Raw genomic sequence first — 72089 nt, 5'->3', positions numbered from 1 at the left:
TGGAAATTAATTTTTGAGTAGAATATCCGTTTCGATCGTATTATTTGTGCTTTCCTGAATAACATACTCGCATGTAGGTGAATCCCTTGAATAGAGTCCATAAGGGGGCATGAAAAAAAAACTCTTATTTTGTAAGCAGGAAACAAAGAAACTTGCAGAAAACATTTTTTTCCAGGCGGAAATAGAGTGACACTTCTGTCAAGAACAACTCATCAAATGCAAGTGTAACCTATAAGATACTTAATTGGTGGACTGTAAGAACTGCTCAAACAGAGGCATCATTAATAATATTATTAATATTATAATTAACACTATAAGATCCATCTGTGTATTTCCTGCTATGACAAGTTCAAATGTCTGCTGTAAATATTGCCGTTACAAGGATAGTTCATGTTTAAGGTCTGACACAGGACACACCTATCCTAAGTCAAACTTGACAGGCTGTTTAACGTGGGTGACGTGTGTGACAGATGCTGTTTATCTCCTGCCAGTCACACACACACACACACACGTTTTTCTCCTGTCCATGGCCGAGTTCCTATTTCAAAGGCCCTAAACAGACCTGTGGTACCGAGCTCCTCGACCTCTACTGTCTGTCCTGTCAATTCTATTCCTTCTTTGGAAGATTAGCACAATACATAAAGTTATTTTACTGAGTGAGTGACTCAGTTTTTATAGGTTTGGGTACGCGACTGTCCATGTAGCCCTATGACTTCCTCCCATGTTTGATTTGTTTGTTTGTTGCTGTGTTTTGTTTACACGAGCTTGGCTCTCATGTCGGGGAGGTGAGAGGGTCGGCTTGTGTTCTGTGCTTATATGGTTAATAAAAATGTAAAAACGGGTGACATGTCAAACTGGATGTATGTTACGTGTTGGCAGGACGGCTCATCTCAAAATCTGAAATACATTTCTTTTCCCTGGCTTGTGTTGATATTTATCTATCTAGATAGTTTTGTTGTGAGCTGCAGACGTTCTGAGATATCAGCTGTAGAGATGTCTGCCTTATCTCTCTAGACCTCTTGTGCTCAAAGCACCAAAAAATATATTTGAAAAATCCAACAGCAATGTCTCTCACCTGGTCTGTCTCAGACCTCGTTGTGAGCAGTTTCATGCAGACATTACTGTCTTCCTGTTAAAAAGAAACTAGTTTCAGATTATTCTAAAGTAGTTCCGGTAGATTCTACTACAGAAAGACAGTAGTTCCTACATGAAACTGCTTTCAAAGGTATTTTCTGGCGGTTTGAGGACCACAGGACTTGTGCTATTTAGTCCCAGTATATTGGAGAGAAGGCAAACATCTCCAAAACAGTAAAGATGGATAAATAGCTCTATGGGCCAGAGGAAAACGTGTATTTTTAATTTTGGGATGAGCTGTCCGTTTAAATGTAAATGCTTCTGCATTCTGATGAAAAGCAAAACCAGTCATTCGGTACAGTATCTCTGTAACATCCCAACAGTTTAAATGTACCATCCTGCTTTTAATGTGTACACATATCCTGCACAATGTTGTATACAGACATGTACACATGCATATTTCATTGCACTATTTGCATTGTTTTCAACCTACAAAACACTTAACTAGTCCTTTTTTTCATATGTGCACCTATTTTGTCACATTCTTGTGCACATAATATTTGTTTACTCAGTGCCTTTATTTAATCAGCTTTGTTGTCCTTGTTGTAGACTTATGTTAGTTATGTCTAGTCTAGTCTGTTCTATCCTTGTGTAAATACACTGAGAGCAATGACAGAACCAGAATTAAATTAAATAAAGACAGTTAAATGAAGTTAAATGAAGCCAACTCTAATTCTGAAATAAAGCCTGAGCATCTGATTTGCTTGGGATCAATGAAGAAACAAGTGTTCTGATGTTAGCAAGGATACAGGTTCAGAGAAAAAAATACTTAATCATTATTAGAGTGCTATACAGATGGACTTTGTAGGAAAAGAAAGAAATGGAAATGCTCATCAAACACATTAATCAAATCCAAAATATGATGAAGCCCGTCTTGTTCTCTTGTGAAGGGGCATGACAGAGAACGTTCAGATGCCACTTAGGGGCTCCAGAACTTTGAATGCAACCCTTTTCATGTTAAAATAAGAATAAAAATAAACTTAAACTGCCCAAAATCAAACGTAAATCTATAGTTTGAATGTATGAGATTTCTCATTGAAGCATAATTTAGGTTTTTCTATAAATTCACTTGAATACTAAGTTTTTTTAACAACTCCAACAGATTCATTTGTGCACATTTTAATTTGTAGCTTTCTCACTGCTGTAGTGTTCAGTGAAGTGTGTCTTAAGTAGATGAATAATGATTAGACATTCATCTAAAATCTTGTTTTATTGTGCCATAAAGTTGTGAACTTTGAGCATAGGATCACCAGGGTGTTACAGCAGCTCTGAGGAGCACATTTATATATAGAGATATATATATATGTATACAGGCCTACACAGAAATACATTAAGAATGAAGGCAGACATGTTTGTTGTCATTACACGGTTGTGACGTAGAATCATCAGTCCTATGTGTGACCAGTTTTATTACACAATCCAAATTTTAAAGCATGATTTAAAAACAAAAAAGATAGTCGACAGTTCCCTTTTATCAGCTCACGTTGGTCTTCGAACACGTTATCGTGAAGGACATTCACTGATCTTCAAATCGTTTTGTGCATGTGCAAATGCTATAGGCCTTAATATACAATCTCTACAACAGTAAGGTAAAGGTTCGTTTCTGGTGCGTTAGTCTCCACCTGAGTTTTACAACTCCTAACTCATTCTGTCAGCTACAAAACATCAAGGAAAATATAGAATTTCAACAAAAAGGTTAAAAAAACTACCAAGAGAGAAGTGTTGCATTGTGTCCTCTTACATTAAACATAGAGGAATTTCTCCGTGGATAGTGTCTGTATGAATGACTGACATGAAAACATGAAATGTTCATTTTTGGCCTTTTGTTTGAGAAAGCCCTCACTGTAAAAAAATAGCAGCAGTTAAGGCAAAAAGATTGTTCCCCATGGTTACATTTATACCTGAGTACCTAAAACAATAATGAGAAATCTACATACTGTGTCATTGGAGGAAACAGTTTTGGTCTAAAGGCTAGTACGTAGAGACGCTAAATTTCTAAATGTGTTATTACTCAAAGCTGTGAAAAAGCTAAATCCCAAAATGTTGCTGAATTAGATACGTAACTAGAAAAGCAACCTGTACCATTTTTAATACATAATCAACTAAGACAACCCATTAAAATAATCAGCAACTATTTATTTGAAGGGGTGTGCGTAAGACGGACATGACACTGTTATAACCATGGCATGACACCTGTCATGAACACGAACAGGAGTCGTTGTGAATGTTTATGCCCATCTTCATCAATTGTCTTTCGCTAAATTATGTCATTTTTAACACAAAGTTGACACTGAGATGTATTTGCATTGACAACCTGACATTAATCAAGTCAACACCGTCTTTGTTATGACAACCTGACATTACATTAAACTGTCATGTCTGCTTGGTTTTGACATTGAGACCATAATAAGTGTGTCATGAATATTTTCCTTGGGCTCACTTTATTACTGTTGTCAAACTGGCCATGTAACATTTAATGACACCTTTATGACAGGTCCAAAATTCATCACTGTAGTTGAGATCAAGGAAAATATTCATGATGTACTCATAATGGTCTCATGATGTCTAATGTCATAATCAACCACTTATGACAGTTTAATTTTAAAACAAAGAAGTTTGATAATGTAAAGCTGTCATTACACAGACATAGAGAGGTTATGTAGTCTTGATTAATGTCAAGTTGTCATAACAAAGACACCTCAAAAAATGTCAGCTTTGCGTTCAAAATGACATAACTGACCAAATGACACTTGGAACGGTCATAAACATTCCTATAGATTCCTCCATGTTCAGGACAAGCGTCATAACATGGTTATGAAAGTGTCATGACAGTCTTATGCAGACCCAATCAAACAAAGTGCTACCAAATAATCAAGAAAATGCATTCATTTTTGTGGATATTACAATAATAAAAAGTCTACTCGTACATCCATTACACAGACTTGTCAAGAACCACCAGCGGTGCCAGCCTGTCTGAGTCGTGGTTTTTGTGCTATAAGCCACTCGTAAAGGGTGCGTTGGTCTCTCGGCTGATACTCTCCTTAACTTCTACAGGCAGTGCGTCGAAGAGATGGTCCTCCACCACCAGGCCGTTCCTGCGCAGCATGCGGCAGTTTCCTATCTGGACGGGCAGTCTGTCCAGACAGTTTCCTCTCAGCTCCAGCTGACTGAGCTGCACCAGCTGACCCAGAGCCTCCGGCAGCACGGTGAGCGCATTGTTCCCCAGACACAGCACCTTGAGCTTGGTGCACCTGAACAGAGGTTTGGGCAGCACCTCCAGCTTGTTGGAGTTGATGGCTAAGTGCTGGAGGTTGTGGAGGAGACCCACGTCTGGAGGGAGCACCGTGATAGAGTTGTGGCCCACGTCCAGGTGCCGTAGCTTAGGTAGCGTGAACAAGGCCGGAGGCAGGGACTCCAGTTTATTGTGAGAGAGGTGGAGAGCCTCCAGAGACTTGACCTGGCCGACGGAGGAGGGGATGGTGATGATTTTGTTGTGCCAGAGCTTGAGGCACGTCAGCCTCTTGAGGTGCTGGAAGCTGATGATCTCCTCGATGGTTCGGATGTTGTTAGATTTCAGGTCAAGTTCCTGTAAGTTGGTCAAGCTGAAAATAGCATGAGGGATCCTCTCCAGTTCGCAGCTGTGCAGCTCCAGTTCGATCAGATTTATCATTTTTTTCAGACTGTTTAGTACCAGAAGTTTTGTACCGTCATTGTGCACCACTAACTTAAGCAGATGTGGTGATAGCTCTGTGATGTTTGTGGGTATTTTTGTGAGGTTGCTTTTCAAGCATAACGTCTTTAAATGCCTCAAATCTCGCATGGACTCTAGACCGATCATTTTGTTGTTTTCTGAGCTCAGGTTCCCGATAAGGTTGAGCTCCCTCAAGCTCCTCAGCAAATAAACCCATGTTGGAATCTCAGCAACGTCAGTGAACTTTACATGAAGGCAGCGAAGATGGTCCCGGAGGAAAGCGAAGCCCGTCTGCTCTACTTTGGCCGGGCAGTGGCAGAGATGCAACTCCTGCAGGCTGGTCATCTGCGAGACCTTCGCCGAGAACCTAACCTCAGGAATCAGCTCCAGCTTCAGCACTTCCAAGTCCGTGAGGTCAAACACTGCATTTGGGAGACCAGACAGCATGAAGAGGTGCAGCTCCTGCTGGTCCTGTGCGTTACGGGTCACCAGCTGTCTCAGTTTTTCAAAGGTCCACTCGTGATTGAGGCTGATCTCCCTCAGCTTGTTCTCGCTGACCTCGGACAAGAAGACGCCGAAGCGTTTGGAGTACAGTTGGTCGTACTGGTCAACCATGTGTAAAAGGAATGCAAAGTCATTCTTGACATCAGGAATGTCACTGAAGCTGCTCTCTTCCCTGACCTTCTCGAATGAGTACTCCTTCAGGGGCCGTCGAAACACCCAGAAGAGGGAGTACAAACACGCCATCCCGTAGATCAGAATCAAAGCCATGTAGCTGATGAGCAGCTTGTTTAGCATGAATGCCATGTTGTGTGTACAGAAGAACTTTTTGTATCCTGTTAACTGTTTAATATCAGGCTCACAGTCATGCTTGAAATTTATTCTAGCCAGAAAGGTCGAAGTGTAGGACAATATCAAAATAAACTTGACAGTTTTGACGATGGTCTGCGCTACATAAAGCTTGTAGATGAAATCGCTGTCCTCCACATGCGCTCTGAACTTTCTTACTTTCTCAAAGAGTGCTTTGGCCTGCTCGCCGTCTTTTTTGTCCAGGATTGTCATACTACTTGGGACCTCTGCGATGGGTTTATCTGCGGAGAACTTCACACCAAGCATGGGTGTGGATGAGTTGACATTTGTGCCATCCTCCTTGCCCTCTAAAGAGACCTGCTTCGGCGCTGAGGAGGTGCCGGTCAACCTCTGTTTATTCTCCTCTGAGTCCTCACAAGCCGTTTCAGACAAAGCCTTTGTAGTCCAGGGAGACTCAAAACATCTACCCAGAATTGACACAAAATGCTCAATCTTGGAGCTCGTTTTGGGGTATTTGAACCAGAAATTGCTACTGACCATGAGAACGAGGGTGTGGATGAGGGTGAGGTATGGGAAGTACTTCGAATACCAGGGCAAGGCAACGTGGTAACATATTTGGTTGATGAAGACATATTGTTGATAGTCCAGATTGGTCTTGACGCCTGTTGGTTGAGGTTGATTCATATATTTCTCCGACGCCACAGAGGTGTGTTGGTGTGCGACGTGGATGTCATGGGCAATTCGGTCTGGTAAGTCCTTTGTGATGAGGGGGATGGAGGTCACCAGGGGGGCCCCGGAGGCTGCCGATGAGGCCTGCGTGGTCTGCTGCGGGAAGGAGTTGGGTTTGGCTCCTGAGGCCTCCTCCGACTCCTCCAGGCATGGAAGGCAGGCCACCTGGTCCTTGGTGATCTGCATGGTCATGGCAAATATGGCCAACATGAGCATGACCAGGCCCAGGTAGTCCATGAAGACGTCCCACCATGGCTTCAGGATGCGGTACGTCGGCTGGATGTCGTTCAACGATGCAACCTCAGTGAGCGTGAACATCACTGCAACAAAAAGAGAGTCAGTTTATCTATTAGTATGTGTGAAAAGAAACAGCTGATTAATGGATTAGCTGATCTATAGAAAATTTTGATAATCAATGACTCGTTCACTCGAAGGACCAGTGTGTAGGATTTAGTGGCATCTAGAGGTGAGGCTGTAGAATGCAACCGACTGAATAACACTCGCCTGTACCTCTTTGTGTAGGACAGGGCTTTCAAACTTATTTTAGGTCATGGTCACATACAGCCCAGTTTGGTCTCAAGTGGGCTGGACCAGTAAAACTGCTGCATAATAACCTATAAATAAAAACACTTCCTATTTTTCTCTTTTATGTAAAGAAGTATATTCTGAAAATGTTCACAGCTAATGGCCCACCCATTTACAAAAAAAACTGATCAACAGCCTGAGTTGTCTGAAGAAAAATAAGTGCAATATCAACAATATGTCTCAGTTTTTCCATATTCCATCAGCCTACCTGTGGAAAAATAGGAACTGGTCCATGTTTATTAGAAACCCTGACACTCTGGGTCCACATATCTCCTTTTTGATGAAGACGTTTTCCACCTGCGGCTCATGCGTGAAGAGCGACCTTCAATTGACACTGTTGTGTCACAGTCTGTATGCAAGCACGTGGGATCGATGATGCCATGTCCTGGAAACTGGAAACTAATGGCTCATCTGCAATATTCACACTTTGCAAAGTCATCTAGATTCTTTGTAGGAGAAACTACAGTGGCCTCCAAACCCACAAAAAAAATGGTAGAGGATTACACACTAATTAAAACATATTTATTAATATTATATACAATTTTTGCCGTATTTTGCCAATAAATTTCTCTAAATCCTGCATGCTGGACCTTTAAAGGAATAGTTCAGACAAAAATGAAAATTCAGTTATTTTCTACTCACCCTCATTCCGATTGAATGACAGGTTTAGTTTTGTAGTCCACAAAACACTGCTGGAGTTTCACAGGAAAACAGTGTTGCAGACTGGTGACCAGTTTTCAAACGTAAAAAAAACCAACAGAATAAAAACATAAAATTCCTCCATACTGCTCGTCTGGTGTAATCCAAGTCTCCTGAAGTCCTGACATGATGTTTGCACACCGTCACACCACACACACACAGTTCAGACAGTGTGCATGTGAACGTGACTCCAAGCTGTGTTTTTATGTTTTTATTTTCTTGTTTTTTTTCTTTGAAAACTGGTCACTATTCACTTCCATTGTTTGGGAGATTCTGCAGCACTGTTTTCCTGTGACGCAGTGTTTCCAGCAGCGTTTTGTGGACTAAAAAACTAAACCAGACCTTCAATCGGCATGAGGCTGAGTAGATAATGACTGAACTTTCCTTTTTGGGTGAACTATCCCTTTGAGTCATTTTTAAATAAAACATAACCTTTAAAAGACATCTCCTTCAAAACTCCTTCAGGAGATGTTTTACAGTTTTCTAGCATTTTATAAGGCAGAACAAACATTTAATCAGGAAAATAATAAACAAATGTAATGAAAATAATCTCTAATTACTGTGCTTATCTAAATTACTCTGACTCTGTTTAGACTACCAAAGTCTGAACATAAACAGTCCCTCATGACTGCCTTTAATGCTGCGACCTTTCTTCTCGAGCAATGATTCATAAAAGAAAAGAGGAAAATTCAAAAATAACGTCCGACATAAGTTTATAAAAAACAAACGTGCGTGAGAAAGTTAATGTTTTCTGCGTTGTATCCACAACAGATTGTCAAAGGTAGAGAGCCACGTCACTCTCTCTGCTGAAACTGGCAGAGTAACACATTTAACCCTGCAGCTGTACGAGGTGTGACTGTGTAACTGCGAAGGCTCCATCACTTTATCCTGGTGTGCTAAATTCAACCGTCACTTCCTCTCACATCTCTTGTCCAGTTTCATTCAGCAGCGTTTTAATGATGCGTAAAGCACCGAGCCACGGTTGTGCTAAATCCAGACTTATTACAACGTGCAGTTACTGGAACAGGGCAGAGTCTTTTGATGTAGGTCTAACAACTGTTCTGACTCACTAAGATGTTTGGCACACATGTGTCTCATTTAGTGAAGCACTGTGGGCTCTTATTGAGTGGATGTGGCATTTTATGCATCGCCTGCACCGCCTGTATCATCTTTCATCTGCTTCCTGCCTCTTATCCAAACAGGCACAACCGAAAGAAATATTTCAGAAAGACGAATAAATAAATAAACGATTATCTGTCCGACGTGATAATTTGTTGCTTCTTTAGGCCCTGAGAGCCGGGCTGAAAAGAAATAGTTCTGTGACACATTGTGAATATTTCATACAGTGCTGCACAGAGAGGCAGAGGACATCCTGAATCACACCGAACTGCACTCCAGGAAGAAGGCATTTCTTGTCAGTAAGGAGGGTAGAGTTGCAGCATTTGTAAGATGAAAATGCAGGACTTTTTTTTACCTCTGAGATATGTGTGGTATTTTTTTTTTTTAAGCAGAAGATAGTTTGACTTCAAATTCCATTTTGCTTTTGTTAGAATTTTCCAAAGGTTTTTATTTTTGTCCACATTATGGTACATTTGAGAGCTGAAACCCCAGTATTTGAGTCAGAGTATAGACACTCCTGGTCAAATATTACTCAACTACAAGTGAAAGATGCTCAGTCAAAATTTTACTTGAGTTAAAGTACTAGAGTACTTGCTTTTAAAAATACTTAAGTACAAATTACAATGTAAATTTTCTAATATCAATACATTGCTGTATTGTTTTCATGATGCATTTAAAGAACCTCGTAATTCTCTGAAACCACCTGGTGATGCACTGACCTGCTTGTAGAACCACTCTGCTACACAAAGTCTATAGAAACACCTATAAAAACTTCAGCTTAGAAATACAATCAAAAACAAAAAGGACAGCTGTTGTCATTTTCTGATGTAACTGTATTAAAATCACCACATAAAATTAGATTGAAGCCGACTGTAAGGATTTCTCCAAGTCTGTTAAATAACTGAGATTTCTTTCTGTCTTCAGAGGCAGTATATACATGAATTATGTGGTATTTTTCACCCTGATAAAAAGAACCCAACATTAAAAACCTGCCTGGAATTTTTTCTTTTTCTAATTGTAACATCTTGAGATTTAATTTTGTCTTTCTCAAGTTTTGTTTAAATGAAAAAGGAAGCGCTTGCTTGTTCTTGTTACAGAGCGACTAGATGACGTATTTCTTCTTTTACATCAGTCCCAGTTGAGAGTACTGTACTGTGATTGGTTTCCTTCTGTGGCCAGTTGCATTTTAGAAAAGAAAAAACAGCATCAGCTGACTTCAAAGCTCTGCTTCGTCTAAAAGTAACGAGTAACGACAACCTTCATAGAAATGTAGTGGAGTCAAAAGTAGAATATTTGTCTTTGAAATGTAGTGGAGTGAAAGTCAAGTAAAGTACAGTACTTAAGTAAATGTACTTTGTTACTGGTCGTCATATTGTGCAGAAACTGGCGTCCAGTTTGACGGGGACAGCCTTACGTTATGGGAGGTGACAACAGTTTGACATGCAGTGGCGTTATCTCCAAAAACCAGCAGTCACAAATGTAAAGCATATGGCTAACAGGCTGTCTGCGTGTATCAGTCAGTGTCACAGCCAAAAACAACTTTATTTCAGATAAGGTTGTCAAAAGTATTATTCTGTAAATATTTTTTTTTCCAATGCCACATGTTTAAAACAATAGAATAAAATAGTATTGAAAGTACTGATAGTATTGAAAGTACTGAGGCTGTAATAAAAACAAGAGCCAAGCGCTCATCCAATACCTCAATTCAGTTTCATCTTCATTTCCTTCCTGAAAATTTTCTTGCAGCAAAATTAGACATTGTTCACCGACTTCTTCTATACCAGCACTGTGTGCAGGTCGTTAATTTTTTGTGCCTTGGACTTTTCCCCACTTTTTTCTGCAATATCGGTATCAAGTATCTTTTTTTAAATGCTATTACTACATCAGCGTTTCAAACACAACTCTAATTTCAGAGGAGTAAAGTTCCAGTTCATCCATCTGCCTCCAAACAAGCAAATAACATGCATGAGCACACAGCCACATTCCTGCACAATAATCCTGAATGTCTCAAGCATGAATGATCATGTTAGAGGTCTTTATCCTGTCCTGCAAATGAAGAATTTAAGAAGAGTTTTTCTTTTTTCCCCATCTTGGACTTCTTGGCCCATTCAGAGATCAAGGAAGCAGCTTTGCTATTAGATGACTGTGCAATTTTTTCATGCCAAAGAGCTGCTGTGAAGTAGTGATGTGACATGATTTTTTTTTTTCTATTTCAGTCCATCTTCACCAGAGCTTGACCGATAAATTAGTGGGCCAATATAATCAGCTGATATAAGTTTGTTACAGCTCACTCGTACAAGCAAATACGTAAGAAAAAATCCCATTGTTCAACTGTTTATTGTCATGTTTGGTCTGAACTCTTTAATAACCACATCCTTATTTAAAAAAACATATGTTCATGTTATGTATTTATGAAAAAAATATCAGATTTTAAAAATACGGATGTTCATTTTGGGGTTTTAAAAGTTGCGAATGATTTCCTGCACACTCTCAAAAATTGCTATATTACATTTATCTGCGACGTTTCAGTACATTCATCAGGCAGAACAAAAAAAAAAAGTTTTGCTGCTGAAGACGCAGCTGGTGTTTGTCTCTTGAGTGCTTCAGTGTTTTTGGACCTATTTTCAAAGTCTTTCCTGTGACAGATGTGCTCTTATCTCAGAGTCCTTTAATATTTAACACCGGGCTCTTTTTTTTTTTTTTACATGTCAAGGGGTGTATATAATTAAGTAAAGAATGGCAGAATACCATTTAGCTGCTTTAGTTTCAAGGCGCAGGCTGGCTGGGACACTTGAATGGAACGCAGCCATCTTTAATGTTATTTGTAACACCTGCTCTTTTCCTGCCGTGACAAGTGAAAAAGGTTTATATTCAACAGTCTGACAGCAGTCAGCTGAATTTGATTTAGTCTGGCAGACGGTGCTGAATGAATTGCTCCTCCATGCTGAAGCTAAACTTCTTCTACTAGATTTTATTTTGAAGGCCCTCCTTCCACACTACATCTCCAGTTTGTTTATTGTTCTTTTGTGATTCTTATGATACTGATTTATCAAATTAAATTAAAAAATTAAGGCACTCGCTGGTCATAAACTGTAGCTATGTTTAGACTATATCTTGGCAACAGTGATATGCACCAGTGCAAATGTTGTTTTATGCTCCACAGCAGAGAGAAGAGTTGATGCGGGCTGCATGGTGGTTTATAATTATCTACCCTCCCACAGACTCTTCACACGTGACGGAAGAAACACATCAAAATAGGCGATGGAGGATAAAAAAAAAAAAAAAAAAGTGGAAAAGCTTTGTGCGTGGGGGGCCCCATGAAAGGGCGGGGCCCTGTACCACAGGCGGGGCCCTGGAGGCAGGGGCACGACGGTGAACAGTCCCCGGTCCCCTGTCTCTTCACACCGGCTTAAACCTGCTCTGAACTACATCAAACTGACCTCACCATGTCATGGTACCAATTGTACAGCATGTTAAGTATAATTAAGACAAATTATAAGTTTAAAGCTGTCTACCAGACAGTGTTATGTAAACTAATTTAAAGCCAGTTCCGAGGGTCAGACTGCAAAGAAATGGGTCGCCGTGAGGAGAACAGACTGAATGCATTTTTATTTTATTTTTTTTAAATATATTTAAGCAGAAAATCCCAGCACAAGAGGAAATAAGATATTTGTGTGGTTGGATGACGAAACCTTTGACTTTTCCCCTCATGTGAGGAGTTCTTGCGCAGTAAGTTGTCTGTTGGTGTACCGGGTCAGGTGACATGTTGAAACATGTGAAATTGAGACGCACCATGTGTCTCGGTGTTAAACATTCACACACACCAGGTAACCAGTTTCTTATCTGGAAACCATTATCTCCTCGGCCACGCGGGAAGAAGGGATATCAATCAAGTTATTGATTATTATAAGGCTTATTTAAAGTATACATTTAAAACACAGTAAAAGAAAGATATACTTACTGCCTGTGGCGTTATCTCAATCCAATTATTTCTTCTTCAGCCTGCATGCCACTTTTCGCTCCGTTCCTCAGGTGCGTCTCTAACCTAATTTCTCAGCCCCGTTAAAAGCTGAGGCCGTGACGCCGGTGTGTAAAACAAAGCTGTGAGGAACATTTGTTGGTGACAGCGCGGTTTGTCGGCTGCATCCCTCATACCTGAGCCCGGGGAGCGGAGCCGGCTGCCTGGCCGTGCCTTAGACAATATGCGCAGGCAGACCGACAGTGCAATATGTATGTCTGAGAAAAGGCAGCAGATCCAATATGGAGCCGCACAGACCGCTGTTGTGGGTGTTATGGGCGCCTCTCATTGGAGGATGACATTACGGCCACTTCCCGAAGACACCGCCTGCTCCGCTTATCTAATGCTGCGTTCAGGGCGCGTGGCAAAAAGGTGGCACAAACAGGGAGACACGGTCAAAAACTTTACCTTTATCTTCGTGTTAAGCGCATATTTCGTGATTCTTTCAGGGGGGAAAAAAAATCAAAAGTTAATTTCCATAAATGTATTTGAATGGTTTCATTGATAATATTATATATATATAATATTAATAATATAATATATATAAATAATATTAATAATAATAACAGAGAAAATCAAACTGCACGAGGGAAATGTAACTTAAAATTATATTATATTGACATATTTCATCGAAGCACATACTTTGCTTTGTGCTACAAGTTCGTATCATTTAATGTGAGATAAGTACAACTTTTTTTTCAACTATTAATGGCCTTCCCTTCATTATCTTAGAAACAGTCAAAAAGACATTGCAGTTCAACACAGAATCAATGGACATTAGGAGTTGCTTGAGGCATCAATAATTCAATTCAGAAACAACTTTGTCTTTTTCAGTATTGGTGTTAATCTATTGCAACTTGCATAAATCAGTAGATCAACTTCAACTCAGAACTATAAAGGCATTCATACAGAAATATCTTAGCCTAGAGGAGGCCATACAGCCAGATTTACCTAATATAAAATAAACAAATAGTTTATTATCTTTCCCAGCAGCTGATCTGTGAAATCACAAAAAATTTTTTTTAGAAGAGCCACCTGTTGCTGGGACTTTCCACAAACGTTTGCTCAGGGAAACTAATTTGTTTTATGACCGAATCACGGAGTAATGTACGGGGCATTGGGGTCAACGGGGTTACGGTTACGACCATGTTTAGAAGAGAACCCTATATCCGCGAAAGATCCCGCGAGAGTAAATATTTTAACCTAAATCACGATTTTTTTTCTTAACCCTAACCCAAATTAAATGTTTTTGTCCGTTTACTACAGCGTTATCATGTTATAAACATAATAAGTTTGTACAACGTGTATAATAAGGAAACAACTTACACAAATCTCGCGAGAGTTCACATATCTGGAGGTTCCTTCTAGACACGACCTACATTTACTTTGGTACAATATGTAGCAAACAGGGTTTTTTGCAAGCAAGTCTTTGGGATTTATAATACCTGGATTACAGACGTCAGTAACTTTTCAGCAAGTGAAACAAACAGGCTGGATTACAGACAAAGAACAGCCAGCTAGGCCTCTGGTATTTACCATCTTCCCAACGACATTTGAACGCAGCACCAGCTTCCACTTCTTTGTTTGAGTCTCAGACACCGCAAAGTGCTTCATGTTGGCAGAAAAAACTCAGCTGACTAATTAAGACCTCTCACATGTAGCTTATGTGCACATGACACGTGTTTAACATGCTGTACTGTGTTTTTACAGTTAGACCAAACTGTTATTAAAAAATATCTATCTATCTATCTATCTATCTATCTATCTATCTATCTATCTATCTATCTATCTAATTGGTTTTATTGACAAACTCAACAGTCAATAGGACCCTGAGTGCTGAACTCGTGCATCATTTCCAGCTCTTTCTGGATTTGGTTGATGATGCACCCGGTGGAGGAAGTGTCTCCTCAGTTGCAACCCATACAGGTTTCAACCGGTCCTGGGCTGCTGGCTGCTGGCACTCTGTTCTCTCACTCACGCTACCCTTGTACTTTGGGAGGAAGAAAAAAAGAAAGAAGGAGAAGGGAAACAGAAAGAAAGAACAGCAGCCACCGGAGTGTGTGGTGTGATAGTCTGCCACTTTACAAGATCTCAGATGTAGAAGTGGTGGGTGACCAGACGTAGCCACATGCAGACTGATAATATATTTTATCTGTGTTCTGTACAGGCTTTACAGAAACCCAGTGATTTCTATACTTTATATTAGATTTGCTGTCTTTGCAATAGGGTCAAATGTTTGCTCAGAGTTGAGTGAGGCAGTCTTGTGATAGCTGAGTTTAACGTGGGCCCCTAAAGAAACTCATGTTGACTTAGGTCACGTGAATACTTTTTAGACAGGTTTTTATATGATATATAAATTACATTAACTTCGACAGTGACCTTTGCCTGAACTTCACTGTGATGACACTGTTGTCATTGTAAACATACAGCACTGTAAAAAAAAAAAAAAAAAAGAAAAAGAAAAGACAGGAATTTAGTGGAATCTGTCTTCATTAACTCGGCTAAAATATATACATTTTATTCATTCAAGTTAGTAAAATTTATAGTATTTATTTTCAGAACACTTAAGAACTTATAAACAAGACTTGAACTCTGTTGACTAGAAAATATGAGTTAAATGAATGCACTGCACAGAGTTCAATTAACTCATAATTTCCTAAAGAAGCATGTTCAGTATATTAGCAGACTTCCCAGCATGCATTGTTTGTCAGTTAAAACTCTCCCGAGACCCTTCTGTTTTATAGTTAGAACAAAACGTATATGATGAAAGTTTGTTTTGTGTCTCTGATGCACTTTAAATGAATCATGGTTGTCTTTTTTCACAATAATGAAAACATTGCAAACAAAGTTAGTATTAAATTTATTCCCTGCCTCCTACAGAGTACATTTCCAACACAGGAGGTTCAACTGTAAGTTGTTTCTGTGAAATGAATCAAATTTGTTTGTAATGTTCATCAGCGTGACTGAAGAGATGTTGGTTCAGCATAATATCTTCAAGGGATAGTCCACCCAAAAATGAAAACTCAGTCATTATCTACTCACCCTCATGCAGACTGAAGGTCAGGTTTATTTTTACAGACCACAAAACTCTGCTGGAGTTTCACAGGAAAACAGTGTTGCAGAATCCCAGGCAGCACAACTTCACTTCCATTTTTTGGGAGATTCTGCGACACTGTTTTCCTGTGAAACTCCCGCAGAGTTTTTTGGACTAAAAAACTAAACCTGACCTTCAATCAGCATGAGGATGAGGAGATAATGGCTGCATTTTCATTTTGGGGTGAAATATCCCTTGAAGATTATTGGACATATTTTCTCAAGCACATCTGAATTCAGATAAAGTCTATTTGACCAGAAACCTTTATTTATTGTTTTGAGTCATTACAAAATAACTTAAATTTTTTTTACAGTGAAGTGTTATTTGATTTATGGTTAGTGTGGTGAGAGGAGGAAAAGGTATAAATATGTTCTAATAGTCTGATTTGTTGCCACACAGGGTGACAGTGGGAACACTGGTTGGCCAGTATGGGGTTTCCTGTCTGCGGCGGTGACGAGGACAACAGCTGAGGACGCTTGGCAACCTGTTCAGTTGGTTGAGAATTTGCTCAATGAGATATAAATTATTCAGTATAGACCTCCCTGTTTGATTTGAGAACAAAACACTGAGCAGTATCACACACACACACACACACACACACACACACACACACACACACACACACACACACAGAGACACACACACACACACACACACACACACGCGCGCGCGCACACGCACAGTAAAATAAATAAATAAATGAATAAAATAAACAATTTGTTTTAGATTCAGAAACTTTAATTTTTGAGCTGACTGAATTTGAAAAGACAAGTTGAGGTAATTTTGCAATGATTCAAAAACAAATAAACTTTTCTAGTCAAATAAATTTGATAAAGACAACAACTCTTATTTTAACTCTCACACAAAGCATGCTGGGAAGTCTGCTCATATGCTGATCAGGTTTGTTCAGAAACTTAATTTAATGAGTTGATTGAACACCGTAAAGTACATTCATTCAACTCATTTCAGATCAAGACTTAAAGTTAGAAGAACTCATGTTTATAAATTCTGAAAATAAATTTTAAGTTCACTTATGTTGAATAAATGAACCGTTTATATTTATGCTATTTTAAGATAATGAGAAAAGATTAGTTGACTACTCAGAATAAATTCCTTTGTGTTTTTTTCAAAGTGATTTATATGCACATGATATATACAGTGCACATGTGAGGTCTCTGTGTGAAAACAGCAGACAATAAACAGTCTTTGAAATTTGGGTCAAAGCCACAAACCCACAACAAACCCAAACAAACCTGTTTCTATAGTAATTAATTTCCTGTAATCATGATAAGCAGTGAGCTCGCTCACACACGCAGTGGGGTAGGAAATTCAGGATCAGGTTCAGTGTTGAACATTCACAGGGTTTGGGTAAGGTGGGGTTAAAGGGGGTAAAGGGGAATGAATGTAGTCAGTGAACGTGTCAAGAAAGGGTGCGTGTCAGATTACATGCGCTGTCTGCCTCAGGCGTCTCCTCGCAGGCTGTTTGCTTGGCGTTTGTTGATCCTCTGTTATTACTCAACATACAGTAAGACGAATGGATGGTGATGTGGTGTGACATTATACTGCAGTTGGTTAATAAATAAGCAGCCCCTGAGACGTTGAAGGAGTTAGTATACTCTGTGTATCTGCGTGTGTGTTTCAGGCCTGTTTGATACTGGAGTTTTTGGGGCAAATGCTGATAATGATATTAGGGAGAAGAAATATTCCAATCGCAACATATCAGCAGACCAGAGCTGCAAGGACTGGATGAGTTATTGACAACTTCTTAAGTACTTACAAACCAATTTCGATAATCATTTTGAATAATTTTTTAAGATGCTAGTTTCAAAAATGTGAATATTTTCTGTTTTCTTTACTCCTCTCTGACAGTAAACTGAATATCTTTGGGCTGTGGGCATAACAAGAAATTTGAGGACGTCATCTTGAGCTCTGGGAAACACTGGCCAACATTTTTCACCTTAATTACAAACAATTAATTGAAGAATCAAGAAAAATTTTTTACAGATTAATCGATACTGAGAATAATTGTCATTTGCAGCCCTATGGCTATTATTGCAATAATCCTTCAAATGTGATTATCAAACATTTGACAAAGAAATGTAATGGAGGCATCTGGTCACTTAAACAGTAAGTCTGACAAGTATTTTTTTAATAATTACAACTAACTATAACTAAAATATACATTTGAATTAATAAAAGTGCTAAAGCACACAAGATATGCTGCCTATAAAACAAACAAACAAAAAAAACAATCTGCACTGTGTTCTGTCAAGAAAAAGAAAAATCATATCAGCACATATACAACATACACAGATACCAATATAGATTAAAACAGCTGTGATGGGCCAATATCAGCTGACCGAGCTGACTCTAATGTGAATGAGAGTCTACTTTGCAAAAGAGAAAAGCTCGTAACCAGATTAAACTTCAGATAATGTGATTGTGGTGACTGTGGATGCAAACAGAAGGACCTCAGGTCATCTCTGCTTTCTACCAAGCTTTGGGAGGAAGTGACCCTCTGCATGAAGAGCAGAGTTAAAGACTCAAATAAGGAATGGTATCAAATGTCTGAGACATCACATACATCCACAGACTCACTGTGGAGGGTTTCTCATGACACCCAAAAATAAAATGCACAACATCCCCGTCGGAGGCTGTGTGGGAGCATGGAGGCTGACTACTCACATACTAACTGGAACCATGCAAAAATAAGGCTATATTTGGAGAATGTTGATGCAGTTATTAAAATATTTTCAGATAAGAAATCCCAAATCCCTGCCTTGTGATGTATCTTGGGGACAGTGTGAAGAAAATTTAGGTCATGTTTCCAGAAAATGGCTTTATGTAAATGTTCAAAAACGGGAATGGTGGCTGGAGATTGTCACAGACATTTTTGTTATGAAAAAAGTTGACATACATATTGAGGGTCATTTAAAAAGAACTGGTAAAAAAAAAATGGAACATTTATATGACACATGACAGCGACTCAGCTAATACCTAACTAATATATTTGAATATTTGTTTGTTTCTCTAGGCTATCTTATTGTATTTTTGTAAACTCAATAAAAAGTTAAGTGACAAAAAAATGTGAATGCTTCTCAAGGACACTGCACATGTTTTCCGCAGCAGTAAATAAACACATTCAGGTGTTGCTCATCACATAAAGGCTGTTTTTAACCAGATCTGAATCAGACATCCGCATCACTCCGAGCTCCTAAAACCTGCCTGTTGTCGGATTAGATTGCTCAGATGCCTACTCAGCAAAATGTGAGCCGACTCCATTGTGGGCTCAGTGTCGTTTTTATATGAGCTCAAAGGTGGGAATTCCAATATGTTTGACCGCTGAGTGGGAGATCAGTGCTGAATGATCTGTCTATGAAAACTAATCACTGTAATCATCATCCTGGCACAATGAGGATCACTGCTGAGCCAGAGCAGCATGATGCACTATTTTATTTAGCTCCACCTGCTGTTGTCTTGATGCACACTGACGGTCTTCACTCATAGTTTTGAGGTAGAAATAAGGCATTAAAATGATTCATAGCTGACCTCAATTTTCAAAGAGGTTTTGTAGAAACAATGGAACATTCATGTTTGTATGATATTTCATTTGTAGACAGATGAAGATCTGTTATTCTGTTGCCACAAAAACTGACCAAATCAATGAGTCTTTGTGGGACTGTGTGGATTCCTTCAGGGGCCTGGAAGTGACGTGTGGAGGAGCCGAGCTGTCACAGATTGGTACAGAGTCAGAGACACAGGCTGGCACAGTTAAACAGCAAGACAGACGCTTTTTTTTTTTTTTTTTTTTATCATCAGGCTTCTTAAGATAAATCAGTACAGTTTAGAAATTCATCATTGCACGTAATTTTTAAATGTTAAATTACCGTTTACAATTTTGTCTCTAGAAAATAACAATGTAGTTTAGTGCTGAGTATGAGGAAAATAGAAACAGTATTGATTTGGTTCACCTCCAATTAGATGCTGCATTAACCCAAAGTGTTTCAGTCAGTACACAGCAGGTCAGGATAAACATACAAAATGTTAAATATAATCAAATAATAATATATATCAAATAATACATGAATAATTATTGATACAAACCATTACAAAGTAGCACAACACAACACAAATTGTTTTATTTTCATTTATTTTATAGTTTAACCTATTATAATCTAAATATAAATATAAGCGTCTGTATATATGTTTTATGTGTGTGTATGAAGGGACTACAACTTTCATTTTATTTTGCAACCATGTGATGCCTTAAAATGGGGAAAAAATATAAAGAGTGAGACTATGTAAAACTCTAAATATGCCATACCTGTCATATGTCAATTTCAGCTGTGCGTTGTGTTTGTTTTTTTCTTTTTTGTGGTTATATTGTAATTTCTTCATGTTTTATTGTGTGCTATATATATGCCATCTGATGGTATTAATTGCAATTAAAAGTAATGATAATAATAAAAGAATAATCTGTGGCTATTCAGTTGGGTTTAAATGCTTAACTTTTTAGGCAATTATAATTTTCTCTATGAGAGTTCTTTCCAGGAGCCTCCTTTGGAAATTAGAAATTACAGACCTTGTTCAATTAATTGTCACAGATATATATATATTTATTTCTGTTGGTACTGTGCTACTGTATATCACCTCAGTGGTAGTGAATGTAAATTGGCATTGTACTGTTTCTTTAACTGTTCATCTTTGGGAGTCTTGGGTGTAAACCTTGTCTACAGTAATTGTAAGGAAATTGCATAGAAAACAATTCAGCATGAATCCATATTAATATCCTTCAATATGAATAGATTTTACATCTTAATTATTGAGTTAGAATTGATTAGATCTTAGAAACTTTTTCAACAAACAACGTTAACTGTTATAGAAGGTTCATATCTAGAAGGGAACCCAAGTTTGGCGAAACTCTCGCGAGATTTTCACGCGTTGTTTCTTTCTTTGTGAATGTTGTACAGATAAACAATGTTTTCTAGCGTGACAATGCCGTGTTTAAAATATGGGTGTGTTTAGGACCAGAAAACACTTGGTTAGATTTATGGGGAAATCGCGTTTTAGGTTAAAATAATCACTATCGAAGACCTTTCGCCGGTCTGGAGTTCCCCTGTAGAAACGGCAGTACTTGGAAAAAAATACGGGAGGTCGGTTGAACTAGTTTGGGCCTATCGACTCCCCGTACTTCAACTGACACGTGATCAGAAAAAGTTATAAATATAGGTGCTGCAGTCAATTGTTTCTTTGACACACGGGCGGAGTGAGGAGTGACATGGCGTCGACAAGCCGGTGCGTAGCAACTTTGACCAAATAAAAATACCCCTTCTTTCTTCGCGTGTGGCTCGCAGAATGCGGTTTTGTAACAGCTGTCGAGTTAGACATGGCGAGAGACGTTACTGCTGGTTCAGAAACATCACGCCCGTACTCGTAGCGTTAGGTGTATTGTGCTAGGTAACAGCTAGTTAGCCCGTTAGCTGGTTGGATGTTGCCAGAAGTCACTGTCTGTGTCTCCGTTATGTTCTCACACCGCCGTGCTGCCGTTCAATAGCTTCACTTCATTATCATGTTCACGTCGTTTCGCACCGGTGCACTTGTTTTGCCGCCGTTTTAGCTCTTTGGCGTTTAGGTGCTCGACACAGCTGGTGTAGTATGAAGCTGAACGTTATGCTATCACTCTGTATTAACTTGAACTGGCGGACTGTGAGCAGCAATTTTTATGGTTTATAAACACATTCACGTGTTTTCTGTACCGCTTGTCTTCATGTAAACTTTTACATTAATCAGCTGATGCTTATTTGAAGTTCGTGCGTCAACCGAAATAATACTTTAGCCTCAGTTGCATTCGTTATTGACTGTTTTGCTGGTGTTGTATTACAACGCAGTAATCTTTGGGAGATGTTTTTTTTTTCTGACCAGGATGTAAATGTAAAAGGGAGAGTGGAAAGTGTAAATGCAGAATGACGTATGGCCCTGATTTGATTCTCAGTTATTAGATCATCTGTTTTGCTTTCGCCACATCATCGTGACGTTTTGCTTATTGTTGGATTTAGTCCAGGATTCAAATTATGCACGTGATTGTTATATTAGCTAAGATTATACCTGAAACTGACTAATCAGTTAGTCCACCTGATGATAATGAATCATTAACTATTTTGCTTGTTGATAAGTTGTTTATTTTTATGAGATCCCAATTATTCTCTGAATTCCAGCTTCTTTAATGTGAGGAGATTGCTCTGTATAATGGTAGATTGAATATATGCTTAGGCAGTATAACAATATTATATCAATATCGTGATATGACACTAGAGATCATGTTTGATTTTGAATATTGCTTCATCGTGGCATGGCATAAGTGTTGTTTTTCTGGTTTTAAAGGCTGTAAAGTGACGTAGTTTTCCAAACTTTCCAGATTGTTCTAGATGTTCAATTATTTGCTTTTACCCCATTACTCATAATTATTCAGCAAAAATCTTAATTTGTCAGTATTTTGTGACTGCACCTAACAGTATTGTTGCAACATTGATAACAAGGTATTTGGTCAAAAAATTGTTGTGATTGTTCATGTCACCCAGCCTTACTTTTGGGTGGTTTGATCTACAGTAGTGCATCATATTCTTTACGATCATTACATGGGTGCACTACTTTACCATTTGTGGTATGTTTTTGTTAAAGAAAAAATGTTTACGTCAAGATATATATTGTATATTGCAGAAAAGCTTATAAATATGATGTTGTATATAAGCCACATCACCCAGCCCTTGACGGAATATGTTTTTTTTCGTAGGGTTTGAATGAACAACAGTTTTAAAAGCAACTCTTTAAGCTCCGGGAAACAGATCTTTTTTCCCAGAATTTGAATTAGTTGCCGTCCGACTTAGGGATACACACAATATTAATTTTTTCAGCTCATAACACATAATTACCTGCTTCTAGTGGCTGATATAAATACCAATAATTTCACATTTTCCATTGTAAAAAGTTCATCAAAAGTGTAGTTTATGCACACCTGAGAGTAAGAAAGGCTAAGATGTAGCGAGTGAAGATGGATGATTTTGTATTTGTATTAGCTACTATTATAACAAAAGGACAGTTCTGACTCTTAGAGTGTTCATTTATTTTTTCTAGTAGAGTTCATCAAAAAAAAAAAAATCACAAATATACTTAAACTTTTGTAGAGGATTTTGCCCAAAGTTCTGATTCAAAGCTGTGACATAATCTGTAAAAACAGATATTATTCTAACCAATATTTATAGTCTATAATGTCAGTATGGGAATAGTGAATAATATTAATTTCCCAATATTGTCCCCAGTATTTATAGTGCATCTCTAGTCCTGACTGAGACACTGATGTCTCTTAACCACCTTTTGCTGTTAAGTTTTGCCTTCAGGTTGTTTAATTTTGTCTTTGTGCTGTTGACACAGTTAATCATGAATAAATGTGACAGTGACCCATTTTGATATTTGATGCTGTTTTTTTTTTAAATGTCTGGATTCATGTCTGTGTTCAAATATCCCCTCAGGAATTTCTTCTCATGAACACAAGAGGGAAAGTGAAAGTGCATTAGGTGTTACAGTGAAAGTGTTAAACACATTATGTATTTGAATTTTCCTCCCCAGAGCATGTGAAATGGAAATTAGCTTAGTTTTTTTTCCCCATTTGTTTTTCGTTTTCTGTTTCCTCTTTAGTGTTATCTTACATGTCACACTATGCTGGGCAATTTGAGTCTTCATCAACTTTCTCTCTGCCCCACCCGTGTTTTCCTGTTTTCATTTTCACCCTTTTATCGTCTTCTTTTTCTTGCCTTTTGAGCTGTTTGATCACTGAAGTGTTGTTGTTCTTCTTCTGCAGCGGAGATGCTCTGGCCCTTCCCAGAGTTCAGTGTCCCAACCACCCTGAGGCCATACTGGTGGAGGACTACAGAGCAGGAGACATGATTTGCCCAGAATGTGGCCTTGTAGTAGGTCAGTATGTACGCTACAAACATATGCCATTTGCTTCTGAATGTTAGAACTAAGAACACATCTTTCCTTTCCACTATGGTTTCCTGTTTCTTTATCTCTTGTTCAGTCAGTTGAACTGTGTCAGCTAGAGAATCAGACTGGTCAGGTTTCTCAGCACATGCCTTCCTGAACCTGCTTGTTTGGGTGAATTCTGCAGGTGAACATCAGCTGAGTTTAGAGGCTAAACACGGCCACAAGCGTGAAACTAAAATCTGTAAAAGCATTGACAGCTATGCCATTGTTAGACCGTCAGTTCTCACTTTGTAAAGATCAACAGATCATTGTTTTTACCCCTGACAACTGTCAAAAACACTGATCTAGCTGTTAGATAACCATGGTGACAATGGCACAGCAAAGGTCAATCAAAGAATACATCAGTGAAAAGTGCAACTACAAGTTAAAGTACACCGTATCGTCTTTTAAGTGTTTTTTTTTTTCCATTGGACTCATGTTGTACGCATGAAAGTAGGCATGTGTGAAGAGAAATAGGTACTGTTTAACTTTACTGTTTAATACTGAAATTATGACAGTCCTAGCAGCAGCTATAAATGTTTTCCCTGCAGTGCTACTGAGCTTGCAAAATCTATCAGTACTGCCAGTTTGCCTCAGTTTGTCATATACAAATCATAACACATATTTTTGCATTTTGTCGTGCAGATTCAGTGAGATTTTGACATCTCTGCTGCTGAGATTTATTTCACCGTCCCAATACAACATGTATTTGCTGTAGGATTGATCTTTTTGAAGTTTTAATATTTTTTCAACAAGAAGGTAATCATTTAGATTTCCAGTATGCAGTCAGTTTATCCCAATAACACCTATTTGCTAATTTAATCCACTGTTTTTCTAATTATAAGTTTCTTTATTGTCCAGACACTGAATCTTTGTGTCCTGGGTGCTTTTTTGTTGTTCCCAGGATAATGTGATAATGTGGAATGATGCTTTAAAAACAATTTCAATATTAAATTGAAAACCAATTGAAATTAGCTTCAATTTCATGAATCGAAATCAGTGGCAGGATCTGCGATTCTTCCAGTATTTTTTTTTTCTCTTCACCCATGACGATAATCCACAGACCTCACAGTGGACAGTTTTTCCATTTGCTCTCACTCATTAAGTAGAAAATATTCTTTTTGATTTAAGTGGTATGACCCTTCAATTTGTCCCTCAAGCCAGAGAGACAAGAACAACATGTGGCACTAAAAGAACACTGAGCTCCAAAATGTTTTTTCAGATTAATCAGAGACGGATGAGCAGTAGAAAACAAAATAAATTAACGTCAGAGAGGCTTTTTTAAGAAACACTTATCATTTATTTGTGCGATTTCAGCCTAGTCTGTTTTTTTTTTATTCGATCATTTATTATTAAGGTGCACACAGGCACAGACAGGAAGTGTATAAGGTAAAAATCTTGGTAACGTGATGCAACTGTTAGATGGAGCTGTAAGGGAACACAGAGTTCTCCTCTAATGAGCCTCCTGAGCACCGACCAGGTCAGATGGGAGACGAGAGACGCCAGTCGCTCTCTGATGCAAGTTAAAGTGCCCTCTGTTCCTGCTCCCATCGGTTCAGCTGGCCTCTAAGGAGATGAATGTCACTTTGCCTCTAGATATTAGAAAGAATGGTTAAAAAAAAAAGCCTAACAGGATTAAAATATCAGAAATCTAATCCTCAACCCCGCTGCGGGGTTCCAAGAACAGACAGCCGTGATAACTGGAAGAAAATAATGGCCAGACAATCTGCCCCACCTCTGTCACAACTATTATCTTTTGTCCATCTCAGATTTGATGCGGTTGAATGACTGAACGTTTGTTTAGATCATATTTTATGTGTTTATGTCTCACAAATACACACTGATTAGAACATGAGAACGAAGAGAGGACAGAGATGATGTGTGAAATGATGATGATGATGCCAGAGTTGGAGCCACAATAATGAGTAAAAAGTAAAGAGTGCTGTGGAGGAGCTACAGACAGACAGCACTGAGACAATATTTACAGTATTTGCGACTCGGGCGCCTGAAGATACTGTATGTTTTACATGAGGGAATTATGTTGAATATGGCACCATCTTCTGGTTAATTATTCCAGAGGGATGTACAGTAATACAGCCAATGTTTGCGTGTGCAGATGATTCATAGAACTTTAAACAAAATTTGTCTCCTTTATCAAATATTATGATTCCTCTCTGAAACTTCTTGTGTTTCTGTCATCAAGAAAAAAAATATAAACCTGTTTTATATCCACAGGTGTAACAATGAACAGACTGAAAGGCTGTCATCAGAAAACAGAAACAAGACTGATACTGGCTGAACTTGTTTTGAGTTGAAGATGGTTTGACCATTTATTGTTTTTAAAGGCACAATATGCAGTATTTCCTCATATAAACATCCCTTTAAAAATAATAATTACCCATTTCCAAGTCCTGGGAAAGAGACCCATCCAGAGTTAAGATTTTGTTGGACTAAAAACACAATTATGGGCCATCAACACCAAGGACAATAATTATAAAAAATAAATAAATACCTTTGGGATCACTTTCAAAGCGATTTGATTAACGATAGAAAGATAATTAAAATCCAACTGGAATCTGCACGGTATAGCCCAGAATGAAAGGCTTATATAGCGTAATGTTGCGCTGCAAATTGCGCATAAAAAAAAAAGAGAATTTCACCTGAGACAAACGCTGTTCGGCAGGCTGACTCTTAAAATTGCGTCCTCTTTGGCGATCCCCAGGATGCCATCAAATTGATGTTGACTCCTGTGAAAGTGTGAATAAAATTTGTCTTCTGTATCTTTCTGGTTTGACACGGTTTGAGTGTGCAGCGTGTGCTTGGCACCACAGTTTGCACAACCTTATTGTTCATCAGTGTGGATGCTCACATTGTTATCTTTGTCGTTAACGTTGTGGTTCTTTTTCTTGGTGTGGACGACACTTGTGTTGGTGCTCGGCATGAAATGCATAAAATCTCAGCTCTCTCACCTACATCGAAATTAGCTCAGTTTTCAACATACCAATTAAAGCTTGTTACAATGAAAGTTTAAGAAATTGCTCTTGTGCCACCCCTTTGCTTTTTTCAGGTTTATGTTTTATTCATCATACATCTTATATTGAATTCTTCAAATGCTTCTCCTCAGGTGACCGTGTAATTGACGTAGGCTCAGAGTGGAGGACGTTTTCCAATGAGAAAGCCCTCAAAGATCCATCCAGAGTGGGAGACGCCCAGAACCCACTGCTCAACGGAGGCGACCTAACCACCATGATCAGCAAGGTGAGCGACGGCTGAGCCCGCTGTTCAAAATGAGCCTTGTTGTTTACATTCTGCTGACAATTGCAGCTGTTCAAAGATGTTCGAGTAACTGGAAGGATGTCAGAAGATGTTTTAAAAGTAATGCCAGCGTTTGCAGCAGTTACATTAATGTTATCTAAGACAGATTTCTTAACTGATTTTTGTGGTGCAGAAATTGTATTGCTGTCGAGTAATGTGTGTTGCAGTTACAATAAAACCACATCCTCAAAGTTATTATGACTTCTCTTGAAATACAAGAACACAGAGTTTTGCTGATACACATCCTCCGTTTCCTCCACAGGGGACGGGCGCGGCTAGTTTTGATGAATTCGGTAACTCAAAATACCAGAACCGGCGGACCATGAGCAGCTCAGACCGGGCCATGCTCAACGCCTTTAAAGAAATCAGCACCATGGCGGATCGTATCAACCTGCCCAGGAACATCATAGTAAGTTTTTAAAAAGACAGAAATGTGATTCTGGAGTGATTATCTTAAAACAGGAGTGGCTGTACAGTGAAATACTAGAGGTCAAAAAAGGTTGTACCACGTTACAACTCACTGAACAACCATGCAGACACACACACACACACACACACACACACACACACACACACACACACCCTCTCCACCTGGTTTGGTCCAGACACCACAGTCGTCTCTGTTAAGAATGGAAACTGAACTTTCAGAGAGAAACATGAACTGTGCACGTGGGCCGAAACACAGTGAGCAAGAGAAATGAAACTAAAGCTTTAGTTGGTAATTGTGGTGGCGTCTCCCCGAGTGTGTGGAAACTGCACCGAAGTCAACAACCACACAGTCACTTGTCTCATATGAAGGGACTGTATGCAGGTTGAAGACACGTTAATGTCTGTGTCCTCTGTGTAAAAGGGGTAGAAAAAGCCTGTGGTTTTGTCCCATTAATTTATAAGGGATGATAACAGTTAACCAATGATCGATTAATTTGTTGTTAAGAATTTGAACGATCATGTAAAATTTAATTGATCTTCTATCAAGTAAACATCTTAAATATGTAGCCCTTTTATGATATTTCATAGGCTACACTCTTAGAAACAAGGGTTCCAAAAGGGTTCTTCCAGAAGGGCTGTTCTATCAGAACACTTTGCTTCAGAAGAACCATTTTTGGAAGAAACAACTTGTCAAGGGTTCTTTGTAAGACTAACATTTCCATTAATAACCCTTTTCATCCAAAGAACCCTTTGTAGAAGTAACAGTTCTTCAAAGATGGGCCAAATTTGGTTTGTCAAGGGTTCTTTGTACCATAATATAAATGTGTTCTCGGTAGAACCCCTGGGTTTGGTTCTCGATTAAACCCTTGGAATATAAAAGCAGTCTCAGTAGAACTCCCTGGTTGAATTCTTGTTAGCACCCTTAGAAAGGTAGAAAGGTTCTGGGTAGAACCTCCAGACAGGGTTCTAGGTGGAGCCATTGCACTATCAAAGGGTTCTCTGTGGAACACAATCTAGGTGGAACTCTTTGAAAGGGTTCCAAGTGAACTTTTATAAAAAGTTCTAACAAGAATGAGCAGGGGGAGGACAGTCATATATGTTCTGGTTAGAACTTTTCTTTCTAAGGATGTATGTGATGCAGTCAGAGAACCTGCTCTGACGTGTGGAAATCAAACTTTGATTGAGGGATTGTTTGGTAAATGAAAAATTTTAAAGTTTTTAAGTATGATTGATTGATTGATTGTTAATTTTACCAATGATCGATTAGGAAAGACTTTACAGTTTGCAGCCCCAATAAGCAGATATCTGCATCTAAAGAATCTGTTGGTAAGGGACAAGACGTGGCCCTGGACGTGTTCCATGTGTAGTCTGAGTCCGATGGACTGATCACATTTGAACAGGCTTTGGTTGCATGTTGAGAGTAAAAGAGTCGGGACACATCAGCTGAAATACAGTCTTTGAATCTGTCGGATATGTTCTGACAACGATTTAGCTTTTTATTCGCTTTTTAAAAACTGATCTGCATTTTTATGCAGACATCTGCTTATGGAGATTAATTTCTAACTCTGTCCTCGTGTCTCAAGCTGCCAGTTGGACTGTAAACGATGACCAACGCACAAAAAAGGGCAGCCTTGTCCCGGACACCCGCTGGCTGCACCCAAAGCTCCGCAGCTCTTACCGTTGCTCCAAGAGGCTAAATTGTTGTTTGCCAGATTGTTGTTTCATGAATTCTTATAATGTACATGATGATGGAAATGAAAGTTAAATTCATGATATAAACGTGACAAACAGACGAACAAATAGATCCTCAGTCACACTTAAACATCATGACTTGACTGTTGTCATCTTGTTTTATTCAAACAAAATGAGGTTGACATTAAGGCTGCATGATATTATTGGCAGATGAAGGCTTTAAAATGAAATATCAGCATCGGCGCGAAATGCAGATATTTCTGCAGATAAGATGAGGCTTTCATCACATATATGTCTTTGTTGTGTAGGTTTTTTTTTTGAAGTGATTGAAACTGATATTTGCAGTTATTGCTCAAGAGAGCGGTCATCCTGACCATCATGACAAATGTGTGAAGAACAAGGACGCCCTGTCAGCAGTGGTCACTGTGTACATATTGAAAAGTATTGTGTGTCTGCATCTGTGAGTGAGCCATAATGATAAGTGGAGGAATAATAATATGTTCATTCACAACAGGAGAGGCTTGATGTTCTCTGACATTAGGTGGAAATAAATATGTGCATATATCGGAATCAGCAATTGGCCAGAAATTTAAATGTCGGGATGTCTGCAAAAATCTATTTTGCATCACTTATTTTGATGCAAATGTGATTTCACGTTCATCTCTACTGAAAATACTTTTGAAAATGTGTTTGAATTTGGGAAGAATCCTTTTAACCCCAAAAATGTGCCTTGCAGGACAGAACAAACAACTTATTCAAGCAGGTTTATGAACAGAAGAGCCTGAAGGGACGAGCCAATGACGCCATCGCTTCAGCCTGTCTCTACATCGCCTGCAGACAAGAAGGCGTGCCAAGAACATTTAAAGGTCAGAATTAACCTCTTGATTTTTATTCTGCAATATTATTACAGTTAAAAATCAACAAATTAATATTTAATTGACCTTTAAATTCATATACAGCTTTAATTTTTAAGATTTTAATTTCTTGTGTTAAATTAAAATAATTTCTAAAGGTCTAGTGGAAATTAGAGGCTGAGTTGTTAAGAGTTAAATGTTGATAATTTAGCAAACTAGAATTTTATATCATCAAGTATCCTTTCAGTTCACCTGTGTTGTGTTGTTTGTTGGTAAAAACATTTCACGTTGTTACTCAGACAGTACAGGAGGAAATTATAGATGATGGTGCAACGTTAATGTTTATTCTTTGGAAATTGCTCTCACCTTTTCCTGGAAGAAACACACACACACACACACACACACTCTCTCTCCCCTAAGTGTTTCTCAGCGGGATTTAATCTGTGATGTGTAATTCGCACCATTAACTAAAGGCAATTAGAATCTCGTCCCTCCGGTTTCAAAGAAGAAAACATCCTATTTATAGAAGTAAATGATGCAAAACTGGAGCACTTTCTCTTCTCTAATTTGACTGTGGAAGCGGCAGCAGAGATTCAACAGAGAGAACAAAAACTGCTAAAAAGAGAGACGTTTCTTTCACTTCACTCCTGATCTCCTCCTCCTCCTCCTCCTCCTCCTCCTCCTCTCCTTCCCACCGCAGAGATCTGTGCCGTCTCTCGGATCTCCAAGAAAGAGATCGGCAGGTGCTTCAAGCTGATCCTGAAGGCGCTGGAGACCAGCGTGGACCTCATCACCACCGGGGACTTCATGTCCCGCTTCTGCTCAAACCTGGGCCTGCCCAAACAGGTGCAGATGGCGGCCACCTTCATCGCCAGGAAGGCCGTGGAGCTCGACCTGGTGCCCGGCAGGAGCCCCATCTCTGTGGCCGCAGCAGCCATCTACATGGCCTCCCAGGCCTCCGCAGAGAAGAAGACCCAGAAAGGTGAGTGATGATGCTGTGCTAATACTGCTGATGGCCAGTTTAGTTAAAGGACCTGTTTGTAATTTTTCGGTATGTGCTGATAGTAGAGATCTTCATACGTCAGACATTTTGGACTGTGATTTGAACACACCAACCACAATGCCCATCAACACGTTGACGTCTCGATTTCCTGTTTCATGGCGAATAATGTGTCATCATGGCAAAAGCATTTGATGAAAACTCACTATGCACACACACACACACACACACACACACACACACACACACACACACACACACACACACACACACCATACAATCATACCACCCTTCTTCTGGCTCACTTTGCTCGGACCACACCCACCCTTGAACCCTGCCTTCATTTTGATTTCATTTACACACTGGAGATGAAACAATATGAAAATTTCATATCATGATTATAGAGACTAAAATTATCATGGTTATCAGTACCATTGTGGTAAATGTTGCAAAAGTCCTGATTAAAGACCAAAATCATTTCAGCAACTTTTATATAGAAAGATTTTAAATGCCATCATGATGCTGGACAGTATTTACCACGAGTCGCACGGTTCATTAAAATTTGAAATGGTAGTATGAATTGTTGTGATTTTTCTCGAGGTTTACCACAAATATAAACACCTGGAAAAGTGTGTTGCTTCAGTGGTTTGATTGATTTCCTGTTATTTCTGTGTCATGCACAAAAACGCGTGGGTTTATAAGACACCAAATACAACTGCAGTGTTCAACAACATTTCCCTTTCAGTACGAAATTACAGTTCATAGCTCAGACTTTAACAAAATACTCTGCCTTCTCTCCTGAGCTCGACAACTAAAATCTGCTGCAAAAAGTTTCCCTTTGTAAAGCACAAGTTAAGTTTCTCATACTCACCCAACCAACAGAAGTTGGCATAAATAGGACATTTTAGTAAAATGTACATCACTGAAGTCCTCATAGGCAGGACAACAAAACAAAAAATGACTCATTCTCAATTTCACCATTTTTTCACTCAATTTCTGTGGTAATTCCTGCTGCAGTTGGTGCCTTCAGGACCACATTTTGCCATGATGTCACACACACAAACTTTAAATGTTTTTTTTTTTTACATTTGGGACCCAGATTGAGCCCTTTAATGACTTAAATATACTTAAGTTAAAGTTGTAATATGTAACATTTCTGCATTAAAAATGATAGACCTGTTTATATATTTTGTTGCTTATGCACTTACATTGTCACACATGCTTGCAAGAATAGTCAAACCCAGAAAAATCTGTAATTTATTCCGAGTACCAGCGCATTTCCTACCAGTTGCTAGCTGGTGTAACTTCAGGGAAAACACTGGGTACGTCAGATGCATCAGAGCGAGGAACAGAGTCTGCAAATATGACTAAACCTGACACGAATAAAAAAAATATGATCACCTCATCCATGAACGTGACCTCTGCCTGAGTCACATCAGATTAATCTGCAATAAGGGTTGTTTGACAATAAAGAAAAAACTCCCATGATCCCACACCACTTCAGAGGTCATTGAACTCTCTCTGTTATCGTTTTAATGTGAGGGAGACTCCTAGTGGCAGAACTGACACATTGCGCATTCAAGTGTGTAAAGAGTGAAATCGGTTTCAAAAATTGGAGCTTTGTTTTGTTAGTTTTACTGATGATAGTTTGAACTCTCATAAAACTGCTGCTCATGTAACAAGACTGCATTATATTTTGTGAGATTACAATATGTTTTCTTGGCTTTATCTTCATCTGCAGAGTAACAAACACTCGATAAATGTAGTGGTTCGTCACTGTCCATGGGCAGGACAGTGGTACTCCTGCAGCTATAGATGTGAAGCTTTTTAGCTGAAAGTTTGCCTGAATGTTTCCATATTTTATTTACACTTTGTATTCTTGAGCAGCAGGATGTGTCTCCCAGTTATCGTTCTGAAAACGCAGCAGGTTTCAGATTTTGCACGACTCAGGAGCTTCATGTTCTCTTGATGTTTCCACAGAAATCGGGGACATCGCCGGTGTTGCAGACGTTACGATCAGACAGTCATACCGGCTCATCTACCCGCGCGCCGCAGAACTCTTCCCTCCAGACTTCAAATTTGACACGCCCGTCGACAAGCTGCCACAGCTGTGAACGCGACGCTCCCGGACGCAGCGACCATATTTTTCTGCTGTACTCACAGGATTGTATTCTTTTTTTAAAAAACAAAATCATATTTGTGTTGGATTTGGAAGATTTCTCTTGTCCCTCCTAAGACTCCAAGCCTTTGTTAAGGCGCTCTCACAGGAATAAAACGGACACATTCCAGTGCTTAAATAAACAGCTTTGCAGACTGTACTTACAGTATTTCATTTGAGTGTATATACTGTATCATGTATATATGTCCAAGTGGCAAATTGTAATTGATGCTTGCAATTTTAGGCTGGTTTCATACTGTATACATAAAACTTTGTTTTTGTAGTAAAATGACCAGGTTCTATTTTGTTAGTTTGTTTGAATTGTTTCAAGTAATTTAAAAAAAAATAAAAGATTTTCATTAAAGCACAGTAATCGGCTCATGGATTCAATAACATTTGTTTACCTCCAACCTTGTTTTTCCTCCCCAGAAAACTGTCTCTTGGTGAACACTTGAACACATCAAAACTTGATTGATCTGAGGATAATTTTCAGTTAACTGATTAATCATCTCGTCTTATAACATGTCGAAACATTATAAAACATCCTCAGATTGCTTGTTTTGTCCAACCAACAGTCCAAAACCTGAAGACATTCACTATCATACATGAAAGGAATTTTAAGAAGCTGGAACCTCAAAATGTTTTTTTGCTTGAAAAATGACAATTATTTGTTTAGCAAAACAGTTAGCAATAGAACCCCGAACGATCAGTCAATTAATCGATAAGTTGAGTAAAAGTTGCCAACTATTTTCATAATCGATTTTTCAGATATTTTCAAGCAAAAATGTCAAACAGCTTCTTCAATATGAGGATTTGCTGCTTTATTTGTTGTTCATGCAAATGAAGCGTCTTTAAGTTTGACTGTTGGTTGACAAAACAAGCAATTTGAAGACGTCACTTGGGACGCTGGGAAATTGCATTTTTCACAATTTTTTATTAATTTATCAAAACAGCTGGCAACATTTTTCTTTCGCCCAACTTAACCGACGAGTCGGCCGATCAATGCAGCTCTAATAATGATGCGTTCAATGCCAGGGGCACAAATAAGAGCAAAGCCACTATTACAAATGTTTAATTTGTGCATTCATGATGGGCAACAAACGACGACTGCAGAAATGCCATTTCTGTTTTTACACCGGGCTGAACAGCAACAGTTGTGACATGAGTATTGTTGGTGTACCATCCATAAAGTTTTCGCCTGTCCTGGCAACAACATGCACAAGCAAAAGAATAAAAAAAAAAAAAACTGTACAATCTATTTTCATCATTAAGAAACGTAGATAATTAAAAACTATTGATAAAATTAGTGCTTTCAGCTTAATTGTGTACATACAGTATGTATATATAATATACCCTGCCCTCCCCTGTAGTGATTCATATCAACAGGTCTCCAACATTTGAGTCAGTTTATATATAAACATGCAAATCGACAGGAAGTCGTCAGCTGGTTCCACTGAAACATGTAACTCAGAACAGTGTGGGAAGCTTTTAAATGGGATTTTGACAGAGACCTAAAATAACAGCTCAGCACTGGAGTTTCACACACATCAACACATCGCTGCTTCATCTGTCACCGGGTGCTCTGTCAGGTCATCACCTTTTTCCTTTTTTTTTTTTTGTTTTTAAACCATGATGAGTTGTTCGTCTGCTGCTTCGAGAGGGACAGGATGAATTTTGGTTTTGGTAGCTGTAACTGCGACTCACTTTTAGTGTTTTCACTTTGACTGAGGTAACAAGAAAAACGCTGTCAGGTCCGCCACCACCAGCTGTTCACTGAGGAATGAAGAAAAAAAACAACACCCCAAAAAACAAGAGTTGAAAATCCAGCTGAACTCTGCTCTGAAAAAAAAAAAAAATGTATTTAATGTTAAGGTTTGAGTTTATTGCTCTAAAAGATGCTGCAACACCAAGCGGCCCACAGGCTGCGTTCACACTGCAAACCTCAGTGCTCAGTTTTTCAGATTCAGATTCTTTTTTGTGACTGTTCACGTTATTTTTTTTAAATGTGGCCAATATCAGATTCCAGTATGAGCTGGTCACGGTCCTGATCTGACCCACATGCTCCAAAAAACAAAAGCACGCTGTCGTACAAAAGTAAACGTTTACCTTTTCACTAAGCCGATGTGAAGTGGCAGCCAGCTGATTCACCAGCGGATGATAACGAGAAGGAGAGCCTAATTTTTAATCATTTACTTTTTTTTGTGGAGCAACAGCTGCTACCTCTGCGCAGAGGTGAGTCCGAAAGTTTAGGTTGTCGAGAGGTTACTTTTAACTGCATCTGTCTCTATGGGAATCTTGTGGCGACATGCAGTGAGGATGCATTGAAAAAAGGGGACTTGAGATGTTCACATTCACGAAAAAGAGATCAGTCATATATAAGCAATGAAAAAAACAGATTTGTGCCACTGTTGCCTGCAGTGTGAACGCAGCCTTCAGAGCTCAGTTCAGCTGAAAATCAACCTCAAGCTCCAGTCCAAGGCCACTAGAGGGCACCAGACTGAAAAAAATCTGTCATACTTTGCATAATTTCTTCTGGCCAACAGCCATTTTTAACTATCAACTCATTTTCTAATAAAACTAAGTGATGATAATTCATTTAACAGCATGAAACACTGCAGGAGCTGCTGTTTTGAATGCTGTTATTGAACACAGACGTGGTGAGGCTGGAAAAAAAAAAAAAAAAAAACAGGTTGTGGACAAATACTGGGCCCCAAGACAAAAGGAAATGTAGTGTGAAGACTCTTACTTTGATTTCAAGTCAAGAAGCAGCAGTAGTAGTCAAGATGTTTTGTTGTAGCTGACCGCTCGGTGATTAATGCTTTGAGCACCTCAGATTCACCGAACACCAGTCTCACACACGATCGTGGCGGAAATGTCAAACTTTACAGTGAGATAAAACGTCCGTGAGCTGTGGCGAGGGCTTTGCAATTAAAGAAGAACACAACAATAAAATACACGACTGAATATAATCTGTACAGATCAAAAGAAAAAAAAAACTGAAGACAGTGACACTGAATAACATGATTGTGATGTTGCCGTCTTCTCGGAGTTCATATGAAAAACATTCTCAGTGGTCAGACAATGGACACGACGACGACGTGTGCAGGAGGACGAAGCGTCCCTCCTCCTTCACTCTCCAACAACAGAGTTTCATTTGTTTTCTTTTTCTTAAAAAAAAAAAAAAAAAAAAGTTCTTCATGTGGATTACAAAATAAAAGCGGGGGTCCTCAGGAGGCTTCTGGACTTTCTTCTCAATGGCACAGAGTTTTTTTTTTTGCCCGCGGGCTCGCTGCTCCTCCTCCACATTTTTGGGCAAGGAAGAGGAAAAGTTTTAAAATGATGTGAGCTACAGTCCTCGCTGTGTTGGTTTGTTCACAGTGTGTGTGTGTGTGTGTGTGTGTGTGTAGACGGGGGTCAGGTGAAGCTAACACCAGTCAGCGATGTAATCAAAGTCAGAGAACATGTTCTGCTCGTCGGAGTTCAGCGCTCGGGGTTCCCTGGGCGGGGTTAAGATCGGAGCCTCTGAGGTAAATTCATCATCGAAGTTGCTGACGTCGTTGGCGCCCTGAATGATCGGCACGAACGGCGGCTTCACCTTCTTCGCCAACAGTCCGTTCCAATCCATGTTCTGCCAAGAAACAGACACACGGGGTCATATTACTGTTAATGTTCTTTTTAGTGAGACATTTTGAAAAATGAGCTGATTTCTTTTCTTTTCTTGAACATTGAAACCACTTTCATAACTGTCCGTTTATATAAAGCTACAGCCAGCATCCGGTTAGCTTAGCATAAAGACTGGAAACAGCAAAGGTTGCATTAGACTTTTTTGTTGTCTGAATTTTTATGACAAAATTCAGTCCTGATCTATTTTTACCTCTTATTTTAATTTTCATTTTTAATGATAATTCAGCAGCCAATTTAATGACATTTAGTTTTCAAAAACAACTTGAACAAACTTGGAAATAATGAATTTGAAAAGGCATGGAGAGAAACGATGAACAGATATTTTTTATGTCAACAGTGAAGGTCTGCTGACAACAAAAAGCGTTAAACATACTGTTACTGGGTTGTTCTCGTTTTTTCAACTTGTTCATCAATCACATCACATCATAATTATTTGTCTCAGTGTTGCAAACGTGGCAACTTTCTCGCTTCAGTTAGCAACTTTTCAGACCTTCTTAGCAAATTGTAAGAAGCAAACAGCAGTAGATTTAGCGACTTATTCAGACAATGAGAAATCTCTAATAAAATATATATATGTAATTCTTTCAGATTAGAGTTGAGTATCTGCTGGGTAACCCACAAAACAGTTGTGTAGCAGGTAAAAAATGATTATATAATAAATAATTAATTCATAAATTCACAGGTATAAACTAATGAACTAATTGCAGGTGGGTGACAACAACACAACACATACATGTGTTTTTCCCAGAGAAGTCAGAAATGAAAATAACTGGGCAGTAATTTTTACATTTAAACCCACATCCTGTCAAACTACGGGACGTCCCTGTCCGATCAGAGCGGTTTAGACTAGCTGGTGCCTAAAATGGACAACCTGAAGGCAAAAATAACCAGAACAATGCGTCGTCAAAGGCCAAATTGGAAGCTTCGAGGAATTTGGTGCGATCAGAGACGGTGAGAATGTCAGTGGCTTTGCTGCTTGTAAAAAGTAAAACCTAAAGTATGAGCTTTTAATAGCCACAAGCTGGGCATGTTGCTGCTGAGGAAACGCATCAACAGCTGCAGGGACAGAGGTGCTGCACTGAGGACACACAAGAGACTGTGCGTGTGTTTTTAATCACTAGTCGGGTTGCAGGACTTTGATCAATAGTTTCAGGTAACTGCAGCAACGGGTCGGTTCTGCTCCTCAGATTTGCGAGTGCATGTTTGTAAAACTGAACCTGTGCCTCTGATTCAGAGTCAACCTCATTTGCCAAAATGTCTCTCTGTCTCTCCTCCCTCTCTCAGGTGTGGCGTGTGAAGCAGGAAGCTTCTCTCGCTCTTTTCTCTACAGATCTCTGTCAACTGTGAGTTTGAGTTGTTGAGTTTGAGTGAGTTTGAGATTAGTTGGCCAAAGATTTCTGTCTTTTACATGGTTTGAGGTGAACTTTCATTATGCTAGATCGCCCTCCATGTTTTAATCTGTCAAAATGACAAACGGCCTAAAAACTTCAGAAAATATTTGGTGAACACGACCTCTGATCCAAAGTTAGCACCTCTACAGTTCACCAATTTAAATGTCAAACTATTCCTTTAAATACAAAGTTACAAAAGTGGGAGAAACATCATCAGTGTAAATTGTGTTTTTTGTTTCTTACCCTGAAGAATAGATGTTTCTTAACCTCCTCTGCGTCCCTTTCTCCTGCTCCCAGTCGTCGCTCTGGACTCCTCCTCAAAAGCTGAGCGCAAGGAGAAGCAGAAAATACAGGAAACATTAACCTCAAACACTACTTGAAAGTTACCGAATAAAATCCTCTCGTACAACAGTCAGAATTTGTCTGGAGGGAAAATAAAGGTTTTCTCTTCTGTGATGATTCAGTTGTGTCCGATGCCTTCATTCTCAGTGTATCTACTCACCCTCCTCATGATGGAGATGGCCTCGGTCGAGAGGAACCGTGGGTAGCGAACTTCATCGTTGACGATGCTGTCAAACACCTCCTCCTCATCGTCACCGGGGAAGGGCGACTGAAAAACAGACGAGCCAAGAAGGAAAAAGATGAAGACACGACAAAAGTAGCTGAATATGAGTCACTGATTTTCAGCGTGAATCAAAAGCCACGACAACATGCAACAAATGTACCATTACAATTAATCAAATGACTAATTATTCAACGTGCACTCACCTCCCCAACCAGCATCTCAAAGATGAGGACGCCCAGGCCCCACCAGTCCACAGCACGAGTGTATGACGTTTCAGTCAAAACCTCGGGAGCTAAAAACTCCGGGGTGCCACAAAATGTGCTGGTGCGGTCCCTGAAACCCATTCCTGAAAACAACACACAGACCGTTTAATAACTCTGAAACAAATCGCTGTGGATGTGCCGACATATCGGTCTCAAGATCCAGTTTTCTTATTAAGTCCTGAAATACAAAAAGCCTTCTGTAACGTTTTTCTTTTCCCTTTACCTTCTTTGCAGAGCCCAAAGTCTGCAATCTTTACGTATCCCTCTGTATCCAGGAGCAGGTTATCCAGCTTCAAATCCCTGCAAATTAAAAAAAGACAAATGATTAATAAAAAGAAGAGATTTGTGCAAGTTTCACGCGCTTAACAGAAGTGGAGCAGAACTGAATGATCGCTCAAACTACCTACCTGTACACAATCTTATGGTCATGTAAGAACTGTAATCCCAATACGACGCAGGCTGCATAAAATCTGCAAAGGTACAGAACACCCAGTCGGTTAGATGAGGAAAACCCAGCTGCCAGATGAAGGGGAAAATACAAACAGTCAGGTTTAGAGACTCTGGACACTCACACGGCCCTGGGCTCAGAGAACACATCGGCGTGGATGTGCATCATCAGGTCGCCTCCCGCCGCGTACTCCATGACAAAACAAACGTGCTCCTGCGTCTGGAAACACGCAAACAGGTTGACCAGGAACGGGTGGCGGACGCTGTTGACCGTTTCGAAAATCCTCTTTTCACACATGAGGCTGGCAGACAGAGGAGGAGACGGTGTGAGTTTACAGGAGCCACAGGGAATATTTGTCCTCTTTGTATTAAAAGAAAAAAAAGATGCCATATCAATGCTTTACAACTCCTCGAAGATATTTAAAGAGAGCTGGAGGCGGCAGTTACTATTAAAATATGTTGAAGAGACAGTTCACTCCAAATCAAAAATACATATTTTGCCTCTGGCCTGGTTTTGGAGATATCAGCCGTAGAGATGTCTGTCTTCTCTCCAGCAGAATGGGACTAAAATGACGCTCGGCTCATGGTGATCAAAGCACCAAAAAAATACTGTTTTGCAAAATTCAACACCAGTGTCTCTTTCCAGAAATCATGACTCAGTCACTCAACATATTCCACTTTCATACTTTCTTCTTTCCAGTAGGAAGAAAGTAGTTCCAGCAGATTCTAGTGCAGAAAGAAAGTAGTTCCTACATGAAACTCCTCACAGCGAGGTCTGTGGATTATCTTGAGTGGCCGAGTCAGGATTTCTGGAGAGAGATATTGCTGTAGAGTTTTTAAAACAGAAGACAAACGTCTCTACGGCTGCAACCCACACCAAAACTATCTAGATCACTGGTTGCCAACCTGAGGTCCGGGCCCTTCTTAGGGCGCCTGAAATCACAGGGGGTCCCTGAGACTTTTTCTGCTCCGATGTCCTTGAAAATCAGATTTACGCATGTCGACTAAAAACACAATTTCAGGGTTTGTACACCTTTTTCAAGGGGCACTGTGAGGAAGAAAGGTTGGGACCCACTGATCTGGATGGACAAATAGCACAACAGGCCAGAGGAAAAATATGTACTTTTGATTTTTTTTTTTTTTATATATATAGAGTTGAACCGTCCCTTTAAAGCTTGAATACCTGACACTGCTGTGGACGAGCTACTCTACTCTGAAATCTGTTTAAATTGTGCTGTTACTGTATCTTACTCTTAACACTCTTTAGGCTGCTAAAAATGTGTTGATATTATTTAGTTTTTTTAGGTTTCCCAGTGTGTTTGGTTGGTGTTAAGTGCTTCATAGGTTGTAAATGTTACTGTATGAATCTTACAACCATACAAACTGATCCTTGGCACCACTCTTACTCTTTTCTCAAGCTTCAGACAACTTAATTACAGTGTCCCATTTCACACATCTCCATTATGTCTTGTCTATACTTATATTTTAACTGTCTTGCAAATAAACAAACTGATTAAACAAAGAAGTAAAATGTTTACCTGTCCACCTCATCTCGAGCCACAATGTCTCCTTTCTTCAGAGCTTTGATAGCGAACATCTCTCCTGTGCTTTTATATTCTGCTAACAACACCTGAGGAGGAGAAACAGAGCAAAGAGACAAAAACGTATCTCAGCTTTCTGCCTGCTTTGGTCAGTTTTTGCTTGACACAATTTGACATTTGAAGACGTTACTTTCTGCTCTGGGAAATAATACAGAAAATCTTTGACTACATTCTGGTATTTTCAGACAAAACTAATAAATGAATCCAGTAAAATAAAACGGATTATGAATGAAAATAATCATTGTTGCAGCTGTATGTCAGAGGATCAGATGAAACGTACCTTTCCAAAGTGACCGCGTCCGAGGACCGCCACACATTTGAAGTCTTGGAGGCTGAAGTGGAACTGTTCTTCTTCCCTGGAAAAGCAAAAGTGTTCAGATTAGTTTCTATTACAGAGACCTGCAGAAAGCAAGAGGTCTGAATACAGAAGCAGCCTGCAGCAGACAGTGTGACAGTTTGAAGCCAGGGGGCAGTGTTTACACCGAGGTGACACCTTCAGCTCCTCTGAATACTGTAACATGTGGACATTACAGCTGAACAGACCTTTAAAGACGTCAAGAAGTTGAACTCCAAACACAACGATGGCAGGCTGCCAGGGAAAATCTCTCTGTGCTACAGTGTCACTTATTAACAGAACAACACTCACCAGAAATCGTTTAATTCCTCCAGTTACACTTTTCAAATAACAGACCCATCACCTCATCTGTTTGTCTCATCATTTAAAATGAACTTGTCATTTTAAAGTAACACAGGCCCGTGGCTCTCTTACGTTATCTCTGTGTCTTTCTGGATGGCGGTGAGCTCCAGGTCTGGATGTTGGAGCTCCTGCTCCACCGCTCTGTCGAGGTCGGGCTTCACCGCTATGCTGTTTCTCTTGTTCAAGAAGTCAAATGAGGCGAGTGCGTCCTGCAGCGAGGGAACACAAAGCGGGGGGAAGGAAAAGTTAATAAATGTGAAAAAGATATTATGAAGAGAGCTTTTAATTAGTCCCTCCAGGAAGCTGTGATGATGCGATCGCAACAATTCACGTAACTTTTCTGCAAATTTGACCGATCATTGTTGCTTCCCACAACTTCTACCAGTAACAGCAGTGCAAACATCACACACGTCTCAATGAACCCACTCAAAGTTTTATTATTCAGTATTTTTTGAATATTAAAAAAAAAAAATTCTCAGGCATTGAAAATAATGAAAGGTTTGTTATTGTTATTGACAATCATCAACACTCTGTCCACCAACCACGACGTGATCCGGTGAAATGTGTGAGAAATAAGGCCCAACCCAAACCCGTCGGGTACCGGCACAGATCTCACGCTCTAATCCAAATGCGATAAATACTGGGTGCTTGACAGAAGAAAAAACTGAGTCCACACACTGGTCCCACATTATCTGGTGTGCAGACTCATAAATTGAGGTGATGGGAAAATCAGCGCCAGAAAAAAATCTGAGTTTCACAAGTTGTTAATTCAGGGGAAACTTTAGACACTTTGTGAAACACTGTGACATATTCTTAATTATTTGCACCCTCTCTTAAATTCTTATTTCTTTCTTTGTCTAAAAAACACTGTGTCCTTTTCTTCCCCTGCAGTAGCAGCATGTCGGCTACTCTGTGACCAGATGAATTATACACCTCGTTACCAGCAGATCAGCTGCACAGATTAATGCAGCACAAACTGCCACACACACACGCAGTTATTTCTTACTATATATCATTCATCATTTCTTACACATATTTCTTTCATGCAGTTCTGCTGAATAACATCTTTCTGGGTTTTCACGGCACAGAGGAGATGTATAATCAGTAATTAGAGGCGTGTCTCTTCAGCCTTCTCGCTCTCTGACAACAAACTATATTTCATGTTAGCTTGTACGGATACCAAATTGTATGGATTGTGTTTAGATCTACCTATGATCTGAACACAACACAAACAAACCCAATACCTCCAGTGTCCATGTGGTGTCCGGGTACAGATCACATTTTAATACCAGGTGTAACGGTATATCACTTGACTAAGAGCTTCTTTGTTATGTAAAGGCCTCCTGATGCTGCAGACTGAATGTTTTGTGAATTGCCGTGTGCTCTCTGCACGCGTTGCTGCGTTTTATTCACCTTTTGGAATCTTTTATCTCATCTTATCTGTCAAATTCTCTACACAGGCTTTTCTCGTCCGGCCGGCTGTTTTCTTTCAGCCGTTACAGGAATGATTTCTAGTTTTAAACAGAAAGCACGACGATCATCTTAATGACCGGCTCACAATCCAAGCCGCGCGATTACGTCAGCTCATTGCTGCCGTCGCAACAATACCAGTGATTCCTCGAACACCTGACATACCTGTACTTCCTCCTTGTCGGGCATCTTGTCCTGCACCAGCGGTTCTCGGATGTTGTCGGGCGCTGGGTAGTGTTTGGGTCCTGGGGTGGGTTCTTTGTCGAAGTCCAGCTTGGTCACCAGCGGGTCGCTGTGTACGGGCGGAGATACATGACTGTTTTTTAACACCGTGTCCTTTTCATGAGTTAATAATTACATGTGAATATCACTTGTCCGTGTGTGTGTGAGTACCTGCTGGGTGTGGGAGAACCGGGCAGGCTGCTGGGTCCGGTCTCAGCCGCCTGCGGGCTGAAGGAGTTGGTGCTGACGGTCGGTATGGCTCTTCTCACCAGACGGCCCCACGTGGCAATGTTGATGTTCATCTGAGGGGCTCGCAGGAAGGTTTTACCTGAGGACCAAGAGACAAAAGAGACAGAGGAAGAGGAGAGGATGAAGAGCCGAGAGGTGATGATGGGCGTTTAGCCATTTAGAAAGTGATTTGGGGAAATTCATGAAAGAAGAATCCTGTAGTCAGAATATTAAAATTATTAAATACACCATCCAAATCTGTTTTAGCAAATGATCGTTTTTATAATGTTTGTGTGAGAATAACAAGAGCACATTCTGAAAAAGTGTGAGGTAAAGTTGACTCACCTTGTTGCTTTGAGAAAATCTTCTTTTGTCTTTGCAACTTTGGTCGTCTCTCAATGACAGGATTGAAAAATGTTACCTGAACAAGAGAAAATAGAAATAAGACACTGATAGTACAACTATTAGAGATCTAGGTCGATGTAAGTGCACAAGGTGTCACTATTTCAATATTAAATAAAAAAAATGAGCTTTCAATTTCAGTAATCAAAATCAAACAGAGAATTTTTTCTTTCTCTACCTCATGTACTTGCACGTCAAAAGATAACACTTGATACCATATCTTTTTGTCTTTTAATCATCTTTTTAAATAAGAATTTAAAAATGTAAATGACACTTGCCAGGGCTTCAAACCAATGACCTGTTGATCTGTAATAATTTTAAGCAATTTTAAAACTACAGTAATCCTACTTTTTTACTTTGTTCCCATGATTCTTTGCCACATGGGAACCCCTTTGTTTCCCACTAACTGAGGCTGGCGCTGTGTGCACATTGAAATCATGACGGGAAAAATGAAAGTCATTTTTTATCTTGAAGTTTATGACAAACTGCCCAAAACGAGCCAACGAGATGAAAAACTACAGTAAGCTTCATTTTATATACAGTAGTATTATTGTGTATTTTAATTATACACAGTACAGTAATTTAATTTGTAGTATAATTTGATTTGAAAAGCAGCTGTTCTGTATTTGGAAACAGTCAATAAAATTCAGTAAACAGTTCAGCTTTCCCCTGTAGGTTTCTGGTGTATTCTTACTTCTTGTATTTTTTTTCGGTCTATTAAAACTACCAGGAGCTTTTTCAATGTGACCTGTAACAGTCTGTGAGTGTGTGTGTGTGTGTGTGTGTGTGTTTGTACCTCAGCAAACAGCATCCCTTGTGGCTCTAGGTACAGACACATCCCATGACGCTGGTTGTCCAGGAAGTCCTCCAGCCGCAGGAACTTGACAGCGCAGAGCGAACGCCAGTCACGCCAGTACACCGAGATCTCCAGCTCACGGGACTGCAGGACACACACACACACACGCATGCACACACACACACACACAAACAAACAAACACACGACAAACAGATGTGAAACACACCGACTGTGTTGTCCAAACAAACACAACACTGAGCCAACAGCACAGATGTAGGTCAAGGGCAGAAATGTGTGTGTGTGTGTGTGTGTGTGTGTGTGTGTGTGTGTGTGTGTGTTACCCGGTCCAGCTCCAATGTAAACTTCTGATCCCAGGCCTGGTTACTGACCGACCTCCAGCTCGTCTGGCCGACTACCGTGTTGTCCAGCTTCAACACTGCGCTGATCTCATCTGAGGAAACACACACACACACATCAATTGTTAAGTATTGATGAGTTTAACAACGCTCTTACTGTGACTGTAACTCAGGTGGTGTTGCAGATAAAGTCATTTTATTATTTACGGTCCAGCTGTGGACTTATTGGTAACGTTAGTGAAGCTCCATGTAATGAAATTAGCAATATTTACTTATTTCCAGACTGTGTACGAGATCAGGTCTACTTACTGGAGAGCTCCTCGCTCTTTGTCAGGTTCCGTGAGCTCACGCCGCGGTTACGGTTTGCTCGGCTGATGAAGGATGCGCGCGTCTCGCTGGGGCTCCAGCCAGGCAGCGGGACAGACGCAGCTTTGGAACGACCGGGGACATTTTCCAGAAGGTCCTGACAGCCCATGAGCCTGACGTCTAACGTGCCTGGAAATGAGAGACGATACATGTCCATATATAAATCACACAATCTGTCTTTGTTCAAGTCGTTCAGTTATTATTTGGCACATTATAACTCGTCCATGTGCTTGAATGCACTTTCAGCGAGAGCTGTCTTGTTTTTTTCAGGTTTGTCAGTTGCACAAATATAAAGAACTCACTAATTTTGGGCTCAAGGACCAGTGTGTAGGAATTAGTGGCATCTAGCAGTGAAATTGCAGGTTGTAAACACCTTGCCTCACCCTCCCCTTACAAGCATGTCAGACCCTATGGTAGAAACATGGCGGTGCAACATGGCGGCCTCCATGACAGAGCACCCACAACCTCTGTAGATATAAACAGCTCATCCTAAAAGTACCTGAGTGGTTATAAACTAATGAAATCATACTTATGAATATCATATTGAATTTCTGCCATATTTTGCCAATAAATTCCTGTAAATCTTACACACTGGTCCCTTTAAAATCGTTGCTTCCCTGTCTGTAGACTACCTCAGACCTATGAGCTGTGTTTCCATGGTAACAATGAATGGCATGTGCTGAAAATCAAGGTCACCTGGCTGCCAACAATGAGATGGAAAAGAGTTTTTAAAGAGCACGATAAACTATTGAAAATAAAAACATCCCTATAACTTCTTTTCTTTCAAAAAAGATGAAAAAGGTGATTTGAGGGTACAGCTCAGTCTGTTTATTGGTTTGAAAAGAATCTGAATTGTTCATGATGTTTAAATATATATATATTTTTTTTAATCACACCTCACATGAAAAAAACAGCTTCATATTCAACAGCAGTGTTGGAGATTCTGTGAGCACAGAGGTCTGATCGGTCTCTACACTCTTATCACGATGTGAAAAAACTCTCAAATTTTAGGAGAATTCATGTTTAATCTTTGGAGACAGTTCAGATTATGAAAATGCCAATAAGAGAAAGGTTGAATGACAGAAGTGGTGGCAATAAAAAGCGATCTGAATCTTTGCAAAACTTCACTGGTTCACGACTAACAGCTGATATAAAACAGAAACCCTCCAGACATAAACAATTAATGGACACAGAAAGGGAAAATGTCCCTGACCTAATAAGAGGGAGATACAGACGGGTCAGTCTCACAGGAAACAACAAGGATGCCATCATATCTGTGTCTGGATAAAGAACATGAACATTAAGACAGTAGAGTAAGAAACGTATACTCTACTTAGCTTCTATGCTTTGCTCATGTTTGTTTTTCCTTTTATTCTACAATCTTTCAGCATCGGTGGTGCCTTCACAGATGTAAAAAGGTCACGATGTCCATGATTTCCAAAAATAATCTGAAATGTGGACCTGTCAGGACATGGCACATTTTTGCACTTTGCGTCAGTCCATCTCTGATGAGCCTGAGCACCAGAGAAGAGTCTGCAGTGTTTCTGGATGTTCTGTTGTTGCTGACAGCGGGTTTCCAAAGTGTTTCTGAGTCCATGTGCTAACCTCTTATATGAGGGTTTTTAAATGCAGTTTTTAATGCAGTACAGCCAAAGGGGGTCAAAGGTCACAGGTATTTAATGTTGGTTGGTTGCCCCTTACGTGCAGTGATATCTCTGGATTCTGTGATTTTTTTTAAGATTATTTTTTGGGTTTTTGTCTTTAATTGCATAGGGACAGCTGAAGTGTTTTTACCTGTGAGTGCGGCGGGTTTAGTCACGGTGCTGTACTGGTTCTGTGTGGAGATGATGCTGGATCTGGGACTGAGGGCCGGCGAGGACAGCAGGGACAACTCCTCCACGATGCTGCTGATGCGGGGGTGGTTTTTAGGCAGCTCGTTGAGGCGCTGCTCCAGGGAATATCGCAGGAGGTCGAGCTTTTGACTGGACTCGTTAAAACGAGCCTGGGCCTGGAGAGAGGAGGAGAGAGGAGGGAAGGAAGCACAGAGGAAGCACAGAAGGGTGGGAGGAAAGGAAGCAGCGGAGGTGGAAAAGGATGGAAAGAGAGAGAAACATCAATTACATGGTCCATTTTACTTTAGTGGAGCACAGCAGCGGTGCAGGGATCAGGTTCATTTAAAGCCTGTGAACTTGCACACATGTATTGCGCACATATGTGGTAGAAGAAGTGAATTTTACACGGACATTAACTCACACACGTGCAAACACAAACATCTACCTCTGAGTGCGCTCTCTTTTCTGTGACTTTCCCTGAGCCCAGGAGTTTCATGACGTTCTTGGCTCCCTCGGCCACGGCCGACTCGATCTTGGCGTGGTGGCACAGCTCCTCCACCCGCAGGTCCAGCGGGCTGATGATGGGTTTGTCTGGAGGACAAGGAAGGATTATTTCATTTAGACGCGACTGTTTGTGAGACCCTGTGTGAGCTGTGATAGAGGCAGGCGAAGGCTCACCCATCACTTCGTTGTTGTCGAAGCTCAGCTCGCTGGCCTGGCTGGCCTTGAGGATCTGCATCCTGATGAACTCGATCTTCGTCTTGCTGTCCTGAAGCATCTGCTGGGCAGTGGCTAGCAACTTACGATCCTACGAAACAAATCAGACATGAAACAGTTACATAACCTCAGTTTTTATATTCATACTGAACTTTGTGAATTGCTTTTTTTCCCTTTGATATATTTTATTTTTTTTCTCTGTTTTGTTTGTCTGTTATCTTTTCTACTTTTTTAAGTTAAGGAACCAGAGGTTGAGGGAGATGGATAGAACTAGATAAAGTCTGGTGTTTATTACATGAACTGTAATCCTTATCATGGAAAAATCAACAAAGGGATCTGTGAAAAAAAGAGGAAATCAAACATTCAATGAAATATTGCTATATCAACACACTTACAGCTGAATAAAACAGAGCTGGCTATCATCATAAAACCTTTGATATCAATACTGATACCTAGACGTCAATAATAGTTCCTGAACAACACTTTTTTTGATACAGAATCCATTTTAACAAAAGGAAAACACAGGAAAAGTGTAGAAACTTGGAATATTTCTGCAGTGTTGGACTACATGAAAAACATAAATAAGTGTCAAAAGGAACCTGAAGAACAAACAGTATTCTACCTAATCCAAAGAAGAAGAAAGGAATGAGAAAGGTAGTTGGACTGGAAAACAGTGGCAGAGTGAGACCTCTTACTTTCCCTGTGCAGAAGAGCAGTTAGTCTCGGTCTGTAAGCAACAGTATGCTGGCCATCAGAAACACTCCCCACTGGAGCTCCAGGTTTCTAGGATGTGCCAGGGACGATGTAGTGACTCACCAACAAGCAGCTAACAGGTTAGCTTGGCTAACAAGCAGCACAAAGTTCACTTAAAGTTACTTATCTGTGCAGATAAGTAGCTGACAGCTAAAAAAATCTCCATGATACCTGGGTGTAACGTGAACATGGTTTTTCCCGAATGCCTCTGTGACGTGTAAAGACAGACAGACAGCCAGCTGCTACCAATATCAGATCTTGGTAAAAGCATGCTGCGTGCTTTTTGCTCACTGATGCTGATGAGATTTATCAAAGCAATTTGTCTCAAAGTTCGGCACCCAGCCCTTTGCTTGAATCACAGACTTTAATAATGTTTTGTCTTCTGAGTTTAAATAACTGCACATCAGGACTTTGCAGACGATCTGAACACCATCCTTCAACACTTATTGTGTTTTGTTGTCGTGAGCGTGTAACACAAACAGCCAGGACGCCAGTTCATGCCCTTAATTGGAGCTAAAGCGCGAGTGACCGCATGGAAAATCTTATTCATCAAAAAAAAGAAGGTGGAATCTCATTGTGTGTTGTAGTTGCTGACCCTCTATTACGTGCACACACACACACACGGACACGGAGCGGAGTAAGCAAACTCCACCCAGAATTCCTCTCAAGTTTTAAATCCTGGTTGTTGATGGCGCCGTGCACAGGAAAGACCTCTGTCCAGCAGGCATTTCCTCTCTGACATCAGGACAGGACTATTTCCAACTGTAAGGTGGGTCTGTCTGTCTGACCTTGAGGAGGTCGCTTACAAAACAGTGTGACCTCTTCTGCTCAGACAGACAGTCGGGGGGGTCATGTGGCAGTTTTCAGTCCCTTTTACTGTACTACAGTTACACATCACGGCTCAGCAGATAAAAAAAAACACGCTCACTTTCGACACAAAAACTCAGCAAAATTTTTTGTCTAGTTGGGTTAATTCAGTAAATTATATCTGGTCCATTTGGCCTTTTGCCAGGCTGCCATTGCAAAAAAAATAAATAAATAAATAAACGTGTGAGATTTGACCCTGTCAGGCTGCTGTAGCTGATGAGTCTAGAGTGAGCTGTTTGTGTGTTTCACAGATCAGAGGGAACGTAAGCCTGAAAGTCTGAGCACACATGTCATTTTTGTTAACACAGCTCCATTTGTCCAGGTAACATTCGTGTGATCACCACGCTAATTTCTGTTAGCGTGTGAATGGAAATTACACCACCGTCGAGTTGGTTAATTACATAAAGAAAAGATCGATTCACCCCCACTAAATATAGCGTACACTTAAACGGATAGATTGTTTTTAGTTGGGCCTTTTTTTAAGAGGCTAAAAACACCTGTTGCTGCTGACCCTTAGCTTAGCTTCCTGGAGCCTCTCTCTGCTTCTCCAAACCGGGGCGTGCAGACGGCCACCTACTGTAGGTAATACACTGACCATCTATCCACAAGTACCTCATACAACCCCACTTCAAATAATCTGAACTATCCCCTTAAATTACGCCTGACGTATCTGACAGAAACACACGATGAAGAAGAGCAGAAGTGTATCACTGGCAAAGCAGAGATGACACGACTGAAACCTTACACTACACTGAAACCTCCACTACAAAGTGGCTTCAATTACTACTGACAGACGCAGGAGCCAAGACGAGCATGAGTGGCTCTCAGCGCTCCAGCTGTTATTAGTCCTGGTGACTTACACACACCTCCCAACTAAATTATAGTTTTTCTCTCCCTGAGCATTAGAGGAGCCACAAGGACCGTAAGAGCTTTGTGAACAAACAGCGGTGCCATATGACACACAGCATGTGTCAGCGCCTTCTCATGTTTCCTCCTCCCCTATGGTGAAGCTGTAAAAGCCAACATGTATCATTCTGCCATCTGCAGACTGGAAACTCGCCTCAATGCTGGGAATGAGCCCGCTCACTCCAGTTTTCATGTGGTCACGACCACGGCACCTTTCGAGAGAAACTTGGGTTGCCTTAAGTTTTAAAAGTCAGTCCACATGCACCAAGATTAATCAGCAAGACGTGGAGGAAAGCCACCTTTAACAGACATGACTGAAGAAGTAAGATCTGCACGATAAAGAAAGATCGATTTCTAATAAAAGTGGCAAGTTGAATTTCACATGAGGCAAGTTCAACTTTGAGCTACTAAATACATCTGGATCATCTGTCAGGTAAATCCAATTTAACAGAATCAAAGGTGAATAAAACCTGATGATTCTGACTATAATTAATTAGTATTATGGTGGCTTCTGTTACTCCTCTTGACCTGCCAAAAAATCATCAAAATAAATAAATATTTTAACACTTTAGATGTAGGCAGTTAATAAACAAAACAACACTTAAAGGGATAGTTAATTATCTACTCACCCTCATGCTCACTGAGTGCTGCAGAATCTCTCAAACAATTTAAGTGGATGGTGACCAGTTTTCAAACAGAAAAAACTGAACCTTCACTGTAGATCTTTAGCTTGGAGCCACGTTCATGTGCACACTGTCTGAACTGTGTGTGTGTGGTGTGACGGTGTGCATGTGCAAGTGAATGGCATGTTGGGGCTTTAGGAGACTTGGACTACGCCAGGCAAGCAGTATGGAGGCATTTTATGGATATTTTTTCTTTTCTATTTCAGTTGTTCTTTTCCATTTGAGGACTGCTCACCATCCTTTTGTGCAGCACCATTTTCCTGTGAAACTCCAGCAGTGTTTTGTGGACTAAAAAACTAAACCTGACCTTCAGTCGGCATGAGGGTGAGTAGATAATGACTGAATTTTTATTTTTGGGTGAACGGTCCCTGTAAGCCAGATTATCTAAAGCTGTGGTTCCTAACCTGCTGCTTCACAAGATAAATCGAACAGGTCAGGAAATGATTACAAGAACAAGAAAGGATTTTGTTTTGTTTTGTTCTTCATTTTATTGTAATAGTGATGTGAGTTAAGTCAGAGCTGTGAAATATTAACTCATCCAGCTTTTCTCACTGCATCCTAGCCTTTCACTTTGTTGGAAGGTAAAATGGAAAATGAGCCCACCTTTGTAACAGAAAGGTTGCTAAAAATTGCAAAAAGAAAAAGCTGTGTGCACAAATAATTCTGAGTGGAACTAGGGAGATTATTACAAACTGCGACTGTCAACTAATTGACGATTTGGGTCATAATTTTACTGTTCACTCTCATTTTCTCAACCAAATAAATTCAGGTTTAAATTCTTTATGATTGTCTCACTGCTCCTGTTTCTTTCCCAATTAAATTTCTTTGGCGATGTCACAATTTTGCTACATGTACTGGGTGATTACAGCAGTAAGAACCAGCTTGTCTGAAATCCTTTAAATACAACATGACTGACATATCTGATTTTACACACTTGGCAGCCTGACGTGAACCCGCTCTAACCTGAATGTCAGGTGAACCCCCGCCCCCGTTCTGATGAATCCTACCTTGGAGGAGCCGTTGGAGTACATCAGAATCATGTTCTCCGCTCCCTGTTTGACCTTGAGCTCGATGTCATTCTGTCTTTTCAGGGCAGCCAGGCGGCTGCTGCTGGTGCACATTCTTGCCTCGCTGTTGGGTGTATCTGGAGTCAAAGGGCATTCTGGGTAAAGGGGGAAAAAAAAAGAAGCACGTTACCACCTTATGGTCCTCTGGAAACAACCACAGATATATGACTCTCTGTGTGCCTCTGGAGTTTGTCACAAATATACACCGACTGTAAATAGCAACTCAGCATGCATGTGCTATTCCTGGCCACCAGCCATTTTGATGTTAACTAAACAGTCCTGCAGCTCGGTAGAATGAGTTTACAAAAACACGCCAGATAGAAACTTCAGTAGTCTCATAATGTACTCAGAAAGGTCTGCTGTTTATAATTTGATGAGGTTTGTTAGCACAAGGCTCCAGCTGACTCGCTCTCTCAACACAGAAAGAACAACACAAGTCAGCAACATTCAGACGTGACATCAAAGGAAAATCCACATTATTTTATGTGGGGTTTTATGAGGCTCTTATCAATGGTCAGTGTATTACAAACAGTTTGGTGGAGTACCAGTATGGAAGCCAAACAATGAACTGCCATGGACAGGGTTAGCAACAAAAGGTATTTTTAGCCTGAATATTTCTGCTGCTTTACTTTGCTGTCATAAAGCCTTTTCCAACAGGAAATCTCTGTTGCTTGAGCAAAATATCGCTCCTGCGACGCTCAGGAGGAGCTGGACTAGTTAGTTTGCATTATTTTGTGCCTATCTTTGTAAAACACCAAAGTCACACAATAATACAAACAAACAAACAGACCGAGGGAGCAGTAGACCAGAAACTTCAGAGTTCTGCAAGGCAAAATTAGCTATTTTGCGTGTGGAGTTTGGTCGGCTTAGAGAGAGTGATATTTGGCTTATATAAGAGAAGTAAAGCAGTAAAAACATTGTAAATAAAGCATAGACTTAAACTGACATTATTTTTTTTTTAGGTGGGCCTTTTCTAAGTTGCTAAAATACCTTTTGCTGCTGACCCTGTCCAAACCCCTTCATTGCTCTCAGCTTCCATGCTGGTGGGCCAACCAGCATCTACTGTAAGTAATACACTGACAGTCAAGTACCTCACACACATACATTTAATAATCCAAACCATCCCTTCAAGTAGATGAATAAACGATGACTTTCAATTGGATCAGATGCGCGTTTGCACAACTTCTTGGCTCGATTATGCAGAGAGAAAATAGAAACATGCGATTGTAGCACATCAGAGGTGAACCCAGAGCACGTAGTATCCAGTTCGACTTGAATTTGATTTTTGGTACGATGCTTTCACTCAGGAACCGTAACACAAAGCCAGTCACTGCTAATTCAAAAGACTTTTCTGTTATCTCATTGGCTCTCTCTCTCTTTCTCTCTCTCTCCTGAAGTCTTTTCAAATTTCGACAGCAGAGGGAAACCCTGCGGCCGTCTCTATTCTGAGTAACTGAAAAACAAAACAAAAAACAAGTGTGAACTTGCAGACGACTACTACAATTACACCACTACAACTGCAGTGACATTACTGTATGCAAATGGGGTGTGAACAGTTATGATAATAGTAACAACTATGTCAATTTCAAACTTTTTTTAATATTGCTTTCTGTCCGGTCCCTAAAAGCAGCTGGGATGACACTGTGCTGTTGGGGCTGTATATAAATATATTAAAGATTCAGAGCTGCACAAGCAGTTAGTCACACACACACAGACACACAAAATGAGAATGAGAATAAGTGTCTTTTATCCCCTGAGCTGGACCACAGTTCTGGGCGATGAGCTCACCGTTTTGTTGTTTTTTTTTTTTTGTTTTTTTTTTTGGTCATGTCTGGACTCGAAAGGTGAAAACCCCTCCCCAGACTGATCAGTGCAAAACATTCTCTCTCTCTCACACACACACTCACACTCTCACACACACACACTCTCACACACACACACACTCTCTCACACACACACACACACACACACACACACACACACACACACACACACACACACACACACACACACACACACACACACACACACACACACACACACAGGTGAGGTGGGCAAGAAAACCTGCCTGACTTCTCCTGACTTGACTTGCAAGTTCAGCTGCAGAGTCTGTGGTGTCACACAGGAGCTCCTATTAGAAAGGTCCCACACGGTACACACTCAGAAAAAGAGGCGCCAGAGCCGCAACACATGCAATCCTTGTCCAACGACAAAAAAACATGTCGCAAAAACATTCAGGAAAAAAAGGATATTTATGCAAAAGAGAAATCAACATTTTCTTTAAAGCTGCAAGTTTGCAGATTACAGTCATATTGTACCAAATGGATGCTATACTTTTCCACAGAATCTGTATAATTTATTATTATTTACTAACTTTTTGGTGTAAACAAAATAATTTCCCTGCCATTGTCACCTTAAGTAAAATAATGATCGCTGTAATGAAAATGTTTCTTTATGTTCCTTTTTTAGTTTTGCTTCATTGTGAATGTGGCTAAAACTTTTATTTTGTCTTGTACTTGTCTTCTTTATATTTGCAAAATATGTAGGACTAACATTAATTGCAAGATGTAGAAAAAAATAATAATCAGATTTCCCTGAAGGTGTCTTGAGTCCATCTGAGTGAGCCTTACTGGCATTACCAGAAATAACAGCGGTGGAGAAAATCAGTTATTCTGGACGTCTCTGCCAAACACAGATAACAATAACCAGCAGGCGGGTCTGTGATTCATTCACTCCAAATGTTTCATCAAAACGGCGTCTTAAGATTCCTTTGAACACCTGCGGGATATGGGCAAAAAGGAAGCATGTGATTCTTTGAGCTGAAAGTCCAAATGATTCATCTAATGAGACTTAATAAGCTGAGAGAGCATCACCGCTGAGGTTTCTGTTCAGGGGCAGGAGGGGAGGATGTGTCGGCCTTCCCCGGGGCAACCCTCTCGTATACAAACACACACTCTGTGAGAGAGCGAGCGAGAGAGAGAGAGAGAGAGAGAGAGAGAGGGAGAGGGAGAGAGAGGCGAGGCTCGACGGGAAAAAACAGAGTGGGCACTTGTAGATTCTCATCCAAGCCACATAGAAAATGTAGAAAATCCTGTGGGGCAAGGTGAGAATTTCACAGGGGCTTGAGGCAAAACTGACTTCAGCCTTTATAATAATCTACATTGCATAATAAGATTCAGTAGCGTCACAGTGATTACATTAGAATCACATTAAGTCATGTCATGAGAAAGTCGTTTGTGAAAATGACAGAGGCACACGTGCTAAAGTGCATCCAGTGTGTGTCATCCAGTCTACGTTCGGGGGTTTTCCTCTTTGTGTGTGTGTGTGTGTGTGTGTGTGTGTGTGGTTTGGTCAAGGTCGCATCCAGCCAAGAATTCAAGGACCCCCTCCGCCCTCCTCTTTCTCCTTCAGCCCACGCTGGGCCAGAGGACAAGATACTGAGCTACTGAATAGCTGCAGGGCTGATGTCACCGCTGGACAGCTGACAAGGGGAACCCTCCCTCAGATTAACCCCATCTGTATCTGACGAGAAAAAACACACACACGCACGCACACAATACTCTCTAAACAATTACATCACGATTTGGAGAAGTGGACCTAAAACTGGCGTGGGCGCGAGTCACTTGAGATGTGATACGATCACGTCCAGCTGTTTTAACATTTAAAAGCTGCGCTGGACGTGTATTATAGATATCTGCAATTCATCTCTTGCTTAGTCAAAAAGAACGTTTCATATTTCACCAATGACATTCTTCCCTGGACAAACGACGTTATTGTACTCATTCATGTGCAGTGGACTTATAATTTCAAATATTCACGTCTGAATGTGAATATCTGCAACACAATCCTGACTAGGCAAAGCTCTGATTTCAGATTACTGGTCATAATTTTATTTTCAGATATCCAAAATGAAAAAAACATGCAAACAGAAAGATGATTTTTTGGACTTATGCCTTAATTTTGATAGAACAGCTGAGTATAGGACAGGAGAGAGCGTACAGAGAGAGGGGATGACACGCAGCAAACGAACTGCAGGGGGGAACCAAACCGGCAGCCGCTGCAGAGGACTGATAGCCCATATCTGCAACAGCTTTTAAAGGGATAATTCGGATTATTTGAAGTAGGTTTGCATGAAGTACTTGTCCATAGTTAGTTTATTGCCTACGGTAGATGTCAGTTGATGCAACTCCAGTCGAGGGAAGCAGCAGGAGTATCAATGATTGTGACAGTGTAGTGCTGTGGACAGGGTCAGCAGTAAAATGTGCTTTGCTCACCTAAAACAAACAAAAAAAAAAATACAGTTTGCATATGCTACATTTAGAATATTTTCACTCCTTTACCTGCCATCCGACAGGTTTTTCCCGATGGGTAGCCGCAGTTACACAAGCCAAATATCCCTCTTTCTCCATCGGTGAAATCAGTAATTTCACCTTGCAGAAGACACAAGTTGCTGCTCTACCACTGCCTCGATCGGTTAGTTAGTTTGTGTTTGTGTTGTGTGACTTGAGTGAAACTGATCAAACCTTTTAAAACAACAAGTCACAAGCTGAGTGAGACAGAGTGATATTTGGCTTACGTGACAGAGGTTTCCCGTCAGAAAAAGCTGCCTGACTGCAAGATAAAGCAGCGAAAATATTCTTAATATAGCGCACACTTGATCTGATAATGTTTTTTAGCTAAGCTAAAATGCATGTTGCTGCTGTTCCTGTCCACAGCAGTACATTGCTCATTTTTGTCCATGCTGGTAGCCTCCTATGTGTCTCCAAACTGGGGGCAATACTGGTAATACACTGACTGTGGATAAGTACATTACAAAACCCCAATCCAAATAATCTGAACAGTCCCTTTAAATGTTATCACCATGCCACTTGTACTTTTTAAAGATTTTTAAATCTACTTTTGTAAAGTTGTGTAAGAATGTTACTGTCTTTAATTACAATTCTGACTGGAGAGAATGCAATGCTATTATTGATATCTAAAATATAATTACAGACAGGACTGTGGATTGATTAAATGTCACCATAATACACTGACTAGAAGGAAAACAGACTATTCAAGTCTCTTCATGAATGACAGAATATGTGACAGAGGGACTTGACTGGTGACCCTGCGTCAGAGGAGCTGCTGCTGCCAGACGGAGCCCAAGAGCGAGTCAGTCGGTCCATTTCTGGCCTCAGCTGAGCGGCGGAGAATAACCAGAGCCCCCTCGATACTTTCTCCTGGAACAAAAACACATTCTGTCTGCTCGCAGAGGCAGAGCAACTCCTTCCTACTAATTCGGGGAACAAGTGCCATGTCTTGCAGATTCGAGAGCTAAAGCGAGTACATCAACAAGCCATCTCATGACCGCGGAGCTGAGCTGGCCTCCGTCCTTCCTCCATCGTTTTGCGATGGCCGGCGACATTCCGCTGCCATTCCGTCACTTAAAAAGAAAGCCCTCGTTCATCAGATAGAGAGTCACCGAGTCAGGCTAAATTCGTTCCCACTTAAGATAACCATTTACCAAGACGACCTCCCTTCCCTCCCCCAGCACACACACACACACACACACACACACATCCCTCCTCATCTACTTCCTAATGTCAACTGAACCGGGGGGATGTGGTGGCAACAGGCAGACAAATACCATTCCTTCTCTTCCTGAATTCACCCGGACACTCGCCACCGACACATGCGACACAAGGCAACGGCTGTAACAAAACTACATTGGACGCACACCGCTGTTGTGGTCAACTCTTCCCAAATTCCACTGTAGTTGACAAACGCACAGGAGCAGGCTTTCAACGGCCTCGGAGGGGAACAATCGACGGCTCATTGTAACTGTCGGAGGAATGTGGAATGCAACAATGTCAGCCTCTGGAGAGTGAGTCACCTCCAAACACTGAATGTGCTCTGTGTGTTCGTATAGGTGCTGTTCTGACACAACACTGACAAACTCATTTACCCGGCCACACTTTGCACACGCAATAAACCGGCTGATTTGGAGAGAATGCTGAGGGGATCATGACAATAGATGGAAGAGAAGCTGATTGCCGTTTTGTGACATTACAACTGGGAAAAGCCCAGATAAACTTATGGCTCAGAATCAGTCTCTTTAAAACAGTTTTGGTTGTTAGCAGGAGAGTCATCACACAGAAATGGCTGCAGGAAAACCCTCGAACCAAGCACAGCTGGACTGCAATTATCAAATAAACTGCATGAAGAAAACTGACCTTTCAGTAGAGGATTAAAGAAACCAGCTGGAATCAGATCATTCTGGCTCATTTTTTTCCTTGAAAAATGACTCAAACTGATTAATTGATTAGACTCCAGTCAAAAATACAGATTTTTTTTATACATATCAATTCTGGATATTTGAAATACTAATTTTTTTTTGCAGTATTGATACATCAGTACCCGCTGCGGTTTCTTGCTGTCTGTTTTGTCACGACTGAATATAGCAGCTCATGACAGACGGTGGTACCTGGCGAGGGTTTTCTGTGCAGTTAGCTCATTAAAGATGGCAGGGGCAGAGCCTCTGCAACAGGTTTTGGTTTACAAAGAAAATAGCAGGAGCGCTGTTTGGAATTACTTCACATTTGAAGCAAAAGAACAAGGAAAAAGATACAAGCAGCCCAACAGTGCTACCAAAACATGCTAACGCAATAAATTTAGCAAAGTGCCTAAAAAAAGCAACACACAGGCCACTCTAAGGAATTTCAAGAGATTGCTGACAGCTCCCACTTCAGCATCACTGAAGCTCTAAACAAGATGACCCAGAAAACTGTTGTTGGTAAGTGTGTTGTCCTGTTGTTGGCACAACAGCCATTTGTAACTCTCAAAGCTAAGCTAATCCCTGCTAAGAGCTACCAGGCCTGAGGAATCTCAGACAACAGAGTTACAGCTGATAGAAAAATACTTTGACTATGGTCAGACATAAATTACCTTACATGCTGTCACGCTCAGCACACAGTACTATTAACTTTACTTTCAATGATTATTTAATTAGATAACTTCGATATTGCTCTACAGGAAAAAACATGTTTCCTAACATATTACATATGCATCTATCTAGATTTGACAAATGTCACTGACAAACCCTGTCCAAATATTGTGTTGCCCATCTCAACACACTCGTTTTGCTTGACACCACTAAAAATAAAGTTGCAAAATAAACAAAATAAATATAAAATTATGGTATTTAAACTAGCAATTCAATGCTTTAATACAAGGAATATGGAGCTGATGCAAAAGCACACAGCTAAAAGAATGAAACATTTGCACAGATGTCGATTTCACTGTAGGATTTGCTCATGTCAACTATCTTTACGACTCGGTTAATGTTTACTGTGTTGTTACCTAGCAGTTCTTCAGGGTCTTTGACCACAATGTGGGCGTTGAGCTCTTGCAACTCCTGGTGAAGCTCCTCAACCTTCTTGTTAGATTTTTTCAGCATGTTGTCAACGTAAGCCAGGCTCTTCTTGTCTGTGGTGACCTGAGGAAGAGGAGAGTGGTGGGCAAATTTGACAATTTATCTCATAATAAAGATTTAAAGGGAAAATAATTTGTTTGTTAATCACGGGGAGTACGAATGAACTTGTCAAGTCTTTGGCAGGTTGGCCTTGAAGACTATAAACTGGCAGCACAGAGTTGGAAAGGCAGGGACGTTTACCAGGAAGGGTGTCACAAAAAATTGGTTGCATTATGGGAAATGTAGGAATCAGTGTTTTTTTAAAAATGACCAACACTAGGGAATAAAAACCTCTGAATTTCATGGAAGTGAATACTAAATAGTCAAAGTACCGTTTTGAGAGAAACTTTTTGGAGATTTTACCTTTCGCAGGTTCTCGGCACCTTCTTTGATCTTCAGCTCCTTGCGGATCTCGCGGCGGATCTGCTCCTTGATCTCGTCCAGCTTCTGTTGGACCATGGTGTCGGACAGGTCCAGGTTGTGTCCCAGACCCAGTCGCTCCGCCACCATCTGGCCCCTGGCATCCCCCTGAAGGAGGACGGCAGAGGAGGAGGAGAAGGAGGAGGAGGAGGAAAAAAAAAAAGAGGAGATGAGAGGAAGAATGTAATTTAGAGGAGGTCAGCAAGGGAGGAGGAGTAGGAAGAGGAAAATGGGATAGCAGAGAAGGAGGAGGAGAGGACAGAGAGGTCAGTGACTCAGTCAACAAATAGACTGTGTATACTGGCAGTTTTCTGAGCAGCATTTAACACAAAGGATTTAATATGAACTGAACAAAAAGTACAGCACCAACCTGCAATGTTTCAAAACATATTTCCTCATATATAGTTTTTTTTTCATAGTTTTTCTGATTAACGACACTTGTGTGAAATCTGCATCACCTGAGCATCAGGAGATTAACATAATAATGATTTCTATGAGAATCTACATTGAAAATATTTCAAACGAATGTATTGAAAGTTATTGCGACTTAAATGTAGGGGTGTGTGACATCATAGGGCTGAACTATCAATCAAACTCTTATCAAAATAGCAATATGGCTAAATGCAGTATACAAATGGCAGAAGCTGCAATTTAATAAAGATAAAACGTATGGCTGCAACTAATTATTAGTTTAACTGTTGATAAATGAGTCGATTATTCTCACGATCAACTGATTGGTTGTTTGGTCTATAAGATGCCAGAAAATGGTGAAAAAATTTATTTCAGCCCAAGATGATGTCCTCAAATGTCCACAACCTAAAAACTTTCAGTTAACTGTCAAAAGGTAGTAGAGAAACCAGAAAATATTAACATCATAATCATCATCAATTTTCTTTTTTTTTTTTCCAGTGAAAAATTAGTGCAAAAATTACCATTCCCACTAACATTCTGAATCAAATCACAATTGCAGTCTGTCAAAATAATAGTAATACATTTGTTTGGGTGTTTTGCATATTATTCAGCCCTATAAAATGTGTTTTATAATGTTAAATATATATTGTTAGATTTTTAAAATATTTGTTATTGTTATTTGACGCTGTTGTAATCGTGCAAATTTCCCCGCTGTGTGACTAATAAAGGATCACCTTATCTTATCTTAATGACATCATACGGTTGTGCATAGCAACAACAAACATGCCTAAAAGTGAAACAATCCTGCCGGCTCCACTGTGGAGGTGACTGCAGTGGTGTGGAAGCGGTTTGGTCACAAAAAAACAGATGTAGAACAAACCACAGTTGTATGTAAGACAAGGAAACTGTGACAACAAAAAGGAGCAATACAAACTTATTAAAAACCTCAAGCAGATGCAGTTGAGTACGAGGAGAACCAACAGATACTGTGAGTTCTAATCAAAACTATATTCCAGCATTTTGTCACATCATCAAGAATATCACAAAACACCTTGTTGTTATGCTATAATCGCCCGTCACTACGTAAATATCTTGTGACCAAACATATTTAACCACCTGAGCCAGAGGTCAGCCCGGTGTAGTGGCTTGTTTTGAACTTGAGCCGGCCTCCGTGCGCGGTGTTTTCAGTGCTGCTGTCAGTCACCATTTACCTGCAACCTTAAAGCCGTCACCTTAACTAAAGAGGGATTAGAAGTCACTTCCTGAAATGTTTCGGCTTTAAAGTTCGTGAATACAATGGCACACTGATGACGTTCCTCCGGTTTGATCACAGCGTGTGTGTGTGTGTGTGTGACTATCTGAGTGTGACTGTGAATAATCAATTTATTCCATTTCATTACACAGTTCATTAATCCAAGTTTTGTGGTTTGAAAAGATCTTCAGATTTTAAGTCTGAAGTTGCACAACACGATCTTTTAATTTTTACATGGCTACAACTATGAAACAACATTTAATGTTAATGCACGAGTCACCATAGCTCAATCAGGACAAATTACAAACCAAAATACGAAGTCTGCCCTCATGTTGGCACTAATAATCGCTCAATCGGTCATGCATATACATGGCCACATCTGTGACCTTCGATGTTTTGAAAAAGTGCACTCACTCAAAATCAAACTCTGTATGTGACTCCTGATAACAAAACCAACTCAACATGTAAAATGTAAAGGTGAGGCAGAACTCGCTGCCCTCTGAAAGCCTCTGAAACTGTGCCAGAGTTTGAGTGTGTGGAAATTAGCTTAGTCCATTCATAAAATGAGGGCATAATGAGATGTGAAAAGCAGCGCGTCGCCGCTTCTGACTGACGACCACGAGATCTGCGTCTTGTTGAATCAAAGCCGTCATGACTTTACTATTAAATTTTACTTTAAAAAGAAAGAAAACCAAACAGAAACACTCAGTCGCATTTAATGCAATTAGCTTCAAATTAGAGAGCAACTGTAAAAAATTACAACTATCTAAGGAGAGAATGGTTAAAAAAGAGGGATCAGAACAACAGGAGAAAATCTCTAGACTTTACTAATTTATCTGCCTTACCATAACTTCATGGGTTTCAGCCAACTCCATCTCAAAATCAGTTGAACCCACTCGTCCACGCATGTTCTGCTGACCAGTTAAAACTACCTCCACTGAAGTACTGTTGTTTAGCAGGATGATATCCTTCACCCCAAAAGTTAGGCTACACTGTGGCAGAGGCTCCGACCAAAGCCACACTCATTCACAAGTATCCGATTTTCCACACCTCTCTCTTGTTTTGCCCTTTCTCCCCCTCTCTCTCACACACACACACACACACACACACACACACACACCATTGACATCAACGGGGAAGATAAACCGTCTGAGCAGCGACGGCCAAATCCCTCTTAGCTTCTAACTCTGTGAGGTCAGAGCAGCCCAGAATGGGACCTAATCTCACTCCAGGGAGAGGACTGCGTCTAAAATTAACCCATGCTAAAAACACAACACTGGCTGTCCATTGTGGCCTACCCCCTGGACAGCAGCTTGTGTGGTGGAGGAGAAGCTCTGACACCCAAACGACGACAGAGCGGTGGGTTAAAGTCTCGTCAGGGACGAACCCTGCAAGGTTATCAGTTGTAAGACAGAAGCCAGCAAAGCACCATACAGGCTGTGCTGTTGTTCCACAGAAAATCAGAGGGTTTCCCCCACAATGTTTTGTTTCTGAGGTAGGCCACCTCGCCTCAAACAAGGACCACATCCACCTCCTCTGCAAGAAGAGAGGCCACATTAGCAGAAGCCATCATATTTAGTGGCTATTATTTGGGCCGTCAACCAACCCAAGTCCCACCCCTTGTGTTCCACAGTTACTGAACATTCATATGCAATGTTCATAATTAGTCCTTCATAGCCAGACCTCTGGAGAAAGGTCTATCTCCTCACATACACGTTCTGCAATAGAGGGAAAGGCGCTCTACTTTGTTTGCATTTCTTTAAACCAATCACAGTCTTCGGCGGTGCTGAGCCCAGGATGCACCAACGGTGCTGCTGCAAAGTACAACAGCGGTGAGAGGGAATTTGTTTTGGTGGAACATTTGCACGTCGGGAGGCGAGCCCAGGCATTGAAAGAACTACGTCACTGCAAAAAGAAAAGGGTAACAGCTGTTTGCTTGTTTACATTCGTACTTTTAGCGTCCCAGGTGCTAATTTGCTGTTTTCAGTGCGAATGTTGCAGCTCAGAGGTTGTTCTTGTTTCCTGGGGACTTTCAAAACACAAACAGTGCCACAATGGCGCTTGTCACAAGCAACCAATTGCAAACTTTTACCAGGAGCGTGCAACCAGTTAGTCAGACTAGTTCATAATCAACCCTAAGCCCCGCCTGTTTTTGCTCAGCTGAGCTAACTTAGCACTTCAGTCAACTTTCTCCTTTTCCTGTAAAAGCTGCACTGGGGGTGAGATCTTAAGTAAGCAAAACACTTGATAACTAGCTAGTTAATGATTAATTAGCTAGCTAGTTAGCTAGCATTTTGGTAAATTTAAGATGAGCCTAGTAGGGATGTGTATTGGCCAGAATCTGGCAATAGAATATGCATCACAATAAAGGGGTTACAATTCAATATATTGTGATATTTTGTGATACAGTAAGCAAGATGATATATTGCTATTTTTACATCTAATTTTAGGGAAAGTGTAAACACATACAGAACATGCCACCATAAACATAAAATCTGAGCTGAAGTTTTTTTTATGCAATTAGAACAGTGAAGATAGACAAAAGCAACAATGCTTTTGTGCAGTCGGGGGTCTAAACAACTCAAAATGAACATCTGCCACAAATCTTTGCATGTATCGCGATATAGTGTTTTGTAGAATTGATGCAAATTTCAAAATCTAACATTGCGATACTCAAATGTATCAATATTTTCTTACAATCCCAGAGCCTAGCACATAACATTTCTAAATCCAGAAAACAGAAAAGGAGAAAGCAGGCTGAGGCTTGCTCAACTGTAACTGGAGCACATAGAGAAAAGGGGCGGGATTTAGGAAGGGTCAACCAATCATGAGACAAGACGCATCAGAATCTGGGTGCCTAAGCTAATCAGTTATTTGTTATTATGTAGTACTTAAACTTCTCCGTGATATCTGCCTTGGACCCAGATCTTGAAAAAAATAACATTTGCATGGTTTCGCTTGCTGCAAATCACCGCAAGACTGCACACTACTGCAGCCACATATAGTCTGTGGTGGTGAAGCCAAGAATGGTGTATTTGACAGAGTTGGCAGTTCAGCGTGCTAGATGGCATCAAAATGTTCCAGAGTATGGAAAAAAAAATGGTATCTGTATCACTTTAAGGGTACTTCTATCATAATTCTTTAAGCCCTACCTGGGGGAAACCCTGAAGTCATCTACACTACTTATGATTGATAGGTTTGTGTTAGGAAAATACATAAGGTTTGGTAACAATAAGGGATTTCCATGGGCTCAGTCCATACTGTCGTCCAGCCCTTGTGAAACCCCCCTCTCTCATCTATAGGTGCTCACTTCAGAGGAAACTATAGTTTGCACATATCCTGGTCCAGAGGCTCCTTGATGACTCATAGGTAAAATGGAGGTCACAACTCCTGGAAGTGGAAGAATGGTTGGGGGGGGGGGGGGGGGGGGCAGCTCTCTTCTTCAGCTCACTGCCTTGCAAAACTTGTTTGCACTGTAGCTGTGTTTGCCCAATGTGGTATGAGGACAGCATGAGGACACCCAAAAGGGCCTATTTTACAGCGCAACAATGCAAGGAAATCCATGAAAGGCCGATCAGATAAGGTGGAAATAAATCAGCTAGTAGGACCCACAAGGACTGCGTTTTAATTTGAGATCAAACAAAGAAACTGCAGCTGAAGAAAGAGAGCAGGCCGCTCATTTACAGGATTGGTTTCACCTCTTGTTTCTTTGTAAGTGCAATACTTCCTTGAGTTGCTCTTTTACCTGTATGGCCCTTATCATTTCTTGCTGCTCGAATGTACTGCCCTGTCAGGGGAATGACGCCACAGCGAGACTCGAGACTTATTAGGTTCAAAGACGAGTGAAGCAGGAATTGTAAGCAAATGTTTCCACTCGTAGCACAATGCATACAGTTTTTGATGGATGGAGGGAACTTGTTCTTGTCACTGTGGCTCTGCTAGCTGCTCTGTGAAACGTTCAAGGCTCACAACAAATAAAAAGAGTGCATCTTAAAACCTTTTTAGCTACATGTTTTGGTCAAGTTACAGAGCTGCTCAGTTTATTTGAGGGTGAAATAGGGACTGTTCATCCCTACAAAATAAAAATAATACAATTCAGAGCTCTAACTGACCTGCAGACTGCCATATAGGACCTGTATTTAATAAAACCGTAGATAATATTCTTACAAAGGTAGGGCAATTGTAACCTACACATGTTGAACTTGTTAAAGAGCTCTTCTGGTGCCTAAGACATGAAAGGAAACTGTGAGGTAAAAGCAAACATTAGGTCTGAGCCTCGTGTGTAAGCAGGTTAACTTGCTCTTTAAGCCTGAAAGCCTCACGTCCAAAAACAAGAGCACCATTCAGACAATAGGACAATGGAAAAGTAGAGGGCACGATCCAGGCTCATGCTTAAAAAGCCAAGCCCTTGCCATTTCTGCGTGAGGCCTATCTCAGCCTACAACCTGACACCCGGGCCGTCTTACCCCTGCAGCTGGCTGCGGAGTGCCTGGCCACAGCCTGGTGCTCCGCTGCGACCAGAAATAGCAACGCAGGCTAATAAACGCAGATCCTACAAATGCAGCCTTCACACGAGCCTTAGACATATCCCACGCCAAGTCAAACCGTAGGTAACGTCTTGCACTTCAGGCCAACGTTAATGGTAAAACAGTAGATTTATTGTATGTCCAGAAAACTCAGGCTGCAGTGTCACAAAGGAGTGCGATAAACTGCACTGAAGCACCTGTCGCTCTGCTGAGTTGATCTGGTTCCACTCCATATAAACCACCGTGGTGATAAAAGCTAAGCTTTAGCTGGCTAAACATAGATGCATCTTTTAATAGTGAAAGCTAGGGTTGGTCAGTTGTGGATCCCAGTATTAGAAATGACTCCAACACAATAAAATGTGTGAGTTTGTGGAGCTATGCACCGATTCTCAAAACAGGACCCTGTGTTTCCCAGTTGCGTCACGTAGTCCAGATTTTTTTTAACCTGAGCCATGCAACAATAGTAGCAACCATATCATACTGGTATCCAATTGGTGCTATACTGGCTAAGTTTAGGTATCAGAATTGGTAACTGAAAGGAAAAACTTGTATTGGAACAACTCTGTTGGAAGCATGACTTCCAGATGGTATTTTAAGTCTTTATAAAAAAAAAATATGCAAATTGTACTACGATCTCATTTAGGAATACAACAGAAGGCTGGGCAGGGCACAAAATTAGCAGCAGGCAGCCACAGCCATTCAGTAATTTAATTAACATTTAGGCAATAACATTTTCTGATAAGCAATAATTTTATAACTAACTATTATACTTTGGTTTTATCACACTGACAAAGCCAAGATACCTGAAAACTGTTGGTAAATTAAACATGGTGTACTGGAGAGGAGTTGTGTGACGTGTTTTCATTTTGAAGGTTCATTGCACTGTAAGGTTGTCACAATACCAGAATTTTAAACTTAAACTTAGTAATACTAGTATTAAAAACGATATGCGATGCCTCTTTTGATGTCAAAGCAAAAAGAATAAAGTCCTTGGCAAACAAAATGGGATAATTTTTTTGTTCTTTTCTTGTTTTTAATTAACAACCTGCACACAGCGCTGGACCAGTTTGAGTTACACAACATTGTTGGTTTTGCTGCTGCAAGCCACATTTCATGCAGGACGATAAAGACTGAACTGAGGTTTTGAATAAGCACTTGAATAATTTCTTTTTTTAAAGCTTCAGTAGTTTAAATACTATCAAATGTTAGTACTGCATCATTTTAAACTATGTGGTTTTGAAAACTACTAAAGTACAGACACTTTTGACAACCTTATCACTGATCATCAATTTGATTATCACAAATGCAACTTTTCATCCTTTTGTCTCATCAAGATATACATTAATATCTGCAGAATACTGCCGTTAACTAAACGTGAGGTCAACCATTTTCGTCCAGCCCTGATAATAAAATAGTTTAACTTTACATGAAACAGTAAGGCTTTAGTGATCGGCTCAATTATTCAGATTACCAATATTATGATGAAATCCCAAATGAAGGACATCTTTATCCATGATCCTCATACTCGAGAGGAAACAGCTGGTCTAGTTTACACCCAGTTTGCCATCAGCGTTCTGTTTTCAGACTCAGTTTAATATGGGCAACTCTGACTATTTAATTGTATAAGACCACTGTAGAAAATATTATTCATTGTGCTGCGTCGAGGGGAAAAAAATTTTAACATTAGGGCTGCAAGATTTATGGGCCAGGACACTTCTACATTACACTACAGTACTTCATTATAATCCCGTTTTGTCACACAGTTTTCCTTCATGAAAAATTTTAAGTTTCTGTTACTGCAAATGGATATATTGCAATTTTGATAAATGTTAAGATTAATTGTGCAGCCCCAGGAAGCATTAAAAGACCAGTGTGTAGGATTGATTGGGATTTAGCAGTGAGGTTGCAGATGCCAAACACCTCACATCGCCCTCCCCTTCCAAGCGTGCAGGAGAACCTACAGTCGCCGCGAAACTCACAAAAAAATGCAAAAGTTGGTTTTCTAGAGCCAGTGTTTGGTTTGTCCATTCTGGACCACTGCAGAAACATGGAGGATGGAGGAACTGCTACTTCTGTTCTCCATTCTAAGGTGATTATACGCTGATTAAAACATACTTACGAATACTATAATCCATTTCTGCCAAAAAATCCCCCCCAAATCACACTGGATCCTTATAAAACGCAATTTTATGATTAACCTAGTTCAGCGAAAGTATCTCAGCAGGTCAACAACGACCTGCTGCTGCAGCGTTCAGTTTCAGTCTAATCTGAATATCATGATATGGCATAAGTGAAGTCTTTTCCTGGTTTTAAAGTCTGTGTTACAGTAAATTCTCTGCACTTATCAGATTGTTCTAGCTCTTCTGTAATTTCCTTTAACAACTTAGCAATTATATCCATATTACTGATAATTATTTACTAAATATCTCACTGAGTTAATATTTTGTGAAAACACTGATAGTTATCCCTACATTATTGCCACAGTATTGATTTTGTCCAATCTTTATATATTGTTGGGTAGTTCAATCTACAGCAATGCATCGTATTCTCTAAGACAGTGTGTCCCAAACTTTTTTTTCCTGGGAACCAAATTTTTTGAAAAGGACAAAACATCTCGACTTTAAGTCACAATAAGCCTTATCAATACATTCTGGTAAGAGTTAATTTGTGCATAAATGAATGTTCCTGACCATTTTTACATCACCTTACATTATCTTGATGCTTTACTGAAAACATATGCACACGTCAAAACTTAATAAAAGAGGAATAAATTCTTTTAGGCTGAGTTAACAGGACATCTCATTGTTTTTGTTTCCTCCTATCAGGAAAAACAACATAGCACATTTGAGCCTACATGATAATAAATGAGACAAAATGAGTGCATTTAGACAGAATTAACTGGCTGTTGTTTTTTCTTCTCATCAGTTAAACAATAAACACATCTTAAATGCTTTATAAAAGACGTACTGCAGATATATAAATCTTAAATTTGCAGAATTTCCTCCACAGTCTTTTATTTACTTTGGGAACCACAAAAAATCTCGTGTGACTCACCTTTTTTATTAGTATTAGAGGATTTACAGTATGTTATTTTAGAGAAAATTTATATATTAACATATCTATCATTTATCACAGCATAGCTCAAACATTTATATTTATATTTATATATAAAAGCCTTATTGCACAGCCATACTCTGCTGCACCAGCCACCATAAGAAACATTTAAACTAATATTTCTTAACTTTGTTATCTGGTGAAGCCATTTCCCCGCCAGTGCTCCCTGAAACGATGAATAATAGAGTGTGTGAGTAATCAGACTGGTCTTAGCTTTAAGACAAGGACAAGTTTTGGAGGCTATTGCAAAAGCAGCGTTTTGGTTTCACCTAAAACGTGACGAGATAAAGCCCGGGATGAGTTTGCTCATCCCGGACAAACTTTCTGACATAAAAAAAAAAAAAATGTATTTCAGGTCTGACGTCACTCAAGTGAAACCACATTAGTCAGTGAGTCATGGCTGTTCATAGAGAATAATGAGACAGGAGTGTAAGGCTTTACTTTCACTTAATTTTGTTTTAAAGAGATATAAAAACGTGCATTTGCATGTTGGAAGGGGCAGTTTCTGGCTTGTGTTACGTTGCTGGTGACATATTGAGAGTTCATCCGGTCTGTAACGTGTTTGAAAAAACTTAAACCAGTGAACACTTGCTCTTTACAAAACATGAAAACACTTTGCACTTTATTCACACTGCGAATACACATTTCAAACCCGAAAATATAGCGTTACCGGTGTGTAAATACGCAAATACACTGTTTATTTTCCCCCAAAATACTGCAGGTTAACTTGACGTTAAGCTACAGAGCTGAGAGTTAACGTTTAACGGTTATTATTTGACGTAACCTATAGCAACACTAACCGTTAAAACTTTAAACAACCTTAATTAACGCGTTCGCTTCCGCATGAATCTACCGGTTTAAAACTTTCAGGATAAATTACTTTGGATAATTGTTTCCCAGGCCTCAATCCATGGATAATTCCCAGACAACCCTTTGGGATCTGTTGGAGGCCCTTTACGTAAATACAACACCATACACTCACAGCGACTCGACTTTAATGAAATAAAATACTTTACTAACTTATAATTGAGTCTGTGGAGAAAGTTTGCGCACTTTTCGCAACAGTTGTCAACTTTTCCTACCTGCACGGAATCGGCGGCCATCTTGGTTTTCGCCTTTGAATCAAATCCTACGGGGAGAGAGGAGGGGAGGTGGAACTCCAAAAACAAGCCTTGTTTTAAGTTTCCCTCTCTGGCGACAAAAAGAAGCGATTATTTGGACCAAATCATCGGTCATCTCGGGTACACGGGGCTTCCCATGTCGTCTTCACACTTCATTTACGCGGTCACACCGTCCTAGAGGGGTCCTGGAGGGTTGGACTGGTGCTCATAAATAAGAAAGCTGGAGCATAAATCTGTCCCAGTGAAGTTGGAGAAAGAGGCGGTGGTTACAGTGGAAGAGTCCGCCCAGAGGAGCGGGGCTGCTGCTGCTGCTGCTGCTCGGGCTGCTCTCTGTCCGGACAGTTAACACACATGTGATACTAAACTTTATAAAGTTAGTTAGGCTCGCCTTACCTCATGATAGTAACCTGAAGCCATCCTGGTATAAACACCACAATAGCAACAAAACATTTATCTCAGGTCAGGGTGTTTTAAATTAAGGCTAAAATATATTAAAAATTTATTTGCAGACAAAGGAAACCCCACATGGAGAATTCAAACTTCCATGTGTGCCATTTAATCAGTGACAGAAGAAGTATTGAGATATTTTTCTTCAGTAAAAGCAACAACAATACGTCTATTTAAAAAAAGTACTTCAATGCAAGTAAAAGCCCTGCTCTAACAGTAGGGGAGAGTGGGGTCAGTTGTAACAGGGGGCAATTGTAACACACCATTTACTACAATTGGAAATAAGCTAAAGCATTTAGGCTAAGATAAGATATCTCTTTGATAGTCTCACAATGGGGAAGATTTGAGTGTTACAGCAGCAAAGTGAATAGCAAAAATACAAAGAAGAACCAATAAATATAAAAAAATAAGATATGAAAATATAAGCAAGACAAAGACTACGGTGGCTGTGAAACTCTTAGAACCATGGCAGTCTTAATGCAGGAGAACAACCACACTCTGCAGACATAAATTCAGCTAACAGGGAAGGGTTAAGGTCTGTTGTCAACAAATTTAGATTATGTAAGGACCTTGAGTATTTTCCTTACTCATAACTCTATGAAGCAAATATCTCACCTATATTAAACTATGCTCCAGGGGTTTGGGGCTTTAAAGACTGTACATCAGTCGACTTCAGACAGAAAAGAGC

General features: G+C 40.2%; 3 protein-coding genes across 4 annotated transcripts; 1 reads left to right on the top strand and 2 right to left on the bottom strand.

Annotated features, from left to right (window-relative positions):
- Positions 1-2325: 2325 nt before the first annotated feature.
- On the bottom strand, positions 2326-13068 carry lrrc8da (leucine rich repeat containing 8 VRAC subunit Da). The gene is made up of 2 exons (XM_084732580.1): positions 12729-13068; positions 2326-6684 (listed from the first exon to the last, which is right to left on the bottom strand). Coding segments are annotated over exons 1-2 (2559 nt in total). The 5' UTR covers positions 12730-13068; the 3' UTR covers positions 2326-4126.
- Positions 13069-21034: 7966 nt separating this feature from the next.
- gtf2b (general transcription factor IIB) lies at positions 21035-33719 on the top strand. Its single transcript, XM_084732831.1, has 7 exons — positions 21035-21174; positions 23735-23847; positions 27023-27156; positions 27476-27622; positions 30071-30200; positions 30889-31170; positions 33169-33719. Exons 1-7 carry the CDS (start codon positions 21158-21160, stop codon positions 33300-33302), a joined length of 957 nt encoding a protein of 318 aa, XP_084588957.1. The 5' UTR covers positions 21035-21157; the 3' UTR covers positions 33303-33719.
- Positions 33720-36523: 2804 nt separating this feature from the next.
- On the bottom strand, positions 36524-71245 carry pkn2a (protein kinase N2a). Of its 2 annotated transcripts, none has more exons than XM_084731517.1 (23): positions 70916-71245; positions 60474-60638; positions 59999-60134; positions 52601-52755; positions 48346-48475; positions 48113-48258; positions 47630-47843; positions 45779-45964; positions 45455-45564; positions 45113-45256; positions 44260-44335; positions 43858-44014; positions 43630-43756; positions 42067-42203; positions 41578-41653; positions 41235-41326; positions 39822-39998; positions 39657-39719; positions 39473-39549; positions 39190-39332; positions 38924-39031; positions 38665-38745; positions 36524-36974 (listed from the first exon to the last, which is right to left on the bottom strand). In XM_084731517.1, exons 1-23 carry the CDS (start codon positions 70934-70936, stop codon positions 36771-36773), a joined length of 2925 nt encoding a protein of 974 aa, XP_084587643.1. In that variant the 5' UTR covers positions 70937-71245; the 3' UTR covers positions 36524-36770. The 2 variants fall into 2 exon arrangements, with proteins under 2 accessions (XP_084587643.1, XP_084587641.1); XM_084731515.1 differs by lacking the exon at positions 70916-71245 and adding an exon at positions 63039-63216.
- Positions 71246-72089: the final 844 nt, after the last annotated feature.

The sequence above is a fragment of the Lutjanus erythropterus genome, chromosome 12 (genome assembly GCF_056507025.1).
Source record: "Lutjanus erythropterus isolate fLutEry1 chromosome 12, fLutEry1.hap2, whole genome shotgun sequence".
NCBI lineage: Eukaryota > Metazoa > Chordata > Actinopteri > Lutjaniformes > Lutjanidae > Lutjanus > Lutjanus erythropterus.
Note: the sequence above shows the minus strand (reverse complement) of the source record. Positions and strands in the feature narration are given on the sequence as shown.

What these genes read in the sequence shown, in the direction of transcription:
- pkn2a (XM_084731515.1), bottom strand. Translation starts at nt 63,101, where the DNA reads ATGCGTGGACGAGTGGGTTCAACTGATTTTGAGATGGAGTTGGCTGAA. An exon ending in TAAACCCGCCGCACTCACAG is followed by an intron (nt 45,965 to 47,629) that starts GTAAAAACACTT and finishes TCTCATTTCCAG; the next exon opens with GCACGTTAGACGTCAGGCTC. An exon ending in CCATCTCCATCATGAGGAGG is followed by an intron (nt 38,746 to 38,923) that starts GTGAGTAGATAC and finishes CCTTGCGCTCAG; the next exon opens with CTTTTGAGGAGGAGTCCAGA.
- gtf2b (XM_084732831.1), top strand. An exon ending in ACCTGCCCAGGAACATCATA is followed by an intron (nt 27,623 to 30,070) that starts GTAAGTTTTTAA and finishes TGTGCCTTGCAG; the next exon opens with GACAGAACAAACAACTTATT. An exon ending in CGTGCCAAGAACATTTAAAG is followed by an intron (nt 30,201 to 30,888) that starts GTCAGAATTAAC and finishes TTCCCACCGCAG; the next exon opens with AGATCTGTGCCGTCTCTCGG.